At 60.9% G+C, this 63,822-nt stretch overlaps 3 protein-coding genes and 1 long non-coding RNA gene across 4 annotated transcripts; all 4 read left to right on the top strand.

Moving 5' to 3' along the window:
- The first annotated feature begins 13,615 nt into the window (after positions 1-13,615).
- LOC137458557 (kinesin-like protein KIF18B) lies at positions 13,616-18,781 on the top strand. The gene is made up of 11 exons (XM_068169989.1): positions 13,616-13,649; positions 14,675-15,128; positions 15,648-15,805; positions 16,225-16,329; positions 16,608-16,718; positions 16,880-17,077; positions 17,213-17,389; positions 17,637-17,711; positions 17,830-17,942; positions 18,246-18,360; positions 18,746-18,781. The coding sequence occupies exons 2-11, from the start codon at positions 14,828-14,830 to the stop codon at positions 18,779-18,781; spliced, it is 1,389 nt and encodes a 462-aa protein (XP_068026090.1). The 5' UTR covers positions 13,616-13,649; positions 14,675-14,827.
- Positions 18,381-23,027, top strand: LOC137458553 (uncharacterized). Its single transcript, XM_068169985.1, has 5 exons — positions 18,381-18,695; positions 19,346-19,566; positions 20,052-20,577; positions 20,990-21,139; positions 22,502-23,027. The coding sequence occupies exons 3-5, from the start codon at positions 20,186-20,188 to the stop codon at positions 22,890-22,892; spliced, it is 933 nt and encodes a 310-aa protein (XP_068026086.1). The 5' UTR covers positions 18,381-18,695; positions 19,346-19,566; positions 20,052-20,185; the 3' UTR covers positions 22,893-23,027.
- A 102-nt stretch (positions 23,028-23,129) lies between these two features.
- Positions 23,130-24,731, top strand: LOC137458551 (uncharacterized). The gene is made up of 4 exons (XR_010991819.1): positions 23,130-23,558; positions 23,679-23,774; positions 23,903-23,977; positions 24,219-24,731. It is a non-coding gene; the product is annotated as an uncharacterized lncRNA (long non-coding RNA).
- Positions 24,732-28,649: 3,918 nt separating this feature from the next.
- Positions 28,650-33,191, top strand: LOC137458556 (uncharacterized). The gene is made up of 5 exons (XM_068169988.1): positions 28,650-28,694; positions 29,283-29,753; positions 31,953-32,058; positions 32,645-32,908; positions 32,984-33,191. Exons 1-5 carry the CDS (start codon positions 28,650-28,652, stop codon positions 33,082-33,084), a joined length of 987 nt encoding a protein of 328 aa, XP_068026089.1. The 3' UTR covers positions 33,085-33,191.
- The last annotated feature ends 30,631 nt before the right edge of the window (positions 33,192-63,822 follow it).

Below are 63,822 nucleotides of genomic sequence, written 5' to 3'. Positions count from 1 at the left end.
CTGGACTTTCCAGGCCAGCTGCACTGAATGGAGGTTTGCTCTACTGTCTATGCAAAGCCTGAAACACCCAAGCAAAGCTGTTGCAGTAACTCCAGAGAGAGAGGCTCTTACAGCTCTACTTCTACAGAGTCAGCAGGAACCTTTCAAGATGGTCCTTAGGTTGTGTAATATTCTAAGCCTCTGAACAGTTGTGTTGCTACTGAGTATTCTCATCTTTCAGTTACTGCTGTCAGTTGATTTCATCTGTTTTGCCACAGCCAATATTGTTGAGCTGCAGATTGAAAAGCCATGGAGGGGGAGGGGAGGGGAGGGGAGGGAGGGGAGGGGAGGGGAGGGGAGGGGAGGGGAGGGGAGGGGAGGGGAGGGGAGGGGAGGGGAGGGGAGGGGAGGGGAGGGGAGGGGAGGGGAGGGGAGGGGAGGGGAGGGGAGGGGAGGGGAGGGGAGGGAGGGAGAGGAGAGGAGAGGAGAGGAGAGGAGAGGAGAGGAGAGGAGAGGAGAGGAGAGGAGAGGAGAGGAGAGGTTCGGAGAGGAGAGGAGAGGAGAGGAGAGGAGAGGTTCGGAGAGGAGAGGAGAGGAGAGGAGAGGAGAGGAGAGGAGAGGAGAGGAGAGGAGAGGAGAGGAGAGGAGAGGAGAGGAGAGGAGAGGAGAGGAGAGGAGAGGAGAGGAGGAGAGGAGAGGAGAGGTTCGGAGAGGAGAGGAGAGGAGAGGAGAGGAGAGGTTCGGAGAGGAGAGGAGAGGAGAGGAGAGGAGAGGAGAGGAGAGGAGAGGAGAGGAGAGGAGAGGAGAGGAGAGGAGAGGAGAGGAGAGGAGAGGAGAGGAGAGGAGAGGAGAGGAGAGGAGAGGAGAGGAGAGGAGAGGAGAGGAGAGGAGAGGAGAGGAGAGGAGAGGAGAGGAGAGGAGAGGAGAGGAGAGGAGAGGAGAGAAGAATATAGGATAGGATAGGATAGGATAGGATAGGATAGGATAGGATAGGATAGACCAGGTTGGAAGAGACCTTCAAGATCATTGTGTCCAACCTATCATCCAACACCACCTAATCAACTAACCCATGGCACCAAGCACCCTATCAAACAGAGTGGTTGGTAGAGGTATTTGTAGGGCCATGGAATCATTTCTGTTGGAGAAAACCTTTAAGATCATGAAGTTCAGCCACTATCTAGCTCTGGTGTTAAACGAAGGCCTCTCCTCAGCCTCCTCTCTTTCACACCACCCAGCCCCAGCTCCCTCAGTTGCTCTTCATCAGATTTATTCTCCTGGCCCTTCCCCAGCTTTGTTGCTCTCCTCTGCACTATCTCCAGCACCTCCACATCTCTCCTGTATTGAGCTGCCCCAAACTGAACACAATACTCCTCTACAGAACCACTTGGGTTTTAAAGTGGATGGCTTTGTTTGCTCATTTGTTAATGCAGCAATCATAAAACCAACAGGTGGAGATCAAGCCATGGATCACCCCAGCAGACCTAGTGAGTGTGTTTCCATCCTCATTATAACATCTGGGTTATTAATAGCAGAGAGAAAAGAAATACTTCGGGAGTTGCTGTTTCAGCAGAGCTCTTGGTTTCCCTTTATCTTACAGAGAACACAGAGGAAAGAAGCAATAAAACCAAAGCATGGAGGAACAATGCAGCTGTACTTTTCCTTAGGAATAGGACATTACATGCAAAGAAAAAAGGGCTTAGGTTAGGTCTGTCCTGGTTAGCCTTTAGCCTACAACAAGGTTGTAGTCTTTGGGAGTGTTTGCTTCACTTCTAAGTCTTTTGGTCCTGCACTTTCTTTTGTCCCTGGTGACAGGAAAACAATCCTCTTGCCTCCCACCTCCACTTTCAAATAGCAGTTGGCTGAATTCTCCTCTCCCATAGTAATTCAAACTTCTCAGTGCCTGTAACATTTGTCTGAAGAAATTCACTTTCCCCTCGTGGGAGCTAAGATCCTAATGCCAGAGCTTATCTAGTTTCTCAGAGACCCAGAGGAAAGAGGCACGGAGAGATGAACACAGCCATGAGTCATACTCCTGCCTTAGCACAAAAAACTGCTGCTGCTGCCCAAAGGGGAGTGACCTGGAGCATGACTTAGTGTTCAGCCAAGGGCCAGTGTGTGGCTTTTGCCAACAGCCAGAAAATTCTAGATGAGCAAAGCTTCTCCCTACCCTTAGAGGTGCTTATGCCTGCCCTCTGCAGGGAGGCTGGGCAAGATGATGTTTGAGAAGGGTCCCTTCCAACCCAATGCAGCCTGGGAACCTGTGCTGTCTGAGCTGTGTTTCTAGGTAGAAACAGTTTGTAGGCTGCATGCCAGCAGTAATAATCAAGAGTAGGAGTAATGGTCAAAAGTAGTCAAGTAGGATAGGATAGGGTAGGGTAGGGTAGGGTAGGGTAGGGTAGGGTAGGGTAGGGTGGAGTAGGGTGGGGTAGGGTGGGGTGGGGTGGGATGGGATGGGATGGGATAGAATAGAATAGAATAGAATAGAATAGAATAGAATAGAATAGAATAGAATAGAATAGAATAGAATAGAATAGAATAGATAGAATAGAGCAGGTTGGAAGAGACCTTCGAGATCATCCTGTCCAACCTATCATCCAGCACCACCTAATCAACTAACCCATGGCACCAAGCACCCTATCAAGTCTCCTCCTGAACACCTCCAGTGATGGTGACTCCACCACCTCCCCGGGCAGCACATCCCAATGGGCAATCACTCTCTCTGTGTAGAACTTCCTCCTAACCTCCAGCCTAAACCTCCCCTGGTGCAGCTTGAGACTGTGTCCTCTTGTTCTGGTGCTGCTTGCCTGGGAGAAGAGACCAACCCCCACCTGGCTCTAACCTCCCTTCAGGGGAGTTGTAGAGAGCAATAAGGTCTCCCCTGAGCCTCCTCCTCTCCAGGCTAAGCAACCCCAGCTCCCTCAGCCTCTCCTCATAGGGCTTCTGTTCCAAACCCCTCCCCAGCTTCCTTGCCCTTCTCTGGACACCTTCAAGTCTCTCAATGTCCTTCTTAAACTGAGGAGCCCAGAACTGGACACAGGACTCCAGGTGTGGCTCTAACCAGTGCAGTGTCCAGGGGCACAATGACCTCCCTGCTCCTGCTGGCCACACTCTTCCTGATGCAGGCCAGGATGCCATTGGCCCTCCTGGCTGCCTGGGCACACTGCAGGCTCATGTTCAGCCTACCATCAACCAGCACCCCCAGGTCCCTCTCTGCCTGGCTGCTCTCAGCCACTCTGACCCCAGCCTGTAGCTCTGCCTGGGGTTGCTGTGGCCAAAGTGCAGCCCCCTGGCACTTGGATGTGTTCCATCTCCTGCCCTTGGACTCTGCCCATCTGTCCATCCTGTTGAGGCCCCTCTGCAGAGCCCTTCTGCCCTCTAACTGACCAACATCTGCTCCCAGCTTGGTGTCATCTGCAAATTTGCTGATGTCTGTCTCAATCCCCTCATCCAGATCACCAATAAAGATGTTAAAGAGCACAGGGCCCAGCACTGATCCCTGGGGCACACCACTGGGGCCTGGCTGCCAGCTGGCTGTGGCACCATTCACCACCACTCTCTGGGCTCAGCCTCCAGCCAGTTCCTAACCCAGCTCAGAGAGCTGCTGTCCCAGCCAGGGGCTGACAGCTTGGCCAGGACTTTGCTGTGGGGGACAGTCAAGTAGTCAAGAATCACCAACAGCTGTGGGTGCCAGGTAGAGTGCAGGGAGAGGAGAGGAGAGGTTCGAGAGAGGAGAGGAGAGGAGAGGTTCAGAGAGGAGAGGAGAGGAGAGGAGAGGTTCAGAGAGGAGAGGAGAGGAGAGGAGAGGTTCAGAGAGGAGAGGAGAGGAGAGGAGAGGAGAGGTTCAGAGAGGAGAGGAGAGGAGAGGTTCAGAGAGGAGAGGTTCAGAGAGGAGAGGTTCAGAGAGGAGAGGTTCAGAGAGGAGAGGTTCAGAGAGGAGAGGAGAGGTTCAGAGAGGAGAGGAGAGGTTCAGAGAGGAGAGGAGAGGAGAGGTTCAGAGAGGAGAGGAGAGGTTCGGAGAGGAGAGGTTCGGAGAGGAGAGGTTCGGAGAGGAGAGGAGAGGAGAGTTCGGAGAGGAGAGGAGAGGAGAGGAGAGGAGAGGAGAGGAGAGGAGAGGAGAGGAGAGGAGAGGAGAGGAGAGGAGAGGAGAGGAGAGGAGAGGAGAGGAGAGGAGAGGAGAGGAGAGGAGAGGAGAGGAGAGGTTCGGAGAGGAGAGGAGAGGAGAGGAGAGGAGAGGTTCGGAGAGGAGAGGAGAGGTTCGGAGAGGAGAGGAGAGGTTCGGAGAGGAGAGGTTCGGAGAGGAGAGGAGAGGAGAGGTTCGGAGAGGAGAGGAGAGGGTTCGGAGAGGAGAGGAGAGGAGAGGAGAGGAGAGGAGAGGAGAGGAGAGGAGAGGTTCGGAGAGGAGAGGTTCGGAGAGGAGAGGAGAGGAGAGGAGAGGAGAGGAGAGGAGAGGAGAGGAGAGGAGAGGAGAGGAGAGGAGAGGAGAGGAGAGGAGAGGAGAGGAGAGGAGAGGAGAGGAGAGGAGAGGAGAGGAGAGGAGAGGTTCGGAGAGGAGAGGAGAGGTTCGGAGAGGAGAGGTTCGGAGAGGAGAGGAGAGGAGAGGAGAGGAGAGGTTCGGAGAGGAGAGGTTCGGAGAGGAGAGGTTCGGAGAGGAGAGGAGAGGAGAGGTTCGGAGAGGAGAGGTTCGGAGAGGAGAGGTTCGGAGAGGAGAGGAGAGGTTCGGAGAGGAGAGGTTCGGAGAGGAGAGGTTCGGAGAGGAGAGGTTCGGAGAGGAGAGGTTCGGAGAGGAGAGGAGAGGTTCGGAGAGGAGAGGAGAGGTTCGGAGAGGAGAGGTTCGGAGAGGAGAGGTTCGGAGAGGAGAGGAGAGGAGAGGAGAGGAGAGGAGAGGAGAGGAGAGGAGAGGAGAGGAGAGGAGAGGAGAGGAGAGAGAGAGGAGAGGAGAGGAGAGGAGAGGAGAGGAGAGGAGAGGAGAGGAGAGGAGAGGAGAGGAGAGGAGAGGAGAGGAGATCCTGCTGTTTGCCTCAATCACTTGGGCACAGAACCTCTTTTCCTCTAACAATTCACACTGAAAATGCCCCAAAAGCAAAGAAAGAACTCCAAACCCTCCAACTGTCTTGAAATCACTGAGTGATTGTAAATGATGCTTTACTTTTTCTTTAGTGTGCTGATGCCTGCATGTTTGTCACCCAAAGGTCATTAGAAACGTTGCTGTGGGTACCACTCCTGACATATGCCTCTGACAGACTCCTTAGTGCCACCTGGGGCTCAGAGCAGTTTTGCTAACAGCCTGATGATGGCTTTAGCAGAACCGAGATCTGAGAAGTATGCAAATGAGCTATTTAAGTGAGCATCTTTTTGCTTATGGAGAAAACATTGCTAACAAATGGATCCATTTGGTTGCTAAGGGGTAAGCAAGTAGCTCCAAACTTGGGAAAGAGATGAGCTACAGAGGCAGCAAAAGGCAATCCTTCAGCTTGTACCAAAACAGAGGCACAGCTGCAATCCCTCCTGGGGCATGTAGAGAATTAAGCATTCAGGTAATTAATAATTTATGGCAGGAGGATTTGAAAGCCAGCTACCTAGCTGGCCATAAACACCTTACTGCCAAACACCTCACTTTTCCTGATGATCAGAGGGGTTCATTATGTTCTCCTAATCTCTTTTGAGTGCATCTTAGCAGCTCTTTCAAGGAGAATGCTGATTTTTATGTGCAACTTGTGCTTCCTCTTCCTAGAAACAGCAGGCTGGAAGGGAATTGCCCTGGATAGGGACTGACTTAGAATAGGTGAAAGCATCTTAGGTGTGAACAGACACAGACTATGTGGAATCACGTGGAATGTGTGGCTTAGAGAAGACCTTTAAGGTCGTTGAGTCCAACAATCATCAACAGCAGGGCAAGAGGACACAGTCTCAAGCTGTGCCAGGGGAGGTTTAGGCTGGAGGTGAGGAAGAAGTTCTTCACAGAGAGAGAGATTGGCCATTGGGATGTGCTGCCCAGGGAGGTGGTGGAGTCACCATCACTGGAGGTGTTTAGGAAGAGCCTGGATGAGGCACTTGGTGCCATGGTTTAGTTGATTATCTGGTGCTGGGTGATAGGTTGGACTGGATGATCTTGAAGTTCTCTTCCAACCTGGTCAGGTCTATCCTATCCTATCCTATCCTATCCTATCCTATCCTATCCTATCCTATCCTATCCTATATTTTATCCTATCCTATTCTATACCAAGTCTGGTGCTAAGCCATGGCCCTCAGCACCACATCTCTGAAACATCTCCTGGGATGAGCATTCAAGCACCCTCCTGGGCAGCCTCTTCCAGTGGTCAAAACCCCTTGCAGTGAAGAAGTTTCTTCTGATCTCTAACCAGGTGCAACTTGAGGCTATTGCCTCTTGTCCTATCAGTTGTTACTAGAGAGAAGAGACCAAGCCCCACCTTGATTCAGCCTCCTTTTGGGGAAGTGTAAAGAGCAAGGAGGTCTTCTCCAGGCTGAACACCTCCAGTATCTTCAGCCGTCCCCACCAGCCCTGCTCTCCAGACCCTTCACCAGCTTTGTTGTTCTTCTCTGGACCTGCTCCAGCCCCTCAATGCCTTCTTTGTAGGAGAGACTCCAAAGGAATAAAATTGCACATTAATATTGTACATTAACAGTGCCAATAGTATTTTCTTGTTCCCAGTGGCTCCAAGATACCTAACCCAAGCCAAGCTCCTAGTCCCAACCTAAAAGATAACTTAGGACCACATACAACTCATTTCAGAAGAGCCTGTCCTGGGGATGCACTTTATAGGGTCAAAGGGAACGAGGGATAAACTCAATTTTCATCAGGGGAGTGGGGCAGAGCTTGCTCTAGGCTCAGTTGCCTAGAGCATTGGAAGGGCTCTCTTAAAGTGAATGGCCATTTATGGGATGTACTGCAGCTGCTCAATGGTTTGAGTCACACAGCCATGACCAAAAGGGAAAATAATCAGAAGCCTTAATATTGTTGTGGAAGTGATGGAGAAATATCAAAGACTACTTCAAAAAGCAGGTTGATGGTGAGTGGGGTGAAGGTCCAATGACAATCACAGACTGCTAGGGGTTGGAAGGGACCTTGAAAGATTATCTACTCCAGCTCCCCGCCCCTGCTCAGAGCAGGACCACCTGAGAGAAAACCACAAACAAAAATAACCCAGCCCAAAGGAAGGAATCACAGAAGTGTCAGGGCTGGAAGGGACCTCAAGGCTCAGCCAGTTCCAAGCCCACTGCCATGGCCAGGGACACCTCACACTACAGCAGGTTGCTCACAGCCACATCCAGCCTGGCTGCAAACACCTCCAGGCAGGAGGCTTCCACCACCTCCCTGGGCAACCTGGGCCAGGCTCTCACCACCCTCATGGCCAACAACTTCTTCCTAACAGCCAGTCTCAATCTCCCCACTTCTAGTTCTGCTCCATCCCCCCCAGTCCTATCCCTCCCTGACACCCTCAAAAGTCCCTCCCCGGCTTTCTTGGAGCCCCCTGCAGATCCTGCAAGGCCACAATGAGGTCTCCTCAGAGCCTTCTCTCCAGCCTGCACAACCCCAACTCCCTCAGTCTGTCCTCACAGCAGAGCAGCTCCAGCCCTCTGCTCCTCCTCGTGGCCCTTCTCTGGACACCTTCCAGCACCTCCAGAGCCTTCCTGGCACAGAGGCTCCAGCACTGGCCCCAGAGCTGCAGCTGTGGTCTCAGCAGAGTGGAGCAGAGGGGCAGAATCCCCTGCCTGGCCCTGCTGGCCACACTTCTCTTGCTGCAGCCCAGGCTCTGCTTGGCTCTCTGGGCTGCAAGTGCTCCCTGCTGGCTCCTCTTGAGCTTCTCCTCCCCCAGCACCCCCAAGGCCTTTTCTTCAGGGCTGCTCTCCAGCCAGTCCCTGCCCAGCCTCTAGCAGTGCCTGGGATTGCCCTGAGCCAGCTGCAGGACCTTGCCCTTGGTTCTGTAAACCCCCAGTCGAAAGGAAGGAAACCCCAAGCCCCAAAGAAGCAAGCCTCAAGCCACAGGAAGCAAACCCCCAGCATACAGTCACCAACCAAAGTGGGACCCAGGAGGACAGCAGGTGGCTGCTCTATAGTTTGGTAAATTCATGTGAAAGTCTGAAACCCTCTGGCAAGTGCTGACAAGTGAAAAGGAAATGCAGCAAGAATTAAGAAGAGGCTTTGTGCATTTGGGGGTTCATAGGAAGGAGGGAAGGGAGCATTTTCCTGGGGTTTACCTTCATCTGTGGTCCTTGAAGGCATACATCATCTAGCCTACACCATAGATGGGCAATGGGGATCTTACTACAAGAATGTAGTGTAGCCTGGAGAAGAGGAGGCTCAGGGGAGACCTCCTTGCTCTCTCCAACTCCCTGAAGGGAGGTTGTAGCCAGGTGGGGGTTGGTCTCTTTTCCCAGGCACCCAGCAGCAGAACAAGAGGACACAGTCTCAAGCTGTGCCAGGGGAGGTTTAGGCTGGAGGTGAGGAGAAAGTTCTTCACTAAGAGAGTCATTCACCATTGGGATGTGCTGCCCAGGGAGGTGGTGGAGTCCCCATCCCTGGAGGTGTTCAAGAGGGGATTGGATGTGGCACTTGGTGCCATGGTCTAGTCATGAGGCCTGTGGTGACAGGTTGGACTTGATGATCTCTGAAGTCTTTTCCAGCCTGGCTGATTCTGTGTTTCTATGAACACCAGAAGAAGCCCGTCCAATCCAACACACTGTCTCTAAGCCATGACTATGGAGGGCTCAGAGGAGATGCAAACATCCTGATGCCATCAGCAGGTGTTGACCCCAAGTGCTAACGTGCCACTGGTGTCTGGAATGCATGCTTAATGACCCAAGCTAGCCTAAAACATTCTGCCTGCTTCAAAGTCTTCATGTTGCCCTGGATGGAGGCACTGTCAGACCACAGAACAGAGAAGCTGAGGTGGAAACAAAACTTTTTCCCCAGATTTATTAGGACCTGAGTGCTTGATGCTCTTCTAGTGCACCCCCATGCCTCCTCAAAAGCCTTCAGTGTCTGCAGTGATGGAAACCAGCCATACAGGAGCACTCAGGTCCAATTTATGGCACTTAGCTGAACAAAAGTCAATCTACTAACCTTGTCCTCCAGTTTCCCCCAAATGAAAGCAGAGCTATGTGAGCAAAGAAAGAATCCCTGGGCAGTTTTGGTAATAAGAGCTTTTACTGCTTTGTCAGGGACCAGAAATGTTCTCTAATGAGCTACAGGCTGGGGACAGAGTGGCTGGAGTGCAGACAGGCAGAGAGGGACCTGGGGGGTACTGGTGGACAGGAGCTGAACCTGAGTCTGCTGTGTGCCCAAGTGGCCAAGAGGGCCAATGGCATCCTGGCCTGCATCAGGAAGAGTGTGGCCAGCAGGAGCAGGGAGGTCATTGTGCCCTGTGCTCAGCACTGGTTAGGCCACACCTTGAGTCCTGTGTCCAGTTCTGGGCCCCTCAGTTTAAGAAGGACATTGAGAAACTTCACAGTATCACAGCATCAGAGTATCACAGGCTCACAGTATCACCAAGGTTGGAAGAGACCTCAAGGATCATCAAGTCCAACCTGGCACCACAGACCTCATGACTAGACCATGGCACCAAGTGCCACATCCAATCCCCTCCTGAATACCTCCAGGGATGGGGACTCCACCACCTCCCTGGGCAGCACATCCCAAGGGTCAATCTCTCTCTCTATGAAGAACTTCTTCCTAACCTCCAAACTAAACCTCCCCTGGCACAGCTTGAGACTGTGTCCTCTTGTTCTGGTGCTGCTTGCCTGGGAGAAGAGACCAACCCCCACCTGGCTACAACCTCCCTTCAGGGAGTTGCAGAGAGCAAGAAGGTCTCCCCTGAGCCTCCTCTTCTCCAGGCTAAGCAACCCCAGCTCCCTCAGCCTCTCCTCCCAGGGCTGTGCTCCAGACCCCTCCCTGGCTTCATTGCCCTTCTCTGGACACCTTCAAGTCTCTCAATGTCCTTCTGAAACTGAGGGGCCCAGAACTGGACACAGGACTCAAGGTGTGGCCTAAGCAGTGCTGAGCACAGGGCACAATGACTTCCCTGCTCCTCCTGGCCACACTACTCCTGATGCAGGCCAGGATGCCCTTGGCCCTCTTGGCCCTGTGGGCACACTGCAGGCTCATGTTCAGCTGCTGTGCACCAGCACCCCCAGGTCCCTCTCTGCCTGGCTGCTCTCAGCCACTCTGACCCCAGCCTGTAGCACTGCCTGGGGTTGCTGTGGCCAATGTGCAGAACCTGGCACTTGGATGTGGTCAATCTCCTTCAGGAATCCTCTAGCTACTAAATTCTTCAGGACATAGCTTCCTCCTCCTTGCTGCTGCAAGACTTATTGTTGGAAACCACCAGTAACTAATTACAGACCAGCTCCTTGTGTCAGGAGCTCCAAAAGAAAGGAAATATTCATTAGAGATGTCTGCTTCCCCTCCAAATGAAATAGCTCCCACAAGCAACTCCTTATGGGCCATAACTGAGGGAGTGGAGCCTGCAATGAGCAAGGGCAGGTGTCATGCCAGGGCTGTGGTCACTGAAAGTCCTCCTAAGATGTAATCTGGCAGAGAGAGTGCACAGCAAGCCCTTGAATCATAGAATCATAGGGAAGGCTGCCTGGGGAGGTGGTAGAGTCACATCCCTGGAAGTATCTCAGAGAGCTGTGGATGTGAGTCATGGTCCAGACAGGGGACTGGTGGTGCTTTGTGAGAGTGATCTCAAATGCAACAACTCAGGAGACTACACCAGGGGTTCACTGCCATCAACAGTGAACCTTCACTGTGTCATCACAGAATGCCAGGGGGGGAAGGGACCCCCAGAGCTCATCCAGGCCAACCCCCCTGCCAGAGCAGGAGCACCCAGAGCAGCTCACACAGCAACACAGCCAGGCAGGTCTTGAATAGCTCCACAGAGGGAGACTCCACAACCCCCCTGAGCAGCCTGCTCCAGGCTTCTCTCACCCTCACAGGGGAAAAATTCTTCCTCCTCTTTCCATGGCACTTCCTCTGCCTCAGCTTCCACCACTGCCCCTTGTGCTGCCATTGGGCATCCCCCAGCAGAGCCTGGCTCCAGCCTCTGGGCACTCCCCCTGCACAGCTTTAGCCACAGCAAGGAGCTCACCCTCAGGTTCCTCCTCTGCAAGCTCCAGAGCCCTCAGCTGCCTCAGGCTCTCCTCCTAAGGAAGATCTTCCACTGCCTGCAGCATCTTTGTGGCTCTGTGCTGGACTCTCTCAAGCAGCTCCCTGTCCCTCTTGACCTGAGGGGCCCAGAACTGGACACAAGATTCCAGATGTGGCCTCAGCAGGGAAGAGCAGAGGGGGAGGAGAACCTCTCTTGACCTACTCACCACAGCCCTCCTAACCCACCCCAGGATGCCCTTGGCCTTCTTGGCCACCAGAGCACATTGCTGGCTGATGCTCAACCTCCCATCCAGCAGCACCCCCAGGTCCCTTTCCCCTTCCCTGCTCTCCAGCAGCTCAGTCCCCAGCCTGTACTGCTGCATGGAGTTGTTCCTTCCCAGGTGCAAGACTCTCCCCTGGCCCTTGTTGAACTTCATCAAATTTCTCCCTGCCCAGCTCTCAGCCTGTCCAGGTCTTGCTGCATGGCAGCACAACCTTCTGGTGTGTCAGCCACTCCTCCCAGCTTGGTGCCAGCAGCAGACTTGCTGGCAGTGCCCTCTGGCACTGTTTGCCCATAAGCTGGTGTGCAATAGGTAGGGAAAAGTGAGAGGAGAAAGGTGGAAAGGTCAAGTGAAGAGAGGAAGAAGTTTATGGCTACCACCACTGTGAGGGTCCAAAGCTGTCTCTCTGGTGCAGTCCTGCTGCTCCTTCTGATCTTCTCTGGATCCTGGTGGGGAAAGCTTTCCTCCTGGGTATTCTTTGCCTTCTTGTGGCAGCCTCTTCTTCTTCTTCTTCTTCTTCTTCTTGTTGTAACCTGTCCCATTGAAAAGGAGACCTCTGTTATAACCAGCTTCACACCTGCCTGTGTCCAAACTCCTCCTCTTTCCACCCCTCCTGCCCCCAAGAGTAAGGCTTCCACTCATGCCCAAGGAGGAGTGCCTGAGGTGGGGTCTGGGCCCAAGGCATGGTCTGCCTTGGAGCTGGGCAGCTGTGGGCCAGGAGCTGTGTTTGTGTATTCTAATGACATCAGAAGGAGCAGAGCTGCTTCCACCCTCAACAGACCTGGGATGCTGTGGTTCCACACTGCCAGTCACAGAGTCACAGAAACACTCAGGTTGCAAAAGAGCCTCAGGGTCACCAAGGCCAACCCAGAACCCTGCTCTGCAAGGGTCACCCCTCAAGCATAGCCCCAAGCACCACAGCCAAACCACAGGAACACATCCAGACAGGGATGGAAAGGCTTCAGAGAAGGAGACTCCACACTTTCTGTGCTTGGATCCTGGCTGGGGAGGAGCTGGGCAAAGAGGAATCCCTGGGGAGCTGCTTGGCAGCTCAGGGGCAGCCCGAAGCCCCCACACTGTCCCCTACCCTGTGAGGGCTGTGCCCCCTGGGGGCCTTCAGGGAGTCTGTGGGGCTGGAGGTGCCCTGAGCCCAGGGGCTGGCACAGCCACTGTCCCTGGGGCTGTCCCTGGGGGGCAGGGTGGGGATGCCAAGTGCCACTTGTGGGGTACCTCGGTGCCCCAGAGCAGCTGTCTGTGTGGGCAGAAGCCCTGCCTGGCACTGCTGCCAGCGGCCCAGGACAGCCCCAAGGGCACAGAGCTGGCTGGGCACGAAAGGCAATCCAGCAGCCTCAGTGCCACCAGCCCTCTGCTCCCCAGAGCCTCTGGGTCCCCAGAGCTGGCACCCAGGGGACATGGGGCTGCAGGGAGGCCTCTGCCCCGGGCCTGGCTGGGTGCCAATGGCCTCTCTGCCTTCCTCAGAGCCCTTTGCCCCCCGGGGGTGGGCAGCAGGCACAGAGCTGATGCAGGCAGCAGGGCAGGCAGAGCAATCTATGCCTCAGGCTGGGAGTGAGGATGGGGACCAGGTGCCTGCAGCAGAGCCAGGGCAGCAGGTCAGGACCTGCAGGGCAGGATTCAAGAGCAGAACCTCTCAGCACTGCCCTGCAGCTCTCTGGTTCCCTACTGCAACTCCTGCCCCACGAGCAGCAGCTGGGCAAGGAGCTCGGGGCCAGCGTGGGGCTGGGTTAAGCAGCTGATTGCCAGCTGCCCTCTGAAGCAAAGCCTCTGCTCGGGACAGGGACTGTGGCAGCCGGCAGGAGCGGAGCTGCGTTTGCTGCTTGTGCCCAGCGCTGCCTCCTGCCCTTCTCTGCTCTCTCGGCAGCCCCGCAGCAGCCTTCAGGCCCTCTGAGCGGCAGCGCAGCGAGAGGAGCCCCAGAGTGCTCCGTGCCCCGGCTCGGAGAGCAGAGCCCTTGGCGATGTGTGGGCAGCGCTGGGGCTGGGGCCGGGGCCGGGGACCCCTTGCAGGCCCTGAGGGGTGCCCGGGGCTGGCTCCTCAGGGCAAAGATGGCGGCCAGGCCCCGGCGGCCTACAGCTCCCATGGTGCACTGCGCGGAGCGGCCGCGGCTCGCGGGCGGAGCGGCCGGCAGCGGGCGGGGCTCGTGGGCGGGAGCGGGCGGGGCTCGCGTTGCTGAAGAGCCAATGGGAGGCTCTGCTCGACGATTGACCAATGAGCGCAGGGGGCGTGGTCGGCGGGACTGTTTGAGCCCTCATCGGTGAAAGCAGCGGTAAGAGGCGCTCCGGTGCCCCAAGGGCTACGGGAGAGGGATGGGGACGGCTGCGGGGGCCGGGGGCAGCCTGGAAGGGCAGGGGAGGACTGCGGGGGACTGCGGGGCTGAGGCAGGATTGCGGGTTCCGCGGGGCTGAGGCGGGCTGCGGGGCTGAGGCAGCATTGCGGGATCCGGGACAGCATTGCGGGATCCGGGACAGCCTGCGAGGTCAGGGGCAGCCTGTGGGGGCTGCGGGGCTGCGGCGGGCTGCGGGAGGCGGCGGTGGAAGCGCCCTGGGCAGTGCTGGGTGCGGGGCCGGGGGGAGCGTTGCGGGGCCGGGGCTGTGGAGCGTTGCGGAGCCGGAGCCGGGCCCGGGGGAGCGTTGCGTTGCGGGGCCGGGGCCGGGGGAGCGTTGCGGGGCCGGGGGTGCGTTGCGGGACCGAGGCTGTGGAGCGTTGCGGGGCCGGGGCCGGGGGAGCGTTGTGTTGCGGGGCCGGGGCCGGGGGGAGCGTTGTGTTGCGGGGCCGGGGCCGGGGGAGCGTTGTGTTGCGGGGCCGGGGCCCGGGGGAGCGTGGCGGGGCCGGGGCCCGGGGGTGCGTTGCGGGGGCGGGCTCGGGGGTGCGTTGCGGGGCCGGGCCCGGGGGAGCGTTGCGGGGCCGAGGCTGTGGAGCGTTGCGGGGCCGGGGCCGGGGCCGGGGGAGCGTTGCGGGACCGAGGCTGTGGAGCGTTGCGGGCCCGGGGGAGTGTGGCGGGGCCGGGGCCGGTGGATCGCGGCCGAGGCTGTGGAGGGGCTCTGGGGACCCGCGGTGGGGTCGGAGCGTTGGGGCGGTTGTGAGGACCCGCAGGGGATGCAGGCTCCTTCCGGACGGGGAGAAGGCGCAGGGCTGGGGGGGTGTAACGGCAGCCCCGGCGGCAGCGGCGGCGGTTAGGGCCGGCAGGGCTCGGGAGCAGGCTCCGGGCTCGAGAGGTAAAGGCTTTCTCCAGCCTCAGGCTCCCCCTCCGCCGCTTCCCCTCCCCGCCTGACCCTTGTTGTCTCTTCTCAGAGTGCACTCTCAGGACTTTCGAGCCCAGAGCTGTGTTCTTCGGTGTTCTTCAGCCGGCGCTTTCCTTCGAGCGGTGCTTTTCTTGTGGCGGTGCTGTGCGAACCCTAAGGGGAGTGCCCTGAGCCTTGTGTCACCTTCGTCGCCGCCGCCGCCATGGCGGCGGCCCCTGCCCCCCAGGAGGGCACCGTGACCGTCATGGTGCGAGTGCGACCCCCGGCCCCCGGCGAGGGAGCCGCGCAGCACCCGCTGCTGAGGGTGGTCGACCATCACACCCTCCTGTTCGACCCTGGTGCCTCCGGCGGTGTGCTGCCTGCTGGCCGCGGCAAGAACCCAGGCAAACATCAGAAGTTCCTCTTCGACCGGGTTTTTGCTGAGCAGGCCACCCAGGAGGAGGTGTTCCAGCACACCACCCGCCAGATGGTCGATACTCTCCTCGACGGCTACAACTGCTCTGGTGAGCCCTAGCAGCCTGCTCTGGCCCTTGCAGGAGCTCCTGCCCATCTGCCCCTGCTCTGGGTGGGCTCAGCAGAGCTGGGGGTTGGTTCCAGAAGCCCTGAGCGGCTGTGGCAGCAGTGGGGACGCAGCGGCTCTGCAGAAAGAGAAAGCCTTGACCTTGTTGTTGGCACCAAGCTGGGGCCGGGACAGGGCCAGTGCTGGCCTGGAGATGTCATCCGAGGGCTCTGGGGGCAGGCAGGGCCCAGGCCAGCAAGAGGAGAGCAGAGACAAGCCCAGATGAGTGTGGAGTCCTGCCTGTGGGGTGGCATCAGCTGGGAGCCCTGTGCAGGCTGGGCAGCAGGCTGGTGCAGAGGGCCTCGGGGGCCCTGCTGGACAGGATGTGAGTGGGAGGCAGCAGTGCCCCACAGCAGGAGCTGGGTTTGGGGCTGTGTCCCCAGCTGAGGCAGAGCTGGCAGCATCCCCCCAGTGCTGCTGTCGATGGAGGCTGCTCTCAGGGCTCCTCCCTTTCTCCTCCCAGTGTTTGCCTACGGAGCAACCGGAGCAGGGAAAACCTACACCATGCTGGGCTCGGAGAACAGCCCTGGCATCATCTACCTCACCATGGAGGAGCTGTTCAGGAGGCTGGAGGCCAGGCAGGAGCAGAAGAGCTGCGAGGTCCTGGTCTCCTACCTGGAGGTAGGCTGTGCCCAGCTGTGCCCCTCCTGCTGCCAGGCCACCACCTCCAAGGTCTGGGCTTGTAGTGCCAGGGCTACCCCTGTGCTGCCAGCTGTGCCCAGGGCAGCCCCAGACTGGAAGCAGGCTGCCCCTGGCCAGGCTGCTGGGCTGGTGCTGCTGGCCTGCCCCCTCTGGAGCTGGGGGCCACAGGGCAATGAGGGCTTCCTGGCTGCAAGGCCTTTGGAGGAGCAGCGGCTCAGTGCCTGGCTGCTGAAGCCTCCTGAGCTGTCCCCTGCCTTAGGGCACCTTCAGCTGCTCCTGCTGGCGGCAGGTGCCAGAGGTGCTGTTGGGTGGGCAGCAGGCCCTGGGGTCCCAAGCTCCTCTGCCTGCTGCCCTCTGGGGCCCCAAGCCTCATCCTGAGCTGGAGCTGCCTGCTGCAGGTCTACAACGAGCAGATCCGTGACCTGCTGGAGCCCAAGGGCCCTCTGCCCATCCGGGAGGATCCTGAGAGAGGAGCTGTGGTTCAGGGCCTCTCCATCCAGCAGGTGGGGGTGGAAGCAGGCACAAGGTGTGGGCAGCGCTGTGCCCGCCCCAGGGGTGCCAGCTGGGACCGGGGGAGCTGGAGGGGGAGGGGAGGGCTGCGGGGCCCCGGGGCAGGGGCTGCGGGGCCCCGGGGGTGCCGGCTGGGTGGGTGCCGGCTGGCAGCAGCGCTGAGCCCGAGGCCAGAGGAGCCCTGCAGGGGCGCAGGAGGCCTCAGCCTGTGGGCGCTCGGTGCCCGTGCCGGGGCTGCGCTGATCCCTGCCCTCTGCCTGCTCCCCGCCAGCCCAGCTCGGCAGAGCAGCTCCTGCAGATGCTGCTCGGGGGCAGCAGGAACCGCACGCAGCATGCCACCGATGCCAACGCCTCCTCCTCCCGCTCCCACGCCGTGCTGCAGGTGAGGGGTGGTGCTTGGGGCAGCCCTTGGCACCGCTGCCCGGAGGGGGGCAGGCGGCGATGCTGTGCCAGGGCCGGCGTGCCAGGGCTGCTGCCGCGGCTGCGAGCGGCGAGCCCGAGCGCCCTGCGGAGCTGCAGCCTGCCCTCTGTGTGCCCTGCCAGGTCTACGTGAAGCAGCAGGACCGCGCCGAGGGCCTCGCTGGGGCCGTGCGGGTGGCCAAGATGAGCTTGGTCGACCTGGCCGGCTCGGAGCGAGCCGCGGTGGCCAAGACCAGCGGCGAGCGGCTGCGGGAGGGAGCCAGCATCAACCGCTCGCTGCTGGCCCTGCTCAGCGTCATCCAGGCGCTGGCTGGGGCCAAGGTGAGGCTGCCGCTGAGGGGCCCTGAGCGCCGTCCCCACGGCAGAGCTGCCGTGGGCTGGGCCTGGCCGGGGCTGGGAGCCGGGGGCTGGGAGCCGAGGGCCAGCCCCTGAGCGGAGCCTCGCTGTGCCGGGCAGGGCAAGCAGAGCCACGTCCCGTACCGGGACAGCAAGCTGACGCGGCTGCTGAAGGACTCCATCGGCGGCAACTGCCGCACCCTGATGCTGGCTGCCCTCAGCCCCTCGCCGCTCTGCTGCCAGGACACCCTCAACACCCTCAAGTATGCCAGCAGGGCCAAGGAGATCCAGGTCTCGGTGAGCACCTCGCCCCGCGGCCGGCAGCTGCTGGGGCTGCCCGGGAAGGAGCCTGGGGCAGGCTGCTGCGGGCTGCTGCCTCCCTGCTGCAGCCGGGCTGCCTCTGGAGCCCCTCTCAGAGTCAGCTGCAGCCCCTCGGGCCCCACCAGCCCAGGGCAGGCTGAGGAGCTGCCCCGCTGCCGCCTCAGCGGAGGGGAAGGAGCTGTCCCGGTGCTGCTCTCAGCTCCGCTCCTCCCTCTCCCCGCAGCTCAAGAGCAACCTGCCGAGCCCGGACTCCCACGTCTGTCCGTACGTTGTGCTGTGTGCGCAGCTGAGAGCGGAGGTGAGCTGCCGGGGGCAGGGCTGGGCTCTGTCTGCGGCTCTGCTTTGCCTGGCACCCAGCCTGCTGAGCTGCTGGGGCTCAGGGCATGCTCTGAGCCAGGGCTGCCCCTTGCTCACAGGTGGCAGAGCTGCAGGCCAAGCTCCGTGCCTATGAGGATGCTGCCCGCGGGGCACAGAGCCAGGCGCCAGAGCCGCTGCCTGCCCTCGGCTCCAGCCCCTTGGAGCTGCCCAGGTGAGGCTGCTGGGCAGGAGGGAGGGAGCCTGGGCTGGCACCTTGGGGTCCCCCAGGGCCAGGAGCTTGCAGAGTTTGGCTGCTGGCTGCAGCCCAAGTGGCTGCCAGGACGCAGCTGAGCTGCTCTGCTGCTGTGCCACAGCCTCTCCGCTGCCCAGCTGGAGTGAGGAGCCTGGCAGCCCCCAGAGCTGGGGGACAAAGGCCAAAGCTGCCCTTGGCTCCATCCCAAACCTTGGTAGGCCAAGGGATGGCTTCCCCAGAGGCTCTTCCCTGGCTCAGGGGCTGCTGCTGTGACTTGTGTAGGGTGGAGGAGGCTGCGCCCGAGGCGTGCCTGGAGCTCCCTGGTGGGGAGAGTGCTGGAGAGCAGCAGGAGCTGGCAGCTGGGTGTCCTGCTGCCTTGCAGCTGGCCTTGGAGGAGGTGAGAGGAGGGCTTGGCCTGGTGATGGGACCCAGCTCAGGTACCTTGCTGGGCTGCACTGGGCAGGCTGGGAGAGGGCAGGAGCTGAGCTGCTCTGGGAGGTCTGGGCTCAGCAGGTGCTGGGCTGTGGAGTGCTGGAGAAAGCTCTGAGCCTGGCAGGGAAGGGGCAGCTGGGGGCCCAGGCTCAGCTCAGCTCTGGCCTGATGCTGCTCTGGGGGCTTGCTGCAGGCTGCAGAGGAAAGGTCTGCCCCAGCCATCCAGCAGGCAGATGTGCAGCAGGAAGCAAAGGAAGCAGCCCCCCTCCTGCAGGGCTTGACTGCCAGCCAGCCAGAGGGGTGAGTGTCCTTGTGCCCCCTCCCTGTGCCACTTGCTCCTGGCTGCTCAGAGAGTTTCAACCTTCCTGTGGTGTGCAGCCCCCTGAGGGTGCTGGAGGTGGGGGAGGGCCCAGGCCTTGGCTTACAGAGCAGTGCCTGCCCTCTGAGGTGGGATTTGGCTCCTAGAGAGCCAGTCCCAGGGGAGAAGCTCCCCTGGAAGGGTCAGCAGGGAAGGTTTCCAGGCACAGCAGCTGAGAGCCTTCAGTGCCTCTTGCCAGGCCTGGAGCTGCCTCCCCCAGGGCTCTGCTGCTGCCTCTGCTCCCCGAGGTGCTGCCCTGGCACCACCTGCTGCTGTCTGTGCCCCAATGTCCTGGCAGGGGGAAGGTCTCCCGAGGGAGGCTGCCTGTGCTGTGTGCCTGAGGCCCAGCACAGCTCTGGGGCTGCTGTTGGGTGCCCTGCAGCCCACAGGTGATCTCCCAGCTCAGGTCCTGCAGTGCCAGCCTGGGCACCCCTCAGTCTCAAAGCTTGCCTGGCCCAGAGCTCCCCCCAGGCTGTGCCCCAGCTGAGGAGGGGGCTCAGAGGTGCTGCTGGTGGTGCTGAGCCTGTCTTGGGTGCCAGGGGCTGAGGTTCAGCCCCTGACTGCTCCTTGGCTCTGTCTCTCTCTGCCCCAGGGCTGCAGCTGCTGCCAGGAGCTCCTCCCCAGAGCAGCAGTCCCTGCCCCAGGCTGGCAGCTTCCTTGCTGCTGCTGTGGCCTCTGAGGCACTGCAGCCCCTGGCCCCTCAGGAGGCTGCTGCCAGCCAGGAGCAGGCCTCCTCCCCAGGGAGGGCTGCAGAGGCCAGCAGGGCCAGCCCAGCCCAGAGGAGCCAGCAGGGCAGTGCTGCTGAGGATCCAGGTTGGTGCCCTCTCTCTCCTCTGTCCCAGGCTCTGCTGCAGGGCTGGGGGGTGGTGGGGGGCAGCTGCCAGCTGTGGGCACAGGGCAGGGGCAGAAGTTTCTCCTGCCCTGGCACCCAGTGGGGGCTGAGCCTGCCTTTATCTCCTGTGGGTGACTGCTCTGGGCTGCATCTGCCCCGCTCAGCCCAGCTGTGGCCTGGCTGCTGGCAGCCTGTGTCTGGGCAGGGCTGAGCTCTTCCTCCTCATCCTCGGTGCCCATGCATGAGGCCAGCAGCAGAGCCTGGCTCTGCAGAGGCTGCTGCTGGGCACAGGCCAGGCCCTGCCCCGGGGCACTTGCTCTGGGCCCAGGATGGTTGGTGCTGGCTCTTGGGCTTGGTGTGGTTTGGGGCAGTCCCAGCAAAGAGCTGAGGGGGGTGGGGGGCAGGGGGGGGAGGGCCTGGGAGCTGCAGCCAGGGAGCTGACTCGGTCTCTGCTCTGCTCCTCCAGCCGAGAGCTGCGTGGCTGTGCCTGGCGCCCCCGTGACCAGCTCTCCCCTGCCAGGCTGGCAGCACCTGGCTGCGCTCAGCAGTGCCAGGCTGCTGGCCCTCAGCCCCATCGGGAAGAGGAGGAGGTCCCCTGAGATGCCAACTCCTGCCCAGCCGGCCTCTGCCTGCAGCCTCTCCCCGCGGCCCAAACGCCGGCGGCCGAGTGGGCAGCCGGCAGAGGCTGCCAGGGCGGCACAGAGCCCCCCCAGCCCCTGCCCCCCGGCTGCAGCCCCCCCAGCCCCTGTGGCGCTGCCAGCCTGGCCCTGCGGCTCCAGCCTGTGCCCGGAGAGGCTCTCCCGGAGCCGCCTGCCCCTGGCGCCGCTGGCAGCTCCCCAGGGCTGTGCCCTGCCCCCAGGCCCTGACCTGGATGGCACCTACCAGGTGTGCAGGCTGCCAGCCTCAGCCAGCCCTGGGCCCCCGGGCTGCAGGGGCCTGGAGCCCCCCAGCCAGGACCTCCTCCGGCAGCAGGATGCCCTCTCGGTGCCCAAGTGAGTGCCGCCCTGGGGCCCTCCCTGCGGGGTTGGGGACCCCCTGGGTGCCTCCTGGGGGGGTGGCTGCGGCTCTGTGGGGAGGGAGGGTGGGCAGGGGGCACAGGGCTGGGGGGTGGGCAGCAGTGGGCTGAGCTCACCTGGGCAGGGGTTGCTGAAGAGAAAAAGCCAAGCAGAAGGCCCCCCTGTGTGCCACTTGCCCTGGCACAGTGTGTGCCCCCTCCTCCTGCACGTAGCTGCCCCAGGGATGAGCTCTGCCTCAAAGCTTGCCTGGCCCAGAGCTCCCCCCAGGCTGTGCCCCAGCTGAGGAGGGGGCTCAGAGGTGCTGCTGGTGGTGCTGAGCCTGTCTTGGGTGCCAGGGGCTGAGGTTCAGCCCCTGACTGCTCCTTGGCTCTGTCTCTCTCTGCCCCAGGGCTGCAGCTGCTGCCAGGAGCCATGAGCTCAATGTCACCTACCAGGTCTGCAGGCTGCCAGCCTCAGGCAGCAGCCCTGAGCCCTTGGGCTGCAGGGGCCTGGAGCCCCCAGGCTGGCAGCACAAGCAGGATGCCCTCTCGGTGCCCAAGTGAGTGCTGCCCTGGGGCCTTCCCTGTGGCTTGGGGGATCCTGCCCTCCATGGCTGGGTGCCTCCTGTGGGGATGGCTGCAGCTCTGTGGAGGGCAGAGGGTGGGCAGGAGGCACTTGGCCAGCAGGCACAGGCTGAGCTCACCTGGGCACGGCTGCACAGGGCAGAGAGCATTCCAAGGGAAGCTTTTCCTGCTCCTGCTCCTCCCTTTGGCCCTGGAGCATCCTCCAGATTGCTTCAGGAGTGCTGGCTGGGAGCAGGTTGGGCATCTGCTCTGCTGGCACTGGGGGTCAGGGCTGTGCCCTTGGGGGCCTGGGCATCTTTGGGGTGGCTTTTGGCTGGTGCAGCAAAGAGGCTCTGGCTCTTCTGGAGCCCTGTGGCTGTGCAGAGGCTGAGCCCCACCTGGCCCTGGTGGTGCAGGACACCCCCAGGGAGACCTCCTTGCTTCTGGGGCTCTGCAAATAGCTCAGAGTGAGGAGAGCTGGAAATGGGGACAGGGCAGGGCCCAGCCCCGTGCCAGGGGCAGTCAGGATCCCCCCTGGCACTAACCATCTCTGCCCTGCCTGCAGGCCCTGCAAGCTGGCCTGTGCCCCACGGACACCCTCTGTGCCCAGGCTGCCTGTGGGCTGCAGAGCCTCTGCCCTGAAGCAGAAGGCAGCTGAGAGGTGAGAGAGCTGCCAGCAGCTGCCTGTGCTCCCCAGTGTGGGCCCTGCCCCATGGCTGCAGCTGCACCTTGCCAGTGCCCTCTGCCCCGAGCCTGCCTGGGTGCCAATGGCCTCTTTGCCTCCCTCAGAGCCCTTTGCCCCCCCGGGGGTGGACAGCGGAGCCGCATCCCCCAGCTGCGCAGCAGGCAGCGAGCTGCCAAGGCCTCTGCAGCCCAGGTGAGGCTGCCCTGGGAGTGAGCCCTGCTGCTGTGCCAGCCCCGTGCCAGCTGGAGCAGAGCCCTGCCATGGGGATGGTTGGTGCTGGGGGGTGGCTGCAGCCTGCTGCTGTGCCAGCCCCGTGCCAGCTGGAGGCACAGCCCTGCCATGGGGATGGTTGGTGCTGGGGGTGGCTGCAGCCTGCTGCTGTGCCAGCCCCGTGCCAGCTGGAGGCACAGCCCTGCCATGGGGATGGTTGGTGCTGGGGGGTGGCTGCAGCCTGCTGCTGTGCCAGCCCTGTGCCAGCTGGAGCAGAGCCCTGCCATGGGGATGGTTGGTGCTGGGGGGTGGCTGCAGCCTGCTGCTGTGCCAGCCCCGTGCCAGCTGGAGCAGAGCCCTGCCATGGGGATGGTTGGTGCTGGGGGAGGGCAATAGAGCAGGTATCTGCCAGGGCCTGGGTGTGCCCGGCGCTGCCTGCTGCCCTTCTCTCCTCTCTCTGCAGCCCCAGAGCATCCTTCAGGCCCTCTGAGCAGCAGCGCAGCAGGAGCAGCCCCAGAGTGCCTCCAGCCCCGGGTGAGAGAGCAGAGCCCCTGGGGAGGTGTGGACAGCCCTGGGCGTGCCCCGTGCGGGCCCTGGTGGGTGCCCGGTGCTGGCTTCTCAGCGCTGCTGAGGGGCAGGCGGCGCTGGGCTGGCCGCGGGGGCTGGTCGGGGCCGGAGCTGCCGGCAGGGAGCTGGGAGGAGAAGCTGCCAGGGCAGGGCTGGGGCTGAGGGCAAAGATGGCGGCCGGGCCCCGGCGGCCTACGGCTCCCATGGTGCTCTGCGCGGGCGGGAGGGGGCGGGGCTGTCGGCGTTCGAGAGCCAATGGGGGGCTGCGTTCGGGCACCGGCCAGTGAGCGCAGGGGGCGTGTCCGGCGGCAGCGTTTGAAGCCCTGCGGCGCAGGCGGCGGTGAGTAGCGCTGGGGCCCCGGGAGCGGCGAGGCAGAGGGATGGGGACGGCTGCGGGGAGCGGGGGCTGGGGGAGGCAGGGAGTGCTGGAGGCGGCGGTGGCAGCGCTGGGGGGAAGCTGGGGAGGGCGCCGGGGAGGGCTAGAGGCCGGGGATGTGGGCGTGGGGAGGGGGTTGGGGATCAGGGATCAGGGCTCTGGATGTGGGGGCGTCCCGGGGCGGTTGTAGGAGCGTTAGGGTGGCTGTGGGGACCCCAGGGATCCTTGCAGACGCTGGGAACCTGTAGGGCTGGAGGGTATTGGAAGGGCAGCTCTCGGGGTACCGGTGGGAGTTACCACAGGGGGGGTGTGGGAGCAGGGTCCCGGGTGGGGGGCTGGGGGTGTCCAGGCTTTCTCCAGCCTGCGGCTCCCCCTCCGCCGCTTCCCCTCCCTGCCTGACCTTTTTTTCTCCCGAGAGTGCGCCCTCAGGACGTTGGAGCCCGGAGCTGTGTTCTTCAGCCAGTGCTGTCCTTGGAGCGGTGCTGTGCGGACCCCAGGGGCAGTGCCCTCAGCCCTGCGTCGTCGTCGCCGCCATGGTGCTGGTCCCTCCCCCCAGGAGGGCGCCGTGGCCGTCACGGTGCGAGTGCGACCCCTGGCCCCCAGGGAGGGAGCCACGCAGCACCCAGGTGCCTCCCAGCCCCGTGCCAGGGGCAGTCAGGATCCCCCCTGGCACTAACCATCTCTGCCCTGCCTGCAGGCCCTGCAAGCTGGCCTGTGCCCCACGGACACCCTCTGTGCCCAGGCTCCCTGTGGACTGCAGAGCCTCTGCCCTGAAGCAGGAGGCAGCTGAGAGGTGAGAGAGCTGCCAGCAGCTGCTTGTGCTCCCCAGTGTGGGCCCTGCTCCATGGCTGCAGCTGCACCTTGCCTGTGGCCTCTGCCCTGAGCCTGGCTGGGTGCCAATGGCCTCTTTGCCTTTCCCAGAGCCCTTTGCCCCCCGGAGAGTGGGCAGTGGAACTCCAGAGCAGGAACAGAGCTGCCCTGTCCTCTGCAGCCCAGGTGAGGCTGCCCTGGGAACCACTCAGCCAGGAGTGAGCCCTGCCCCGCGGCAGCCTGCAGCCTGCTGCTGTGCCAGCCCTGTGCCAGCTGCGAGGCAAAGCCCTGGCAGGGGCATGGTTGGTGCTGGGGGGAGGGCGGGAGAGCAGGGAGGTGCCAGTGCCTGGGTGTGCCTCAGGAAGGGAGCTGCGTTTGCTGCTTGTGCCCCAGAGCTGCCTGCTGCCCTTCTCTCCTCTCTCTGCAGCCCCGGAGCATCCTTCAGGCCCTGTGAACGGCAGTGCAGCAAGAGGAGCCCCAGAGTGCTCCCAGGCTTCGGCAGCAACCTCTCTCCTTCCAGCCCCCATCCAGTGAAAACTTCAGCAGCCAGGACCCCAGCCCAAGCTGGAGGTCCCGGCGGCGGCGTCCCTGCCCGCGGTCCCGGTCCCCATCCCGTCCCTGCCCCTGTCCCGTCGCGTCCGCCGTGTCCCTGCCCCGGTCCCTGGTCCCGTCCCGTCCGCGCCGTCCCTGCCCCGGTCCCTGGTCCCGTCCCGTCCGCGCCGTCCCTGCCCCGGTCCCTGGTCCCGTCCCGTCCGCGCCGTCCCTGCCCCGGTCCCTGGTCCCCCGTCCCGTCGCGTCCGCCGTGTCCCTGCCCCGGTCCCTGGTCCCCCGTCCCGTCGCGTCCGCCGTGTCCCTGCCCCGGGCCCTGGTCCCGTCGCGTCCGCCGTGTCCCTGCCCCGGGCCCTGGTCCCGTCGCGTCCGCCGTGTCCCTGCCCCGGGCCCTGGTCCCGTCGCGTCCGCCGTGTCCCTGCCCCGGTCCCTGGTCCCGTCGCGTCCGCCGTGTCCCTGCCCCGGGCCCTGGTCCCGTCGCGTCCGCCGTGTCCCTGCCCCGGGCCCTGGTCCCGTCGCGTCCGCCGTGTCCCTGCCCCGGGCCCTGGTCCCGTCGCGTCCGCCGTGTCCCTGCCCCGGGCCCTGGTCCCGTCGCGTCCGCCGTGTCCCTGCCCCGGGCCCTGGTCCCGTCGCGTCCGCCGTGTCCCTGCCCCGGTCCCTGGTCCCGTCGCGTCCGCCGTGTCCCTGCCCCGGTCCCTGGTCCCGTCGCGTCCGCCGTGTCCCTGCCCCGGTCCCTGGTCCCGTCGCGTCCGCCGTGTCCCTGCCCCGGTCCCTGGTCCCGTCGCGTCCGCCGTGTCCCTGCCCCGGTCCCTGGTCCCGTCGCGTCCGCCGTGTCCCTGCCCCGGTCCCTGGGCCCGTCGCGTCCGCCGTGTCCCTGCCCCGGTCCCTGGGCCCGTCGCGTCCGCCGTGTCCCTGCCCCGGTCCCTGGGCCCGTCCCGTCCGCCGTGTCCCTGCCCCGGTCCCTGGGCCCGTCCCGTCCGCCGTGTCCCTGCCCCGGTCCCTGGGCCCGTCGCGTCCGCCGTGTCCCTGCCCCGGTCCCTGGGCCCGTCGCGTCCGCGCCGTCCCTGCCCCGGTCCCTGGGCCCGTCGCGTCCGCGCCGTCCCTGCCCCGGTCCCTGGGCCCGTCCCGTCCGCGCCGTCCCTGCCCCGGTCCCTGGGCCCGTCCCGTCCGCGCCGTCCCTGCCCCGGTCCCTGGGCCCGTCCCGTCCGCGCCGTCCCTGCCCCGGTCCCTGGGCCCGTCCCGTCCGCGCCGTCCCTGCCCCGGTCCCTGGGCCCGTCCCGTCCGCGCCGTCCCTGCCCCGGTCCCTGGGCCCGTCCCGTCCGCGCCGTCCCTGCCCCCTGTTCCTGCCCCCGTCTCGTCCGCCGCGCCCCTGCCTCCGGCCCCGTCCCGTCCGCCGCGTCCCTGCCCCCGGTCCCCGTCCGCGCCGTCCCTGCCCCGGTCCCCACCCCGGTCCCCGTCCGCGGCTTCCCTGGCCCCGGCCCCGTCCCGTCCGCAGCGTCCCGGCCCCGTCCCTTTTTGCAGCTCGGTTCCCCCTACCCCACTTCGCGGTTCCCGGCCCTGTCCCCTCCCCTCTGCGGCGCGGTTCCCCCCTCTGTTTGTGTTGTTCACTAAAGGTTTGGTTTTTGGTTCTTCAGACCTTTTCTGGCTGCTTTTTCCCTCCCCTTGGGGGACCCTGGGGCTGGGGCTCCCTCGGGGGTTGCCTGGGCCAGGCCATTCCTCCTGGCCTGGGCTCTAGTCTGGCTTCCCCCTCTCTACCATCATCGCAGGGGCTCTGGGGCTCTTCTTCTTAGCCTCTGTGGATCAGGCAGCCCCACTCATCTTCACAGGGGGAAGTTGAAACCAAAGGGCTCTCTTCTTTCATCCCCAACCTCCTGTGCTGCAGTTTCTATCCATTGCCCCTTGGCCTATCCCAGGGCACAGTGAGCAGAGGCTGTCCCTGTCCCTTCCTTCCTGACCCCCAGCCCTCAGCTCTTGATAGCCATTGATCAGATCCCTCTCAGCCTTCTCCTCTCCAGACTCAACAGCCCCAGGGCTCTCAGCCTCTCCTCCCCAGGCACTGCTGCAGTCCCTTCCGCAGCCTTGCAGCCCTCCCTTGGACTCTCTCTAGCAGTCCCTGTCCCTCCTGACCTGGGGAGCCCAGAGCTGGATGCAATATTCCAGGTGGGGTCTCAGCAGGGCAGAGTAGAGGGGGAGGAGAACCTCCCTGGCTCTGCTGGACACACTCCCCTGAATGCCCCCCAGGACCCCGTTGGCCTTCTTGGCCCCCAGGGCACATTGCTGTCCCATGCAGAGCTTGCTGCCCCCCAGCACTCCCAGGTCCTGTTTCAACCTCTTCAAGGATGTGCTGCCTGTGGGAGCCTGGATGCTGCTCAGGGCTCCTGTGAGGAGCTCCAGACAACGAAATACTCTCTTCACTTCTTTTGATCCCCTGTTCCAAACCATTTCCCCTTGTGCCTCACAGCCAGCAATTTGATAACCTCTCCCACTGCCAGCCACACAAGGTGAGTTTCTCACATCAATCTTCATGCTACCTGTGCTTGCAGACAGGGCAAGATCAGCTAGGAGTCCTCAGGGAAAGGGCAAAACAAACCAAGGTTCTTTTGAGACCTTCAGAATGCCAAATCATTTGTTGCTCAGGTGTCAACCACCTGAGTTTCACCAATCATCTTTAATTCTTGTGAGGTGCTGAAGTCAGAACTGGGGGGTGGGGGTGGCTGACACCCCTCAGGCTGTGCTGTCATCCAGGGAACTCTGGAAGAGCTGAGAGCTGGCTGCAGGCAAACCTCAGGGAGGTCAGCCAGGACAAGAGCAGGGTCTTGCATCTGGGGAGGAGTAACAGCAGGCACCAGGACAGGTTAGGAGCTGTCCTGCTGGAGAGCAGCTCCATGGAGTCCTTGTGGACAAGCTCTGCATGGGACAGCAATGTGCCCTGGGGGCCAAGAGAGCCAATGGGGTCCTGGGGTGCAGCAAGGAAAGTGTGGCCAGCAGGGCTGGGGAGGTTCTGCTCCCCCTCTGCTCTGCCCTGCTCAGACCACATCTGCAATCCTGGGTCCAGCTCTGGGCTCCCCAGGTCAAGAGAGACAGAGACCTGCTGGAGAGAGTCCAAGGGAGAGCCAGGAGGATGCTTAGGGGACTTGAGGATCTCCCATGTGAAGAGAGACTGAGAGCCCTGGGGCTGTTTAGTCTGGAGAAGAGGAGGCTCAGGGGAGACCTTCTTGCTCTCTCCAACTCCCTGAAGGGTGGTTGTAGCCAGGTGGGGGTTGGTTTCTTCTCCCAGGCACCCAGCAGCAGAACAAGAGGCCACAGTCTCAAGCTGTGCCAGGGGAGATTCAGGCTGGAGCTGAGGAGAAATTGGCCATTGGGATGTGCTGCCCAGGGAGGTGGTGGAGTCACCATCCCTGGAGGTGTTCAACCTTGGCATTTGGAGCCATGGTTTAGTTGTCAGGAGCTGTTGGGTGGCAGGTTGGACTTGATGATCTCTGAGGTCTTTTCCACCCTTAGTGATTCAATGATTCTATACCAAGAGGCCCCAAGGAAGGCCACAAAGCTGAGAGCAGCAGCGTGGAGCATCTCTCCTATAAAGACAGTCTGGGAGAGTTGAAGGAGTTCAGCTTGGGGAGCAAAGGCTCCAAGGAGACCTTACAGTAGCCTTCCAGTGGCTGAAGGGGGCTGAGGAGGAGCTGTTTCCAAAGGTATGCAGCCAGAGGACCAGGGGCAGTGGCTTGAAACTGGAGCAGGGTAGGTTTGGATTGGATGAGGAAGAAGTTCTTTACTATGAGCACAACTACTGCAAGAAGGGGGCCGCTTTAACGACCAATTTGATCAGCGGATTCCAACTTTATTGAGCATCAGACACATCTTATATACAGTTTGCTATAATTATGCCCACTTGGCAACATACTATTGGTTGCTCTCTAAAAGGTTACATCATTGTTTTCACAACTCTGTGGAATTCTTCTATCCGGCCTAATTGCTCTCTTTCCCAGATCTCGCCTCCTCCTTATCTTGCTTGCCTCCCTTCTCAGGGGCAGCTGGACTTCAGCATACCAAGCAATCAACACTTTCTCACAGCTCCTGCTCCACCACTATATTATCAACAGAGAATCCTTCAAGGCCTGAATTGCACAGGTGTTCCTGGGACCCATGTCCCCTCTTGCCCGACAACAAACCTGTATTGTGGTTGGAGGTGTGTTTAAAGGACAGCAAGGTTTTGAGCAAGTGTTAGAAGGTTGGGGGAAAGTGCCAGTTGGGATACAAAGCAGCTCTCAGGGATGGACTGACGTCCGTCCCAAAAGACCATATAACGTGTATGGTGACTATTGCCTCCAGGAGAGAAGCTTCTGCAGAGTCAGCAGTGAGCCCTTGCTCCACAGAGCCAGCAGCCTTCTGTGGAGCTGCTGGGAGAGGGAGTGCTGAAAGACCTCCTCTGATGGGGCAGGCTCCAAGGAGCTCTGCTGCAGGGCAGCTGAGGAGAGCTGGAGGTGCCCAGAGAGCAGGGAGAGGTTCAGCTGCTGGCAGCAGGACTCCTGAGCCAGCAGCCTGCTCTGCTCTCCTGGCAGGGCAGCAGCTCTCCCACCTGGCTCCTGGGGGATCAAAGGGCCCTGGGCTATGCTGAGCAGCTCTTTGCTCCAGGTTCCCTCTCCAAAACGCAAGGCAAAGCCCTGTGCTGCTGTGGGGCATCTCCCCCGTGGGGCAACCTGGGCCAGGGGCTCAGCACTCAGCATCCCAAGTGTCTCCCTTCCCTGAGCCTGACTCTGCCTTCTCCGGTTTCAAGCAGCCCTCCTTGTCCTGCTTTCTGTTCTCCATTCAGCTCTGCTGCCTGTCGCAGGCGCGGCGACCTGGTTCAGGACCGGCACGGCGGCCAACCCCAGGCCGCTCGGTCCATGGGCTCGCAGACACCAACGCGCGGAGGGCAAACGGCCTCTGCCCGTGAGCGCCGCAGCACTATATAGCTGCGGTGTGCGTCACTGCCGGCTGCCGGCACCGTCAGCTGAAGGCTATTGGCTGGCAGGGGCGGGGCCCTCGCGTCCCGTACCGCGCCAGATCCTCCGCCCGCTGGGTCCTAGCTCCCTACAAGCTGAGAGGTGCTGCTGCCAGCCCTGGCCTCGGGGCACAGGCTGAGTTTGAGGCCCTGGCACTTCATGGAGGAGCTTCTGCACTTTTCTCTTTTCAGAAGCCCTACCTGAGCCAGCTGAAGATCAACATTTGCCAGAGCAGCCAGCACCTCCAGCTGCTGGTCTCGGGCAGTGGGCTGGAGCCACGCCTGGAGTTCCAGCCTGAAGTGCTGGAGCTGGGGCCAGTGCTGCCATCCAGCCCCGGGGCACAGGGCACAGTGGTGGTGAAGAACCCTTGTGAGTTCCCCATCGAGTTGTACTCCTTGGAGTTTGACCAGCAGTACCTTGCTGAGGAGCAGGTAAAGAGCGGAGCTCTGCTCCCCACATCCACCTTGTGCAGCTTCAGGGCACCGCAGTGTTCCCAACCTCGTGCCAGGGAGATGGAGACAGGAGGCAGGGCACAGCCTGGGGGTGGTGGTTCAGAGTGAGCCTCTTCTGCTGGCAGGCTGTGGAGGGGCTTGGCTGGTCCTGCAGTCGAGAGGAAGGCAACAGGGGGAAGCTGGCTGGGCCGGGGGGGTGGCTGGGGCTGTGGCCGGGGCCGGGGCCGGGGCTATGGCTGTGGCTGGGGCCGGGGCCGGGGCCGGGGCTGTGGCTGTGGCTATGGCTGTGGCCGGGGCTGTGGCCGGGGCTATGGCTGTGGCTGGGGCCGGGGCTGGGGCCGGGGCTGGGGCCGGGGCCGGGGCCGGGGCCGGGGCTGGGGCTGGGGCCGTGGCCGTGGCCGTGGCCGTGGCCGGGCCGGGCTGGAGCTCCAGCAGTGCCTCCCAGGGGTGGTTTCTCCTCCCCATGCACAGATCCTGAGGGCGCTGGAAGGCTTCGACTGCCGCAGCACCTTGCTGCTGCCTCCTCCTGCCCCGGGGGAGCAGCTGCCTCCAGAGCTGCTGCAGCTGTCTGGGGGCCAGAAAAGGCTGCAGGATCAGCAGGTCGAGGCCAAGCCTGAGCAGCCCACAGCCCAGGACGAGGCTGAGGCTTTGCTCTCGGCTGTCCTGAGTGGGGGCTCAGCAGGGAGCCCAGCCCCCAGCTCTCCAGGGCCTCATTCTCTGGGGCTCCAGCAGTCCTCATGCCCCAGCTGGGTGGAGCAAGGCCCTGGTGAAACTGTGGCTTGGGACAGCCAGGAGCGCAACCAAAGCCAGCTCCTGTCTGCCCTGCCTGGGGAAGCAGTGAGGATGGCTCCTGGCAGGGGGGACCAGGGACAAGGGAAGGGCCTGGGCAATTTGCCTCAGCTGTGCCAAATGAGCCTCAGCTTTGCCCCAGGAGCTGCTGGGGTCAGGCTGATGGTGAAGCTGTGCTAGGCAGGGCAGCACCGCTGCTCTCCTCTCTGGCCCTGCAAGCTGAGGAGGCTCTGGGTGACCTCCTGAGGGCTGTTCTGGGGAATTCAGAGCCCAGCCACATCTGCTGCAGTGCCATTCCTCAAGCACCCAGCTCCTGGATGAGCCCCAGATGGAGCCTCTGCCTTGGGACTGTGTCAGATGCTCCTTTCTGGCTTTGCCCTTCTTGCTCAGCAAGCTTGGCACCACGCTCCCACGAGGGCCATGTGGAGAGTTCATGGCAGGAGACTGGGCTTCAGTCCTTTTGGGTGTTGCTGCATGCTCTGCTCTCCTCTTTCTGCCACCCCATTCACTTGTGGGCACCTGGAGCAGCATCTAGGGCAGAGCCTGATCTGCACAGGCTTGAGAGGAAGGGCAGGGCGAGCCCATGGGTGTGCCATTGGCTTGAGCAGAGTCTCCTCTGCCAGGAGCCGAGGGGCTGGTGAGGATGAGGAGGATGACAGGAGGGCAGGAGGCTGACTCTTGTACCTGTGTGTGCACAGCAGAGCATCAGCAAAGCACCACTGGCACCAGGGAGGCCTCAGAAGAGCCAGAGGCCAGCCCAGTCCATAGGGTCCTGGCCCGGCCCCTGGGCACCGCTGCGTCTGCTGAAGGAGCTGCAGCCCCACAGGGCAGGGGCATCGTGGTCATCGTCCATGGGGCACCCCTGGCAGGGAGCTGAGCTGCAGCCTGGGCTGTGAGGAGGGGGGAAGCAGGGGAGATGTGTCCTGGTGGACCATGGTGCTCGGTTGAGCTGGGCCCCGCTCCAGGCTCCGACCTTCTCCTGAACCTTCCCTCACAGCTGGGAGCTCCAAGGCTCTGACACCTGCCAGCTCCAAGCCTGTGAGCTGAGCAATGGGTACCATGCAAAGGACACAGAGCAGTACCATAGATGTCCTGGTGGCACTGGCTTGGCTCTGCTCCTGCTTTACCAGGCTCTGCTGAGCCTCACTTGTAGTTTAGTCCCCTTGTGCTCATCACTTTGGGCCCTCCTGTCCTGCCTGCTTCTGTTTCCATCAGCTCCCAGGGGCTGTGGAGACTTGGCCTTGGTCTGGTTTCACTCCAGCCTTGTGCTCAGAGCTGTGTTGGAAGGGGGGCAGCACACTGGGCTCCCTGTGGTGGAACAGCAGCAGTGTGGGCTCAGGCCCTGGGCCATGCTGTGCCCACCCCAGTCTGGTCCTGCTCTTTTCCCAGGTGCTGCTGGACCTGCTGGATGAGGAGGGAGCTTTCTTCTTGAAAGCCAGGCCCAGCACCAAATGCCTCTCCCAAGCTGTGGGCATGGAGGACTCTGCTGGAGAAGGTGAAGTCATGGAGCATGAAATGTGCTGACCCCCCCAGGGAGAATTCCTCTCCTGCTGCTGGCTTGGCCAAGCAGCAAGCAGCTGCTGGCCCTGGGTTGTGTCCTGGGGCTCTCTGGGCTCTTGCAGAGGGACTCTCTGCAGGGTTGCTTTCCTTCTGGCAAGCTCTGGGAAGTGATTCTCTTCCTCTGGACATGGGGGCTTGAGTCCTGGGGGGCTGTCAGCACCTCAGTGGAGCATCTGAGGTCTTTGCTGCTGCAGGTGGGGAGTCCCCAGCCTGGCAGGAGGCAGCCCCTGAGCCCACAGCCAGCCAGCAAAAGCCCAAGGCACTCTTTGAGTCAGCTCTGCTGAAGGCAGGAGCTGGCTGGCTGCAGCTTGAGCCAGAGCTGAGTGCTGAACTGAGCTCAGGGCAAGCAGCAGGGAGATTGCTGGTGGGGTCCCAGCCTTGTGAGCCTGGGAGGAAGGTCTGGAAGCATTGCTGAGGCAGGCTGTGCCTAGAGGCAGCTGGGTTTGAAGCTGGGCTTCCTCTTGTGCAGCATGGAAATGTTTGCAGTGCCTCACCTGTCCCTGCTGTCCATCTCTGTGCAGAGAGGAAGCTCCACACTGCTTCCCTGCTCCTGCAGTGTGGGCAGGCAGCAGAATTGGAGGTGCTCTTCAAAGCCAGCCTGCCCCAACGCCTGGAAGGGAAGCTCCAGCTGGCAGTGCTGGACAACCCTGCTGGGGCCAGCACCATCAGGCTGCTGGGGGCAGGCTGCCAGGAGGACTTCAGCCTGGACAACATCCAAGGGCTGGTGGCAGGCAGGGAGGAGGAGAACCTCCCTGAGAGCAGCCTGGAGGAGGACAGCCTGGAGGGTAAGAGGAGAGGCTGCCAGGCCAGAGCCACACTGTGCTGGAGGGCAGCAGCCGCGAGGTGCAGCTTCTCCTCAGCGCTGTTGTCACCAGCTCTGAGCTCCAGCTGCCCGCAGATGACCTGGAGAAGTCTCCCTCTGAATTGGATCAAGTCAGAAGATAAGGCTCCTAAGGCTTGATAAGCAGGATGATCAATTAATAGAAGAAATCAATTTCTTTTATTCATCATAACTTTCCTGCCCCAAAGATCAATAAACTTCTTTCCCCTTTGTTTGGGCTCGGGGATCCGGTGGGGAATCCCTTCCCCAGCACCTCGGTAACGCTAACGATGTGAACACTTTAGAGAGAGGAAGGATTCCCTCTAGAGTGACTGCCCTCCTGACAGCAAACTCAAACTGCTGGAGCAAAGGCAGAGGGGGAGAAGGAAATTCATGTCCAGTCTGCTTCATGGAGTCAATAATCAGAATCACTGACGAATGGCAACAGAAGGCAAGCAAACGGCGCTGGGTGCGCGGGGAGTCTGTGCTCTACCAACAGGCACACCATACAGAACTTTGCTTCCCTTTATGTACTCCATCCTCTGATACATGTTCATAACAGTCCAACAGGATGGCATTCAACAAGTCCAAGTGCCAGGGGCTGCACTTTGGCCACGGCAGCCCCAGGCAGAGCTCCAGGCTGGGCTCAGAGTGGCTGAGAGCAGCCAGGCAGAGAGGGACCTGGGGGTGCTGATTGACAGCTGCCTGAACATGAGCCAGCAGTGTGCCCAGGTGGCCAAGAAGGCCAAGGGCATCCTGGCCTGCATTAGGAATAGTGTGGCCAGCAGGAGCAGGGAGGCCCCTGTACTCTGCATTGGTTAGGCCACACCTTGAGTCCTGTGTCCAGTTCTGGGCCCCTCAGTTTCAGAAGGACATTGAGAGACTTGAAGGTGTCCAGAGAAGGGCAACAAGGCTGGGGAGAGGCCTTGAGCACAGCCCTGTGAGGAGAGGCTGAGGGAGCTGGGGTTGTTTAGCCTGGAGAAGAGGAGGCTCAGGGGTGACCTCATTGCCCTCTACAACTACCTGAAAGGAGGTTGTAGCCAGGAAGGGGTTGGTCTCTTCTCCCAGGCAACCAGCCCCAGAACAAGGGGACACAGTCTCAAGCTGTGCCAGGGGAGGTTTAGGCTGGAGGTGAGGAGAAAGTTCTTCACTGAGAGAGTCATTGGTCATTGGGATGTGCTGCCTGGGGAGGTGGTGGAGTCCCCACCCCTGGAGGTGTCCAGGCACTTGGTGCCATGGTCTAGTCATGGGGTCTGTGGTGACAGGCTGGACTGGATGATCCTTGAGGTCTCTTCCAACCTCGGTGATCCTGTGACACTGTGAAGCAATATTCAGGCCGGAGATTGTGAGTCAGGCCCAGACCTGGGGTTGGGAGCAGCGGGCAGGAAAGTTTATCACCCAGAACTCTGTGCTGGGTATAATTTGGTAAAGCCAAGGAACAGTACAAATAGGACCCAAGCACGGTGCCTGACACTGAAAGTGAAACTGGAGTACAGGTGGGGGATGCTGGTGCAGGGGGATGGGCGAGTGGCACACACCTGGCTGGCTGAAGAGGAGCCAGAGGCAAAGGCAAACAGGGGCCGGGTGACTGAAGAAGCTCTCTGTTGAACTGCTGCTGTGAAACACAACTGAGCCCTGGCAGAGAAGCGATTGGAAACTTAGCCCATCCCCTGCTGGGCATCAGCACAGCGCTGAGTGGTCAGGATCCCTGCCAAACAGCTTTGGCTAGCTTTGTGCTGGGACATCTTTCCTTTGGTCTGTCTCCCCCAGCTTCTTGGGGCTCTGACTGAAACCTGTTTTGGGCCTAGTCCTGTCCACCCAGGACATCCTGCCAAGAGGTATTCAGCTGGCACTGCCTGGGCTGTGTTCTCTCAGCTCTGCCTTCAGCTGCCTTCCAGCTTTCTCCTGCTCTCTTTCCACAGGGGTTTCTCTTTGGCTCTCTGGCTTTGTTTCCCAAGTGCCCACAGCAGGCAGGGTTCCTTTGGCTTCTTCCTGCCCCTCCTGGGCTTAAGGGGGAGCAGCCATGGGCTTAGTTTTCCCTTGGACACAAGCTAGGTAAGCCTGGCCTGCTAAAGGCTGCTGCTGGGCCAGCTCTCAGCTGCCAAGGGAGCGCTGATCACTGCCATGCCCTGGTGCCTGGAGCAGGAGAGCTGACTCCAGGGCAGACTTTCCCAGCAGTTTCTGCCTGGCTGCTTTTCCCCCTCTGGTGTTTTTACAACTGGGTTGCACTTCAACTGCTCTGAGCCAAGGCTGACTTCCTCTGGAGGCAGCTGTGCAGCCCCCCCAGACATCCTCTTAGCAACCTCCTCCTGTGTGGCTCAGGAGTGCCCTTGTTCCTGTGCTGCCAGGCCTCGGGGCCTGAGCCAAGCCAGCAGCATTGCTCAGGGAGTTTTGTTCCCAGGTGTGGGTTTGCCTCTGCCCAGGTCAGGAGGGACAGGGATCTGCTGGAGAGAGCCTGGGGTGCTTTCAGGAGCAGGCAGCTTGCTCTGTTGCTGCACAAGGGGCAAGAGAAGGGCTTGGGCTGCCAGAGAGGAGGGGATAGGATGGGGAAGTTGCACTGGAGAGGCTGCTCACAAACTCCACTGCTCCAGGGCTGTAGTGCAGAGCAAATAGACAGAAATCCCTGCTCTGGGCTCCACACAGAAGCTCCTGAAGCCAAAGCTTCACACAGACCTCTCTCTCTACCAGGCCACCCACCCCCAGGCTTCCACGGCCCCCTCCCTGCCATTGCCTCTCTCCCCTCCCTTCCCCCACCGCTTGTGCCGCAGCACAAGATTCAGCCTGGCAGCTCCAGGCCCCAGTTCAGCTGCTCCAGGCCTGCTTGGCAGAAGCACCAATGCTGAGCAGGCCTCAGCTAAGAACCTGCACATCTTCCCAGGAGGAGAGAGGAAGGGAAAAGGGAAGAAAGGAGCTTTGCAGGCAGTGTTCCAGGGGGGCAGGACTCCTGGGCATGGAATCCAGAGGTGACACTTTGTGGGACACCTCCTGGACCTTTCTAGCTGCTGGAGCTTTGCAGTTCTTCAAGGCAAGCAGCCTCAAACTGCCACAGAGCCCAGCAGAGAGCTAGGAGGATGAGGAGGGGACTGGACCATCTCTGTGCTGAAGAAAGACTGAGAGCTCTTTAGTCTGGCAAGGAGAAGGCTGAGAGGGGACCTGCTCACTGTCTATCCATATCTGAGGGCTGGGAGTCAGCTGGAGGTGCCAGGCTCTTCTCAGTGGTGCCCAGGGCTAGGCCAGGGAAGAGGAGGCACCAATTGGAGCACAGGAGCTGCCACCTCCACAGGAGGAGACACTTGTTTGGGGTGAGGGTGCTGGAGGCCTGGAGCAGGCTGCCCAGAGAGGTGGTGGAGTCTCTTTCTCTGGAGCCTTTCCAAAGCCAGCTGGCTGCATTCCTGTGGGACCTGCTCTGGCTGCTGCTGCTCTGGCTGCTGCTGCACTGGCTGCTCTCCAGAGGTCCCTGCCAGCCCCTAGCAGTCTGTGATTCTCTGAGCTCCTGGCCAGCTTTTCCCCTAGCTGCTTGTCTGTCAAGCAGGACATTCTCTGCAGCTGCCATTTTCTTAGGAGCTCTCTTTCCCTCCTGGCCTGCTCTGGCAGTTCAGCAGGGGCAGTGCCAGCAGCTGCAGGCAGTGCTCAGGTACCCCTGGCACAAAGGCACAGGTGGTTGGCTCTGCAGCTCAGCCATCCTGCTTGGTGCCAGCTGGGCCTCACAAGGTGTTCTGCTCTGGGCTGCTCTTTGTTTCTTGACTCAGAGCTGTCCTTATGTTCTGGCAAGGGCAGAAGCTCTTCAGGAGCAGGAGTGAGAGTCACTCAACTGAACTCTGGCACACAAAGCCTCCAGGCAATTCTTAGACCTTCTTGAGCCTGGAGCCTGAGGGCAGGCTGTGAACAGAGTCCTTGGAGCATCTGCTGAGGATTGCTGCTGCAGCACTGAGCAGGAACCAGGCTGTGGGCTTGTGTGACAAGCAAGGCTTGAGAGGTGGTCCCCAGCTTCTCAAGGCAGATCCTAGACCCCAAGCTTTTCAGTCTTCCATTTTTCATCTTCCTTTCTTTACCTTCCCAGCTTGATGCAGGGCAAGCTCCAAGCAGTGCCTGCTCGGGGGCAGGAGTGCCCAGCTGGGCCCCGCTCCAGGCTCCAACCTTCTCCTGAACAGCTCTTTCCTAGGGCTCTAGAGAGGCTCCCACGGGCTCTAGAGACGCTCCCATGGGCTCACTGTGGGCTCCTTAGGCCACAAGAGAGGCTCCCAAGGTCTAGAGAGAGGCTCCCAGGGGGATAGAGTGTCTGCATGAGAGTCTAGAGAGGCTCCATAGGCTTCTAGAGAGGCTCCCAGGGGCTCTACAGAGGCTCCCTTTGGCTCCATATGGACTCCATAGGCCACTAGAGAGGCTCCCAAGGTCTAGAGAGAGTCTCCATAGGCCTCTAGAGAGGCTCCCATGGTTTATGTAGAGTCTCCATAGGCCTCTAGAGAGGCTCCCACCGGCTCTACACAGGTGCCATAGGCTTCTGTAGAGGCTCCATAGGCCTTTACAGAGGCTCCCACTGTCTATAGAGAGGCTGCATAGGCCTCTAGAGAAGCTACCATGGTCTACATAGAGCCTCCAATGGCCAGGATAGAGGCTCCACAGACCTCTGTAGAGGCTCCAATGCTCTATGGGTTCTATGGGCCTCTCTAGAGGCTCCCAAGGGCTCTTCAGAGGCTCTCTATTCCTCTATAGAGGTTCCCACGGGCTCTATAGCTGCTCCCATTGGCTCAATATGGGCTCAATATGACACCATAGAGGCTCCATAAGCATCTATAGAGGCCCCCATGGGTCTATGGAGTCTCCATAATGCTCTATAGAGGCTCTATAGCCCTCTATAGAGGCTACCACGGTCTACATGGTCTCCAACAGTCAATACAGAGAATAGGACAGAATAGGATAGGATAGAATAGAATAGGATAGAATAGACCAGGTTGGAAGAGACCCTCAAGCTCATCGAGTCCAACCTATCATCCAACACCACCTAAACAACTAACCCATGGCACCAAGCACCCTATCAAGTCTCCTCCTGAACACCTCCAGTGATGGTGACTCCACCAACTCCCTGGGCAGCCCATTCCAATGGGCAATCACTCTCTGTGTGTAGAACTTCCTCCTAACCTCCAGCCTAAACCTCCCCTGGCACAGCCTGAGACTGTGTCCTCTTGTTCTGGGGCTGGTTGCTAGAGAGAAGAGACCAGCCTCTGCCTGTCCACAACCTCCCTTCAGGTATTTGTGGAGAGCAATAAGGTCACCCCTGAGCCTCCTCCTCTCCAGGCTAAGCAACTCCAGCTCCCTCAGTCTCTCCTCATAGGGCTGTGTTCCAAGCCCCTCACCAACTTTGTTGCCCTTCTCTGGACACCTTCCAGCAAGTCAACCTCCTTCCTAAACTGAGGGGCCCAGAACTGGACACAGGACTCAAGGTGTGGCCTAACCAAAGCAGAGTCCAGGGGCACAATGACCTCCCTGCTCCCACTGGCCACACTGTTCCTGATGCAGGCCAGGATGCCCTTGGCCTTCTTGGCCACCTGGGCACACTGCTGGCTCATGTTCAGGCAGCTGTCAATCAGCACCTCCAGGTCCCTCTCTGCTTGGCAGCTCTCAGCCACTCTGCCCCCAGCCTGTAGCTCTGCCTGGGGTTGCTGTGGCCAAAGTGCAGCCCCTGGCACTTGGACTTGTTGAATGCCATCCTGTTGGCCTCTGCCCATCTGTCCAGTCGGTCGAGGTCCCTCTGCAGAGCCCTTCTGTCCTCTAACTGACCAACATCTGCCCCCAGCTGGGTGTCATCTGCAAATGTGCTGATGCCTGACCCAATCCCCTCATCCAGATCATCAATGAAGATGTTAAAGAGGATGGGGCCCAGCACTGACCCCTGGGGGGCACCACTGGTGCCTGGCTGCCAGCTGGCTGTGGCACCATTCACCACCACTCTCTGGGCTCAGCCTCCAGCCAGTTCCTAACCCAGCTCAGAGTTGCTGCTGTCCCAGCCAGGGGCTGACAGCTTGGCCAGCAGTTTGCTGTGGGGGACGGTGTCAAAGGCCTTGCTGAAGTCCAGGCAGAGCACATCCACAGCCTGCCCCACACCCACCAGGCAGTCACCTGGTCATAGAAGGAGATCAGGTTGGAGAGGCAGGACCTGCCCCTCCTGAATCCATGCTGGCTGGACCTGAGCCCTTGGCCGTCCTTCAGGTGCGCAGTTATTGCCGCCAGGACAATCTGCTCCATCACTTTCCCTGGCACTGAGCTCAGGCTGCCAGGCCTGGAGTCTCCATGACACTGCTCCCTGACCCCACCGCCCAGCTCCGGAGGCCACTCCTCCTGAGCTCCTCCTGCCTTGCTGTTAAACATTGAGGCACAGAAGGTGTTCAGGACCTCAGCCTTTGCCTCCTCTTCAGTCACAGTGTTCCCCTCCAGGTCCCAGAAGGAGTGCAGGTTCTTCTTGCCCTCTTTTTAGCATTCATGTATTTAGAAAGCTGCTTTTTGTTCTCCTTCCCAGCAGAGTTCAGCTTGAGTAACAGCTGGGCCTTTGCCTCTCTCATTTGTCTCCTGCACGTTCCAGCAACATCCTTAAATGTATCTCCAGTTGCCTCCCCGCTTTCCAAAGGGGATACAGCCTCTTGTTTCCCTTCATGCCTTCAGGAGCTGCTTGCCCATCCAGGCCCAGAGCCTTCCCCTCGGCTCATCTTTCAGCCCATGGGAACTGCCAGTTCCTGTGCCTTCAAGAGCTCCTGTTTGAAGTAGGGCCAACCAGCCTGGACCCCTTGGTTCTTGAGGGCTGCTGCCCAGGGAACTTTCCGAGTCAGCTGCTTGAACAAGCTGAAGTTTGCCCTCCGGCAGTCCAGAGCGAGGCTTCTGTTCCTGCTCCTCCCTATCTCCCTGCATATTGAAACCTTCCCTCTCTCATGATCACTGCACCCTAGGCAGCCTCCCACCATCACATCTCACACCAGCCCTTCTCTGTTGGAGACCAGCAGGTCGAGCAGAGCCTGACCCCTGCTAGGCTCACTTAACAGCTGCCCCAGGAAGCTGTCCTCCATGCGCTCCAGGAACCTTCTGGACTGCCTCCTCCCTGCTGAGTTAAGTTCCCAGCAGATAGCTGGCAGGTTAAAGTCACCCACAAGGACAAGAGCTGATGATCTTGAGACAGGCTCCAGTTGCTTAGAGAGTATTTCATCAGCCTCCTCATCCTGGCTGGGTGGTCTGCAACAGACTCCAACCAGGATGTCAGATTTGTTAGGCCTCCCTCTGATCTTAACCCACAGGCACTCAACCCTTTCATCCTCCTCCTCAAGCTCTGCGGCATCGAGCCATTCCCTAACGCACAGAGCCACCCCTCCTCCTCTTCTCCCTCCCCTGTCTCTCCTGAAGAGCCTGGAACCCCCCAGTGCAGTGCCCCACTTGTGTGAATCATCCCACCATGCTTCTGTACTAGCAGCTATATCCTAGTCCTCCTGGTGGACCAGGACTTCCAGCTCCTCTTGCTTGTTGCCCATGCTGGGTGCATTGGTGGAGCTGCACTGCAGCTGGGCTCTCAACTTCTCAATCCAGCCTCATTTGTGTCCCACTCTCTCCTCTCCAGAGAGACTGCTTTCCTCACCCACCCCCTTCAGACCTAGTTTAAAGCCCTCCCAATGAGCCCTGCCAGCTCCAGTGCTAGTACCCTCCTGCCCTTTCTGGATACCTGCACCCCATCAGGACCCAGCAGGTTGGGTGCAGGAGAAGTTGCCCCATGATCAAAGAAGCCAAAATTCCACTGCTGGCACCATCCCCTGAGCCAGTTGTTGATGGTGTGGGCTCTCCTGTTCCTCTCAGTGTACTCCCCTGCCACTGAGGGGACTGAGCAGAACACCACTTGAGCTCCTGCCCCATCAATCAATTGTGCCAGGGCCTTGAGTTCCTTTTTGATTGTCCTGCTGCCCTTCTTATCAATCTCATCACTTCCAGCTTGGATTCCCAGCAATGGGTAACAGTCAGAGGGCTGGATCAGCTTAGGGAGTCTCCTGGTGCTGTCCCTTCTCTGGGCCCCAGGCAGGCAGCACACTTCCCTATGGGATGGCTCAGGATGACACAGGGCTCCCTCAGTCCCCCTCAGGAGAGAGTCCCCAACAACTATAACCCTTCTCTTTGTCTGGACAGTGCTGGTCCTTACAGTTGGTGGGGACTGCTTGGCCTTAGGCATCTCCTTCAATGGTTCCCCTTCAGCCCTCTCCTCCCCGTTGCCCTCGGCCTGCAGGGCCTCATACTGATTATGCAAGGGCAACTGGGGGGGGAGAGGGCCGGGATGGATTCCCCTTGCTTCCCCTGACAGGGACCTGTACCCATCCCTCCCTGTCTCCAGGGATGCCTCCCGCAACAGGGGAGGGCTGCAGAGCCTGCTCCCACATCTCTAACTGCCTTTGACATTCCCCTGCAGTCCTGAGCCTGGATGCTTCATCCTGCAGCTCGGCCACTCCAGCCTTAAGCTCAGCCAGCAGGCGGAGGAGAAAGTTCACCTGCTCACACCTGACAGAGGTGTTGTCTCCTTCCCCCTCCATTCCAAGTGCCAGGCTCCAGCACTCTCTGCAGCCAGCAGCCTGGACTCCTGTGTGTTTGTGCAGCAGCTCTGTCTGGGCACCAAGTGATTTTCTGATCGCCTTTGGCTGAGTTGTTGCCATGGCTCAGGGCTCTGTTGTTCGTTGTTACAACAAACTAATCAATACATATATCTGTTCCACCTAGATACTATCATGTATTTATTTCAGTGCTATAGTTATAAATACAATCAATTGTATTTCCCCTAAATACTATAAACCAGCAGAGGAAGCTCTCAGCTCAAGCACGCCGGTGCCGGTGCCGGTGCCGGTGCCGGTCAGCTCTGGAGCCACAATGGCTGCAGAGTGCAATGGCTGCAGAGTGGCAACTTTGCCTGAGCAGGGGCTCTTGGAGTCTCTGGCTGTGGTCAATGTCTGCTCTCCCTCAGCTGCTGTTGCTGCTGGGAGATGCTCTGCAGGCATCCCCAGGGCCTTGTCCCCCAGGGCTGCACCAGGGACCCTGATGGCTTCTCCAATCTGTCCCTCCTCCAGCTGGAGCCAGAAGCCAGAGAGAGCCTCAAGGACCTGCAGGTGAAACTCAACCATGTCCTGGAGGAGCTGAGCAGAATCTTTGCCAGCAGGTACACCTGGCTGAGAGGAGGTGGGTTTGGGGGTCAAGGAACTGCAGCTGGGGCCTGGCTGGGGCCTCTGCTTGGCCAAGCAGGTCCTGGGCATGGCTGTGGGAGATGCTGAGCTGACTGAGCACTGTGCTCCCCGGTTTCCAGCCACGCCTGGAGGAGTGCTGAAGCAGCTGGGTGACATCCTGGGCCAGCTGAAGGAAGGGCACTGGCAGTGTCCCTGCCAGCACCTGCAGCAGTGCTGCACAGCATGCTGACAGTGTCCTGCAGCCCACCATGGGCCTCCTGGGCAGCAAGGGAGTGTGGGGCCAAGAGGAACACAGACATCTCTCAGCGCCCCTGACCCCCCCGGGAGTGTGGGGGACCTGCAGGCTCTGTAGTTCCTTTGAGCAGTTTGACAGAGTCAGGTTGCTGCTGAAACAAAGCAGACCTTTAGCTGCCAGGGGCAATGCTGCCTGAGCAGGGGCTCTGGGAGCCACTCTGGGCTATGCATCCTGCAGTGCTCTTCCCTCTCTGAGGTGAGTGAAAAGCAAGACTGCTTTGTAGGGTGAGTTGTGTTTGAAACAGCATAGAAGGGCTGAGGTTGGAAGGGGCCTCAGAGATCAACCTTCCCAGCCTGGGCAGGGACAGCTCTCAACTGGACTCAGCTGCTGGAGGCCTCATCCGACCTGGCCTTGGACACCCCCAGGGAAGAGGCAGCCACAGCCTCCCTGGGAAGCCTGGGAGCAGCCTGCAGCCTCAGGGTGCCGGTGGGTGAGGAACTGGACCTGAGCCAGCAAGGGGCACTTGCAGCACAGGAGGCCAGTGGCAGCCTGGGCTCAGCCAGGGCAGCATGGCCAGAGGGGCAGGCAGCTGGTTTGAGTCTCCTGGGGCAGCAGGAGCTGTGTGGGGGCTCCCCGCAGGAGCAGCTTGGCAGCCCTGGCTCCTGGGGGGCTTTCTGGGCCTGCCCTGGGGGAGCTGGAGCAGGGGGGCACAGGCAGCTCCCCTGTAGGCTCTGGGCAGCCCTGTGCCCGCTGGCTGCCGTCTGGTCCCAGCGCTGGGCACTCCCCTCTTTGTCCCCGCGGTTGCCAGGGTGCCGCTGGGTGGCCTCAGGCTCTGTCGCTGTGGCAACCAGGCACAGCCCAGCCGCGACTGTGTGGCAGTGGGATCGCTGGTGGATGCTGGTGGATGCTGGTGGATCCTGGTGGATCCCATTGGAGACTGGTGCCGGCCCCGGGCCGAGGTGACGATGGCTGTGTCCCCTCCCCAGCCAAGCCCCGGGAGGGGCTTTGGCTGCCTCAGGAGGGAGGGCTGGGAGCAGGGCTGAGCAGGGAGGGTGGAAGCCTGAGCGCCGCTGTCCCACCCAGCAGTGCTGAGGCCATTGCCGGCACCCAGCTGCTGCTCGGGGCAGGATTTGAGGGAGGAGGCTGCCCCTTAGCCAAGGGGAGGTTCTTGTGCTGGGGGACAGGCCCCTGGAGCTGCAGCACTTGCCATGCTGGGCACCCCCGGAGGAGCTGGAGCCCCTTCTCCCTGCCCCCACAGCTGGACAAACTGCTCCCTGAAACACAAAATCCCTCTGGGTCTTCTTTGTTGCCATGGGATGCTGCTGTGTCTGCCTCCAGGCTGGGACTAAACGTGGAGGGGAGAGAGGCTGCCTGTCTCCCTGCTGCCAGTCTGATCCTCCTTCCCTTGCACCTGGGCTTTGGGATGTTTTTGCCTTCAGTTTTCACCTCTGCTGCCCCATCTGCAAGTGAGGGGGGAGAGGATTTCTCCTCTGCCTAGCAAACGCTGTGCAGGCTGAGGATGAAAGATGCAGCAGCTGCCTAGGTAGCAGAGACTGCAAAGCTCCCCCAGCCCAACTCTCCTTTCCTTGCATTTTAAAACCCTAGGGGATTTCCTGAGAAGCAGCAATTCCTGCATCTCTCTCTTGAAAATCCAGAGGCTGGACTGCTTCAGGAGGCTGCAGGTAACTCAGGACAGGTTGTCCAGCCTTGCCTCTGAACTGAGGGATGGGAAACAACTCCGTGAAGTCCAAGCTTCACCAGCACGGGGTCCCAGGCAGTGCTGCAGCAGGGCAGCCGCTGGTAATGTTCCCTGTCCTGGCAGCCAGCAGTGCCTGTGTGTGCTGGGGAGCCGGCACCAGGCTGAGCCTGCCAAGGTCAGGCTGGAGGCTGCATTCCTGCTGCTGCTTTTGGTCACTTCCCCTTCTGCAGCTGGGTGTCTCTGAGCTGAGTGTTTCTGTTCTTCCAGAGGCTGGGCCCCAGTGTGGGGGTGGGGCAGGCACACTGAGAATTATTTGCCCAAGCAGGTTTGGAGGATTGAGATGAAAGCAGCTTGGTTGGGACTGAGGGTTACCGAGCATTTCAGAGCTCTCAGGGAGGCTCCAGGAAGGCAGCTGCTCAGGATGTGACCATCAACAGCCTCTGCTGGACACTGGGAAGTGCTGCTGCAGGATCTGCAGATGGTTCAGCAAGGGGGAGAGGCTGTTTTCCAGGGCTGCTGGCAGTGCCTCTTGTGCCAGCTTGGCTGTGGATCGCTGGTGCCCCTCAGCAGAGTGGAGCTCACTGTTGATAGCTTTGTGTCGATGGAGAGAGGTGGTGGCCATGCTGCTGAGTGGAAGAAGTTAACCTGGACCTGCTTCACTCAGGGGGACCTGTTAAGCCATGCTACTTGTAGGCTAAGGAGGCTGGAGAGCCTCTGCTGCTGTTAGGATGAAGCCTTAAGTGGCCCTGCTCTCACCCCTGCAGCATTTCTTGCTGAGCTTCTCCCTTGAGTGGTTTCCTGCTTTTCTTTCTGCTGCTGCAGCCTCTGGAGTGCCTGTGGGGAGCCTTGAGTTTGGGTGTCAGGGAGTGAAGAGCAGGGCCCTCATTCTCCATGGAGAAATGCTGGTGGGCACTGTGGTAATTGTGTGTCTGGAAGGAGTCATCTTTGCTGGCTCATTTCTGTCCCTGAAGCCAAGCAGAGCAGCCCTGAGCAACTCTGCTGAGCAGCTCTGCTTCTTGCCCAGGGAATGGAGCCCTGTGCTCCCCGAGGCAGAAACAGCAGCAGGGCAGCCCAGGTGCTCTCCCCTGGGGAAGGATGCCCCAGCCTGGAGACACTGTGGAGCCTTTGGCTTTGCTGGGAGTGGGCTTCTGGCTTTTCAAAGGTCTGCTGCTGCTCCTTGCAGGTGAGCTGAGCCATGGCCACTGAGCAGAACCAGCGCTCCAGGAGGCCCTCCAAAATGCCTGAGGGGCTCCAGGGCACAGTGGCAGCACCTGGTCACCTGAAGCCAGCCAGAGAGGCAAAGCAGCCTGGAACTGTAAGTAGCTGCTGTGGTCAAGGAGGAGCCTTGGAACAGGCTGCCCAGAGAGGTTGTGGAGTCTCCTTCTCTGGAGAGATTCCAAACCCACCTAGATGTGATCCTGGGCAAGCTGCTCTGGGTTTCTGCAAGAGGGTTGGACTGGCTGATCCCCAGAGGTGCCTTCCAACCCCCACCCTGCTGGGATAGCCTACGTGGAGCACAGAGCCACCCCTCTGGAGCCAGGGCAATTCTTCCTTCCTCTCCATAACTGTCCCCTTTGCTGACTGCAGCTCACCTGACTGGAGATGCCCTGGTGCTGATGGTCTCTCAAGGAGATGTCTCTGTAGGCTTCTGAGGAGGGCTCTGTGAGGCCAGGACAGAGAGAAAAGTGCTAATGAAGGAGAACTCAGACTTGGAGACACTCCTCTGCACCTCAGTCCTGGCACAGGGCTGCTTTTCTGCCCTCCTCTGCCTCCCCCAGCAGTGCCATCTCCCCAGGGCAGGCTGGGGAGCCTGGGGCAAGGGCAGAGCTGGGGCAGTTCTGAGCACTCTTGCCCTGCTCTCTTCAGAGCTCCCTGGCTCTATCCAGCAGCACTACAGGGGGAACAAATGCCCAGAGAGCAGCAATCCCCAGGAGTGCCCCAGCAAAGCAGGCAGCAGCTCATGGGACAGAGCCCCTTGGTTAGAGCTTGTCCCTTCTGCTCTGGCTCAGGAATGCTCTGATCTGAAACACTGCAGCAGGTCCCTCAGGAGGCTTCCAGGACTGGCCTGGTAGCTCTGACCACAAATTACTCCTCAGTGGCACTCGGACAAGAGGAGCAGAGGGGTTGCTGTGGCTTGTGCTGGTGGTGTGTGTTTCAGCTGACTCCCTCCTCCTTCCTGCAGGAGATGCCTGAGCTCATGGAGCAGAGCCTGGGTGGCACTCAGGAGGGGAGCCTGCCCCAGATCATCCAGAGGGGTGGCAAGGCTGAGGAGAGGAGGCTGCCCCGGCTCAGGCAGAGGCTGGGCAGCATTCAGGAGATGTGGCTGCCCCCAGTCTCCACCCAGAGGGGCAGCAGCCTGGAGGGGAAGCTGCCCCCAATCTGCACCCAGAGGGGCAGCAGCCTGGAGGGGAAGCTGCCCCCAATCCCCACCCAGAGGGGCAGCAGCCTGGAGGGGAAGCTGCCCCCAGTCTCCACCCAGAGGGGCAGCAGCCTGGAGGGGAAGCTGCCCCCAGTCTCCACCCAGAGGGGCAGCAGCCTGGAGGGGAAGCTGCCCCCAATCCCCACCCAGAGGGGCAGCAGCCTGGAGGGGAAGCTGCCCCCAGTCTCCACCCAGAGGGGCAGCAGCCTGGAGGGGAAGCTGCCCCCAATCCCCACCCAGAGGGGCAGCAGCCTGGAGGGGAAGCTGCCCCCTGTTACCAGGAGGGGCAAGCCTGAGGCCAGGACCCTGCCCCTGATTGCCCAGCTTGCAGACTCCAGTGAGGCCTCCTGCCCAAAGGTAAGCTTTTCCTGCCCTTTCCTTGCTGTTTGGGGAGGCATTTGGAGAGGAGCCTGCTGGTGGCAGGCCTGCCTCCAGCTTAGCTCTAACTGGCTGGCCAGGTCCTGTTGTGCTGTGCAGCTGCTGGCAGTGCTGAGTTCCTCCTGCCAGGAGAAAGCTCAGACCTTGCTCCCTGCTGAGCTGTTCAAGTCCTGAGCTGTGCTGCAGAAGCTCTGCTGCAGCTGGGGGGGGTTCCTGGAGCTGAGCCCCTGACACTCAAGCCCCATGCAGGGGGCAGGCTGGGGCAGGACACAAGGGCAGGAGCTTGCCATTTGCCATCCTCCTGCTGCCACAGGCAGCTGCTGCTTGGGGTGGTCGCTGCCAAGTGCCTGGGGCTGGGACTCCTTCGCTGCTGGCAGCCTTGGCCTTGGGGGGCTGAAGGCCTGCAGGAGTTGCTCAGCACTGAGCACACTCAGCTGCAGTGGTGCTTTGGGGTGGAGCAGCAGGTTGGGGCCCTCCCAGGGGGCTGGCTTTGCAGGCTGCAGGCTCCTGCCAGCTGCAGAGGGGCCTCAGCCCCTGGCTGTGCCTTGTCTGGCTGAGTGTTTGCTGCAGCTGTGCCTCAAGCTGCTTTGCTGCAGAGCTGCTGGCCAGAGCACACAGCCCCGAGGGCAGAGCAGGGAGGGAGGCTGCTGAGCAGCAATTGCCAGCAGCAGACCTGTGACATACTGGTTGTGGGTTGCCCTGGCCAGCCCAGGAGGTTGGGAAGCCCTCAGCTGGGCACACAGAGAACTGGCAGCATGCTGCAGCTGCTGGCTTCAGCCTGGCCATGGCTTGTGTGGAGCAGCAGGAGAGCTGCCTGGGTCTGGTGAGTGGGAGCAGCACAGCTGGGAGAGGGGAGGCAAAGCAGGGAGGAACTTTCTCCTAGCAGTGCCTCTGCTCTGCCAGCATTTGCTGCTTGTGTGCATTGCCAGGCTGCTGCTGCAGTGGAGTTGAACAAAAGCAGCAGCACCAGAGCAGGACCAAAGAGCCACTGAAAGCTCCTGGCAGAAGGAGCTGCCAAGTCCAGTCCTCCTCCAGCTGCCCAGTGCTGCAGAGAAAGGAGCTGAACCTCGCCAGCACTCAGCTCTCCTTGTCCTGCCTTCCCTCCTCTGCTGCTGTTCTCTCCTTAGCAGCTCCCAGGCTTTACACTGGCAAAGCTCTTTGGGGCTGTGTGGGCCTCGGCCTCCCTGCCTCAGAGCAAAGATCATCCCCAGAGTGTTTCCCCTGGAGCCTCCTGTCCATTGCTGGCCCTCAGCTGCTCCATGAGTGCTGCCAGCACTGTCAGGGAGTGCTCTGGTGCTGTGTGACCACAGCAGCACAGGGCTTTGCCCTGTGTTTGGGAGAGGGAACCTGGAGAGACAGCCCAAGAGCTGCTTAGCCTGAGCCTGCTCAGCACAGCCCAGCTCCTCTTGAGCCACCCAGGAGCCAGGTGGGAGAGCTTCTGCTTGCCCAGGCTGAGCTGGGCAGAGGGACTCGCCAGGAGACTGGGCTGGACTGGAGAGCAGTGTAGGGTTGTCACTCATGAGTCCTGCTGCCAGCAGCTGAACCTCTCCCTGCTCTCTGTGCACCCCCAGCTGCCAGCTGCCCTGCAGCAGAGCTGCTTTGAGCCTCTCCCAGCAGAGGTGGTCTTCCAGAACTACCTCCCCCACCAGGTCTACGAAGCGACGCTGGTTCTGCGCAACAAGGGCAGGGTAAGTGCTGGGGGGTGGGAGGAACCTGCCCTCTCTGGGCATGCTGTCTCTGACACTGCCATGTGCTGCTGGGAGCTAGCCCAGAGGAGCTTGCCTAGATAGCAGCCTTGCCTCTGAAAGCCCTGGCTTGCTGAGAATGTTGAGGGCTCTGCAGCTGTTCTCTCGTCTCACGCTCTGCCTCAGGTGTGCAGCGCATCCTGATGGCTCCTTGGTTACTCTTGCCTTTGGGGAGGGCCTCTCTGCCTCTCACAGCCTGCTTAGCTGCTTCAATCCCCTGACAAAGCTCAGGGGCTGTCTTCTCTGCTTGAGGCTGGAATAAGTCCTAGGGAGTGGCACTGAAACTCCAGGAGAGGTGTTTGGAAAGAGCAGTGGAACAGACTGATGGAGCAGCAGCAAGGGGAGGCCTTTAGGCACGACCTGGGGGTCCTGCTACGCTTCATTCAGCCCTGCTGGGGCTTTCCTGGAGCTCTGCTTTCCCTTTGGAACACCACAGCACATCCAGAGCCATCTCCTCCTGAAGGTCTCCACCTGTGCTTGGAAAGAATTGGTGGTGCTGAGGAGATTCCCCAAAGAAGTGGAGCAGGGAAATGCTGCCAAATGCCAGCAGTTTTGTTCCTGTGGAAAGAGGAAGATTTGAGACCCTTTGAATTTGAGCTGGGGAAACATTTGCTGGAGTGAGGCAGGTGCCCAGAGCAAGCTGGTGAGAAGAGACAGGAGGGAGGAGTGGGGCTGGGTTCAAAGGTGCTCCAGGAGAGAACCCTGTGCACACAGGGGCTTCTCTTGCCATGCAGCAGGCAGTGTGCTGGAGGCAGAGAAGGGTCAGCAAAGGAAGTGTCCTGGAAGCTGCTGCTCTGCAGTGGGGAGCAAGATGTGAAGGGGAGAGGAGAGCAGCTGGGAAGGCAGAAGCAGCCTGCATGAGAGCAGGGGAAGGAGCTCCCCCCCACACACCTCCCTCCTGGGGGAAACAAGGGGACAACAAAAGCTGTGGGGGAAGAGCAAGAGCAGTCCAAGTGTGTCCTGAGAGAAGAGGCTTTGCCAGGGCTGTGGCTGGAAAGAGAAGCCCCTTTGGCAAGGAAGGCTGCAAAGTGTGGTCCCTCTCAGTTCCTGCTGGGGAGAACAGAGCCATTCCTGCTCTGGTGCCTGGCTTGGGAGTGTTGGCAAGAGGCCCCTGGGACATTGGTGTGCTCCACACTGACCCCAGACACTGTGCTGCTCTTTCCCCTTTCCTCATTAAAATGGGCCTCAGTTTCTCCTTTCCTCTGGCTCTGCTTCACAGCAGGGCTTGGGCCTGCAGCCCATGTCCCAGAGCTCCTTTGCCCAGGCAGCAGGAACTTGGCTCCAGCCTTGTCCTCTGTGCTGGAAGTGCCTTGGGAAGGAAGGATGGCAGCTGGCCATGGCCAGGTTTCCTCTCACAGTGCCACAGGTGGCAAAATCCCAGTTGTGTCTTCCCTGCAGGTTCCTCAGTGGGTGAAGGTCATCCTGGAGACCTCTCCTTACTTCAAGTTGGTTGGCCCCAAGGATGTGTGCCAGAAGGTAGCACCTGGCATGGCTTCTACTTACTGCATCCTCTTCACCCCTGAGGAGAACAAGGTGAGGCTGCAGGTCTCAAGAGGTTGCTGCCTGCAGTGGTAGGAGGAGCCAGGGAATTCCAGGCCTGTCAGCCTGACCTGAGTGCCAGGCAAGGTTATGGAACAGGTCATCTTGAGTGCAATCACACAGCCCTTACAGGATGGCCAAGGGCTCAGGCCCAGCCAGCATGGATTTAGGAAGGGCAGGTCCTGCCTGACCAACCTGATCTCCTTCCATGCCCAGGTGACTGCCTGGTGGCTGTGGGGAGCTGGGAGCCACTGCTGATGGTGATGTGGCAAAGGCCTTTGGGCAATGTGCCTGAGCATCCCTGCCAAGCTTCCAGGAGGTGCCTGCATTGCTGGGACTGCACTTGGCACCGTGGCACAGCTGGGTGCCTTTCCCAGGCTTCAGTGGCTCTGGGGGGCTGGCACCCCTGAGGTGGAGTCACTCTGGGCTGCCTCAGCATCCAAGCATCAGAGAATCTGCTTTGGTGCTGCTGGCCTGCTGAGAGAGCAGGTGGGGCAGAGGGGCTGGCTCAGCTCTGATCCTTCCCAGCCCTGTGCCAGTTGTGCTGCAGGAGAGAAGGGTGCCCAGGGGCTGCTGCATCTCTGCCTGCAGCTGGCAGTGAGACAAAGCCCAGCAGCTTCCCTTCTGCCCTGGGGCTGCCACTGCCTGCAGCCTGCTGAGGCTGTTCCTTTCCCTGCAGGATTACTGTCACCAGCTGCTCTGTGTCACCCAGAGGGAGGAGTTCACTGTGCCCATCCGGGCTGTAGGTGCCCAGGCTGTGCTGGACTTCCCCCAGCAGCTAAACTTCTCCATCTGCCCAGTCAAGTACAGCACCCAGAGGACTCTGCTGCTCCGCAACGTGGGCGAGCGGGAGGCTCACTACAGCCTCAGCACTCAGAGGTGAGGAGCTCAGCATCCTGCTCTGCTCTTCAGGCCAGGCTTTGCTTGTCCCTGCCTCTGCTTTCTAGGCTGGGATCTCCTGGGACAGGAGTTGCCTTGCCATTTGCAGCTCTTCAGGTGAGGTTTCTGGGTGGCAGGGAGCCAGGGGGAAGCTCAGAGTGCCAGGAGCCCTTCCAGCCCTGTGCTCCCCAGCAGCCCTTCCAGCCCTGTGCTCCCCAGCAGCCCTTCCAGCCCTGTGCTCTCCAGCAGCCCTTCCAGCCCTGTGCTCTCCAGCAGCCCTTCCAGCCCTGTGCTCTCCAGCAGCCCTTCCAGCCCTGTGCTCTCCAGCAGCCCTTCCAGCCCTGTGCTCTCCAGCAGCCCTTCCAGCCCTGTGCTCTCCAGCAGCCCTGCTCTGGTGGCATTGCCAGCAGCTGGGCTCTGCAGCCTCACTGCAGGGAGCTGGATGCAGTGTATGGGGCACCTGCTGTCCTTCTCTACTCTAGGCCTTTCTGAGGGCTGAATCTCCTCAGCACTGAGCCAGGAGCTCTCTTTCTGATCCCCTGGGGGGTTGGTTTTCCTTCTGCTGTCTGCAGTGAAGGGAGCTAACTCCACTTGGTGTCTGGTCCCCAGTGGTGGTCCCCAGGGCTCAGTGCTGGGGCCAGCTCTCCTGAACACTTGCTCAATGCCCTGGGTGAGGACATTGAGGCTGCCTCAGTCAGTTTGCAGACAGGCCCAACTGGGCAGCAGTGCTGAGGTGCCTGTTAACCTACAGAGGCACCTGGCCAGGCTGGATCAAAGGCCAAGCCAATGGCATGAGGTTGATCAAGGCCAAGTGGCAGGGCCAGTACCTGGGTCACAGCAACCCCCTGCAGCACTGCAGGCTGGGGGAAGAGTGGCTGGAAAGATGCCCAGCAAAGACCTGGGGTGCTGCTCAACAGAGGCTGCAGATGAGCCAGCCGGTGGCCAGGTGGCTGAGCAGGCCAACAGCATCCTGGCCTGGGTCAGCCATGGTGTGGCCAACAGGAGCAGGGCAGTGTAGCCTGCACTGGGCACTGGATGCACAGCCTGAGTACTGCATTGACTTTTGGCCCCCTCACTGCAGGGAGCACACTGAGGTGCTGGGGTGGCTCCAGGAGGGACTACAAAGCTGGTGAAGGGTCTAGAGCAAAAGTCTTGTGAGGAGAGGCTGAGGGCACTGGGGATGTTTAGCCTGGAGGAGGCTGAGGGCAGATCTTCTGTCTCTCTTCAGCTCCCTGACAGGAGGCTGGAGCCAGGCAGGGCTTGGTCTCTGCTCCCAAGGAACAAGTGCTAGGCCACGAGGAAATGCCCTCAGTTGTGTGTGGCCTGGGACATGAGGAACAATTTCTTGCCCTTGAGGGTTGTCAAGGCCTGGTCCAGGTGGCCTGGGGCAGTGGTGGAGTCCCCATCCCTGGGGGGTTGGTGTGGTGCTGAGGGCCATGGTTTGGGGGTGCCCTAGCAATGGGAGCATGGTTGGACTGGAGCTGAAAGATCTCTTCCAGCCAAAAAGGTTCTCTGCTTCTGCTGCTTGGGGCTGCTTTGCTCCTTGCTTGCAGAAGGCAGCTGCAGAGCAGTGGCCTGCAGCAGGGCTGTGGTGCCCAGGTCTCTGCAGCAGCCCTGCTGTGTCTCTCTCTTGCAGCCCATTCTCTGCTGAGCCCTGTGTGGGAGCTCTGGGGGTCGGTGCTGCTGTGCAGGTGGCTGTGGAGTTCCTGCCGCTGCGGACCGGGGAGCACCGCGGGGTCCTGAGCCTGCACTGGGACTCAGGTCAGTGCTGGGCACTGCCTGCCTGCACTCTGTGTCCCTGGCTGCCCACTGCAGAGCCTGAGCTTTGGTTCCCAGCCAGTGCTGGGCCTGAGGGCTGACAGGAGGAGGGCAGGGCTCTGTCAGACGCTGTGGTGCCCAGGGCCTCTGGCACTCCTCTGTCCCCTGCTCTGCTTCTCCCTTGCCTTGCCTCAGAGCCTTTTGCTGCACTCTCCTCCATCCATCTCCATCCCACAGCTCCCAGCTTCAGGACTAAAAGGCTCTTGGGCTCGGGCAGGAAGTGCTCACTGCCTCCTTGGAGAGGTGTCAAACTCCTCCTGGGGTGGGAGAAGCCAAGAGCAGGCCCCAGGAGAAGTGTCAGCCTCAGCAGGCCCTTGAGGAGGAAGTGGGGAGCGGAGCTGGGACCTCCAAATGCTGCCCACAGGCTTGGCTCAGCAGAGCTGATGCTGAAGCAGAGCCTTGCTCACAGGTGCCCTGGGGCTGTGTTGTCTCTGCCTGCAGCAGAGCTTTGCTTTGTCCCTGTTGCTGCCCCTGGCTCCTGGGCAGCCTGATGTGCTCCCTGGGTGCTGCTGTGGTGCTGCAGCCCTGCAGTGAGCACTGGAGCTCTCTGGGGCTGGCAGAAAGGATCCAAATGCTGCTGTAGCTTGCAAGTGAGATGAGCAAGACTCCCCTCTGCTTTCCTGCAGGAGAAGATATTCACAGCAGCCTCAGTGGCACAGCTGTGGATGTGAACATCAGGCTGGACAGGAGCTCCTTGAGCATGGAGCAGACCTACCTGTCGCTGAGCAGCCGCAGCACCCTGCTCATCCACAACAGCAGCAGTGTGAGAGCTCACTTCCAGTGGAAGGCTGCTGCTAGTCAGGAGGAGGAGGAGCAGCAGCAGAGGTGGGTTGGAAAGCTGCACTGCAGGCAGATCCCTCTCCAAGGGTGACACTCAAGTGTGGCCTCCAGGGCTCTGGGTGCTTTGCAGTGGTTGAGGCCAGGAAAGCCCCCACAGCACCAAGGCCTGGATCCCTGGGCTTTGGGCTACTGGAGCTCAGCACTTCCCTTCCCAGCTGCATCCACACTCCAGCTGAGGATGGTGTCTTGGGGAGGAACTGCAGGGCCTGGATTTCCTCAGAGAGCAAACTGACTTGTGGGGGCCACAAAGCACTGAGGCCCAGAGATCTCTGGGCTCCAGAGGGACCATGGGGCTGAGGCAAGGCTCAGTGCTGGGCTGCACTGAGTAGCAGCACTGAGCACAGCTGCATGCAGCACAACTCTGCTGCTACTCGCTGCAGCTTCTCCTGCTGCAGCTGGCACAAGCTGGCAGGCTCCTTTCCCAGCCCTGTGCAGGGCAGAGTGCTTCAGGGGCCCAGAAGGTTGAGGCTATCCTGCTGCAGGCTGTTAACTGCCTGCTGGTGTCCCAGTTTCCAGCACCAGGAGCTATTTCCACCCTGCCTTGGAGGCTGAGCAGAGCTGGGAGGTGGAGGGTTCTGCAGGGAGGGTGGAGCAAGGCAGGACTTAGAAGTCCAGTTGAGTTTCAGCACCTGTGTCTTTGTGGTGGTGGGAGATGGGGCAGGCTCTCCAAAGGCTGCCTGTGGGGAAGCTTGGAAATTGCCACCTCAGGCAGCAGAGGAAGAGCTGGAGCCCAGGGGCTGAGCTGGAAAGCACACTGCAAAGCCTGGGGGATCCCGGGAAGCCTTGGGTGACTTTCCAGCCCCAGGTGCATGGAGGGATCTGGAGTTAGTCTGAAGCCACAGCTGGGGAGGAAAGTGCCTTCAGCTGGAGTGCTCTTCAGGGGCTTGTGAGCAAGTCAAGTTCAGTGTGGTTGGGCCAGGCAGGCCCTAGAGGCCAGCCCCAGGTTCCCCTCGCTCAGTGCTTTTCCTTGCCCAGTGTGTGGCTGCTGTGCAAGCTGAGGCTGTGCAAAGAGCAGCCCTGAGCAGCTCCAGGGGAGGAAGAGCCACTCGAGGCTGTTGTTGGAGCCTCCATCAGCTGTGGCAGTGGCTGTGAAGCAGGAAGGCTCCCGGGGGGCTGCTGCCTTTCACAAAGCTCTTCCGAGCTTGCAAGCAGGGAGTGCGAGTGGCCAGGGAAGAGGCAGGGATCGTGGGCTGGGAGCCGGGGGCTCGGGGGCAGCCCCTTGCTGTGCCGCTGCTGTGCCTCCCCGAGCGCTTCTGCCAGAGCCTCTGCAGAGCTGCTGGTGATGCCCTTGTCTGCTGGGCTTTGTCTCTGGGCTGCAGGCTGTGGGGGCAGTTCAAGCCGCGTCCCCCCCTGGAGCCCAGGAAGCAGCCTGCGCCCCAGGGACGCCGTTCCCGGCTCCCCCGCATCTTCCAGCAGCAGAGGGCGAAGGCGCAAGGAGAGTCCCTGCTGTGCCGCTCTGAGGAGATCTTCACCATCGAGCCGCTGGTGAGCCGCAGCTGAGAGCCCTCCTTCCTCCTCCTCCTCCTCCTCCCTGGGGAGGTCCCTTGGCAGATCCTGCCCCCAGCTCCCGCAGAGGGAGTGGAGCTGGCAGGGCTTGGTGCACAAAGCCTTGGTGAGCTGCAGGGCCCTGGCAGGCAGCGAGAGCCTGCTGGCAGCTGAGCAAAAGAAGGGCACTGCCTCGGTGTCCTTCCAGCCCTCAGAGGGCTCTGCGGTGTTAGCTGCAAGGACATCCCCTCCGTGTGGCTCGGGGGCTGCCCAGAGGCTGTTAGAGCACTGCAGGTCCCAAACCACCTGAAGAAGGGAAGGAGAGGAGGCAAAGGGCAGCTGAGTTATGGCAATAGCAATCCCCTCCTGGAAGCCGGGCTTCCACCAGCTCTGAGTCTCCCTGCCAGTGTCACCTGTGAGCCTGGGCCCCAGGCTGGCAGGTTGAAAGGGGCTCTGGGAGTTGTGGTGCCCCTAGGTACAGAGAAGGGCTTGCTGCTGGTTCTGGGAGCCCAAGGCCACATCCTGCCACCAACCAGAGCCCTGACTCGGAGGGAGAGCATGGTCTGAGCTGGAGAATGCTGCTGTCTGAGCAGCATCTCATCTGGGAGTAAAGCCTGCAGGAATCCCAACCTCTTCTTTCTATGCAGAGAGGTGAAATGAGTGTGAAGGAAGGGCTCAGCTGCTCTTGCTGCTTCCTCCTGGAGCCCATGGAAGGCTGAGAGCCAGCAGCAGCAGCACCACTGCGCTGTCCCAGCACAGCAGCTGGCAGCAGCAGGATGGGAGCAGGAGGTTGTGGCAGAGCAGTAGGGATGTTGGAGGCAGTGGGAGGTGAGCAGCATCCTGTGGTGTGTCAGAGCTGCTTTGGGAGTGTGTTGGGGGCTCCTGCTTGGTGACAGCTGCACTGTGTCTCCACAAGCAGCTGAACCTGCTCTCCAGCTTGTGAGGGGCAGCAGTCTGGCTGCCCACAGCACTGAGTCCTGGTGCTCCTGGTAATGATGGAGGGACACCAAGTGCAGCCTGGCCTCAAGCCTTGGGAGTGGAAACCTTTCCTCACTGGCTCTGGGGATGTGCCACACTGTGCTCTAGGACTGCCTTAGAAGTGGGCTGCTCCATGGCTCTCTGCCCTTCTGCCCTGTCCAGCCTTCTCAGTCTCTTGGTTTCCCAGGCTTCCCTCCCCTCTGGAGCAGGTTCCCTTGCAGAGCTCTGCCTGTGCCTGTCTCTCCTCCCCCAGCCCAGCACATGTGGTGCTTGCTCCTCGCTCTCCCTTGGTGCTCTGAAGAAGGGCTGCAGGGCTGTGGCTGCAAACATGAGCTGGAAGCTTTGGTGATCAATGGTTTGCTGCCATCCTCTCTTCTAGGAGGGAGAGGTGTGGCCAAACTCCTCAGCTGAGATCCAGGTGACCTTTAAGCCCCAGGCAGCCAGAGTCTATGAAGCCAAGTTCTACTGTGACATCTCAGGTACAGCTCCATTCTGCTGCTCTCTGCCCCAGGCTGCAGGCCAGGCACAAGCAACCTTCCAGCCCCCTGGCTCCTGCTCGAGTTGCTAGGAAGGGTCAGTGGCCAACAGGACCCGTGCCTGCTGTCCCTGTGGCTCCCAGCTGCTCTGCTGTCCAAGGCCAGGGCTCAGGACACTGCCTCTGGACCACTGAGTCCAGAACATGTGAGGCAGGGAAGGGCTCAGGTTTCCTGCCATGGGTTTGCCAGCCTTTGCTCTGCTGGGAGGTGTCTGTGAAGGCCAAGGAGCTACAGAACACAGCAGCCCCTAAGCCCCTCTAGCCTGTTTCCCTCCAAGAGGAGTCCTCATAGCCTGGAGGCATCCTGGGGCTCCTGAGGTGGTAGGAGCTGAGTTCCAGAGTGCTGCCAGCCCCTGGATCTCCTCCCACTGCTCAGCTACTGCCAGCGCTTAGGTGGGGAACCCTGCTGAATGCAGGGTGCCCTCCAAAGGAGCATCTCTGGCCAGCAGGTGCTTCTCCCTGCCTGGGAAGTGTCTCCTGGCAGCTCTGAGGCTGTGCTTCCCCTGGGTGGCGTTGCTCAGGGCTTGCTCTGCTCAGCAGGAGGTCTCTCCCTGGCAAGCTGAGCCCCAGCAGCCTGCTGGATGAGCTCTGTGCCGCTGCTGTCTCCCTGCAGGGTGCTCAGGCTGTTGGTGGCAGCAGCCAGCACTGCCCCCTGAGTGACACCAGCTCTGCCCTTCCAGAGGTGGTGGCTGTGCTGTGCTAGCCCAGGGCAGGGAGTGCTTGTAGCCAGGTTCAGGCTTCCTTGTCCTTCCTCTCCATCTCTGCAGGGTGCTGCTCAGGCTGTGTCTCAAGGGTGGGAGCTCGCTGCCAGGCTTTCTCCACGGAATCTGATGGGTGTCCTCACCTCCAGAGCTCATGGAGGTCCAGCAGCCCAGCTCCCACTCTTGGAGGGTGCTGAAAGCACCAACCCTGCTCTGCTGCTTTGTTGATTTCCTTCCTGCCCCAAGCCAAGGGACACAGATGCCAGGGAACAGCTTTTGACTTGCCCAGGAATTGGGCCTGGTTCCCTTGGCCAGTGCCACCTCCAGTGTGAGCCCAGGGCTTGTGTTCCCAAAATGTCTTCCTGCCCCAGCTGCACTTGTCAGAGCTGGGCAAGGCAATTCTTGCTTCACAAAGTTGCCAGTGCTGAGCTGCTGGCTCTGGGCTTTCTGCTCTGCTGAGGGAGATGTCCATCCCTCTACAGCAGGGGTGGATCTCCAGGGCTTGTGCCAGGAGAGGTTTTGCATTGCAGAGCAATAAGAGAGCTACTTGCACACAGCCCTTGAGCTGCTCTGGGGCTCCAGGAGGCAGAGCTGAGCAAATGCTCTGTCTTGGGAGAGAGAAGCCTGCTCTTGACAGACCCTGCTGGGCCTTCAGGAGAGCTTCACTTCTTGCAGCCATTCTGTGGCAGATGAGCATTCCAAAGCAGCGGGTCCCCTGTGCTGCCAGGGTGGAAACTGTCCCAGAATCAAGGTCCCTGTGAGTTGAAAGAAACCAAGGAGTCAATTAATTTTGCTCCTTGATTCCTCCAAGCCCCTTGGCTGACCTCCTCAGACCTTCAGCATGTTTGACACTGAGGGTGGTGAGAGCCTGGCCCCAGTTGCCCAGGGAGGGGTAGGTGCCCCACTGCTGGAACCCCTTCAGGTCAGGTTGCTTGGGGCTCAGAGCCAGCTGCTGTGCCTGCAGCTGTTCTGCTGAGTGCTGCTGCTTGGGCTGGCTGCCCTTGGAAGGTCCCTTCCCACCTCAGGGCCTCAAGGAGTCATCCAATGGAACTCTCTCCCCAGGCCGTGAGGCCAGGCTGCCTCTGCACATCCAAGGGGAAGGCCGAGGGCCCTGGCTCTGCTTCAGCCTTGAGCAGCTGGACCTTGGGCAGGTGTTGGTTGGATCCAGCAGCAAGTCTGAGGTGAGCAGCAGGGGCTGGCAGGGCTTGGGGGGAAGTCCTACTATGGAGACAGGCTGTGGGAGCTGGGGCTGTTCAGGCTGGGGAAGAGAAGGCTCCAGGGAGAGCTCAGAGCAGCCTTCCAGGAGCTGAAGTAGCTCCAGGAGAGCTGGGGAGGGACTTTGGCCAAGGGCTGGGGCAGAGGAGGAGAGGGAATGGGGTGAAGCTTGAGGAGGGCAGCTTGAGACTGGAAACTAGGAAGATTCTTTAGAGTGAGAGGAGGGAGAGCCTGGCACAGGCTGCCCAGGGAGGCTGTGGCTGCCCCCTCCCTGGAAGTGTTCAGGAGCAGGCTGGATGAGGCCTGGAGCAGCCTGGGCTGGTGGGAGGGGTCTCTGCCTATGGGGGGGGTTGGAACTGGATGAGCTGGAAGGTCCCTTCCAACCAAGCCATTCCAGGATCCATTCTATGAAGTCCTGGCTGCTTGTCATCAAAGCCCCAAAGGCTGAACTTCCCTTTGGCTTCTGCCAAGCAGCAGCAGGCAGCATCCTCTGCCTTTGCCAGCTGTCAGCTTGTGCTGCTCTGGGCTGGACCTGCAGGCCAAAAGCCCAAATGGAAACCGATTGAGATTCCCTCCCCCTTTCCCTTTCCTGGTAAGGTAAAGCAAATCAGGCAGGAGAAAGGAGAGGTAAGATCAGGGAAAAAATGGTCTGGAATCTGTTTGGGAGTGAAAAAAGGTAATTTTATCTATCTCTATGTATCAGTAACAGGGCAGGTTCCAAAGGGATAGGGTGAAGGGCAGGGGGCAAAGCATCCAAAGGCAGCCCCAGCTGGCACTGGATTCCCTTGGTGCCAGTGGCTGCAGCTCTTCAGGAGGTGTGGATGCAGCAGGGAGCAGCAGGGGGGGGATGCAGCAGCCCTGGGGAGCCTTCTGTGCAGCAGTGGCTGTGCAGGGGAAAGAGAGAGCAGGAGCAGAGCTCTGCCCTGCCTAGCAAGGCTTGCTGGGCAGGGAGGGGCAGTGGCATAGAGCCCCTTGGAGCCAGGGGACCCCTCCTCCTGGGAGGGGGAAAGCCAAGTCTCTCTCTGCCCAGCCAGAGCAGCTGGGGCTGGGCTCTTTTCAGCCCCCATCAAGGGGGGTGTAACCCTGCAGGGAGGTGCTTGGGCAGGACACAAATCAGCCTCCTGGAAGGAAAGAAAGTTCCTTAGGGGTTTCCATTGGATGTCTTGCAGGTGATCCTGCACAACAAAGGAGCCATCCATGCCTCCTTCAGCTTGGTCCCTCCAACTACAGCTCTGGGCCCCTGCTTCAGCTTCTCCCCCTGTCAGGGCCTTCTCTTGCCAGATGAGTTCCAAGTCATCCAGGTCTGCTTCTGTCCCCCTGTCCTGGGGCACTTCACAGAGGAATTCAGGTTCAGTGTGGAAGGATCCCCTGAGCCTGTGACCTTGACTGTCAGGTGAGAGGCTGAGTGCAGCCCCCTGTGCTGTGAGAGCAGCTTTGCAGCCTGCCAGCAGCAGTGCAAGCTGCAGGCTCTGCAGTGCTCTGCAGCCAAGCCAAGGCCTCCTCTGCTGTGTCCCCCCAGGGGCTGTGTCTCTGCACCCCCTCTGCGCTTCGATGTCCCTTGCCTGCGCTTCGGGGACGTCTCCTATGGTGAGTGTGGCCTGGCCTTGGAGCACAGCCCGAGGGCTCTGCAGCCCCAGAGTGCAGCCTCAGAGCCTCCAGCACTGGTGGCCCTCCAGAGCAGCCTGCAGGAGGTTCAAGCAGGGCTGCAGGCTGCCTGGGCAGGGCTTTGCCATCCTGAGGGCACAGAGGCCCAAAGGACTGGCAGAGCAGGGTCTTGTGGGGTCCCTGATGCTCTGATCAGCCCCAGGCTGCCAGTCCTTGGCAGCAGGATGGCTGTGAGAGCCCCAGCAGGGCCCAGGGGCTGAGACTGCAGGAGGAGGGAGTTGAAGCTCTGGCCCAGCCCATAGCTGCTGTGGGTCAATGTTGCCAGGCTTGGAGACCATTGCCCCCCTGAGCTGCAGGGTGAGATGTTGCTTGGTGCTGGGAGGGCCACTGGTTGTCACTGCCAGGGAATGTGGCCAAGAAACAGCTCTGCCTCAGGCCCTGGTGTGCTCAGAGCCCTGGGCTCCTTCTCCTTGCCCAGCAGAGGCCCAGCTCTGCTGCCTGAGCACTGAGCTGCAGGTTCTGCTGCTTCAGCTCAGGCTCCCAGAAGGCTTTTCCCTGAGGGGCTCTCAGCTCTGCCTGGGAAGCCAGTTCTGGGCTGACTGAAGAGCTGTGCTCAGCCTGGCCAGGATGCCTCTCTGTTTTCCTCCTGCTGAGGGACTTGGCTAAGAGAAGTGCTGGCCTTTGCTGAGCTGCAGCCTCCCCTCCCTCCATCCCTGCCCTGTCTCTTGGCTTCCTTGTGAGCAGACAAAGCCAGAGGGCTGCCAGCAGGCAGCAGCCTGGGATCCAAGAGGAGAAGAGTCCTCTCCAGCTGCTGGCCTGGAGAAGGCCTTTGCAGCTGCAGGCTCCTGGTGCTTGCTGTGCCCTGCTGGCCACCCTCTGCTGAGAGCAGCCTTGGCCTTCTTGGCCAGGAGGGCCCCTGGCTGCCCGATGGGGAACTTGTTGTCCCCCAGCAGTGCCAGCACAGAGCTGCTTGGCTTCCGCGGCAGCTGCAGCTCAGAGGGAAGAGAGCCAGAGGCCAAGGGCAGCCTGAGCATGTCAGGAGATTGCCTGCAGGAGGCAGAGGAGCTGTGTGCAGAGGTGCAGAGCTGTGTCCTTTCTCCTAGGCTTCCCTCACAGCCTGTTCTGTCGCCTGACCAACACCTCCCTGGTGCCTGTGGCCTTCACCCTCCGTGTGCCCGGGGACGGTGTGGCAGAGCCCAGCGTGCCCAGCACTGCCCAGGTGCTGGACAACTCTCTGCCCTCCTGGAAGAAGAGAGCCAGGAGGTGCCTCAGGCCCTGTGAGTTCACCATCAGCCCTGGCAGAGGCACCATCCCTGCCCTGAGCTTCCAGGACATCCAGGTAGGGAGCAGTGGGGCCAGAGGGGCTTCAGCAGCTGGGGCTGAGGCTGCCCTGCTCTGGGAGAGGGCTTCAGTGCTGCTGGCTGGGAGGGGGAGGCCAGGCAGAGCCCTGCAGCAGGGCTGGGCTGTTGGGAGCTGTGCTGCTCTGGGACTTGCCTTTGGAGCAGCCTTTGGAGCCTGCAGGCAGAAGCTGCAGCTCCTGCCCCCCAGGCTCCAGGCCAGAAGCCACTGCTGAGGCTTTCAGAGCTGCTTAGGCTGATTCCTTGGCCTGCAGCTGGGCAGAGGAAGGCTGAGGGCAGCAGGAGGCTGTTGCAGGGAGAGATGTGGCTGGAGGAAGCAGTTAGCTTCTCTGCCTGCTCTTCTTCCTCCTGTGCTGTGGGCAGGATGAGTTGGATTCCCTGCAGTGCTCTGCAGGGGGACTGCAGAAGCTGTGGTGGCTGTGAGCTGAGCAGGTTCTGCTGGGCCAAGCTTCTGCAGCAGCTTCCCCCTGCACAGCTGCAGTGGTTCTGCTGGAGGCAGCAGCTCTGCCCTGCACTGCTGCTGTTCCCTGGCCATGCAGTGCTGAGTGGCAGCCTGCTGGGGCCTGCATTCCTCTCACCCATGGCCTGGGAGCTGCCACAGGCACTTCTGCAAGCAGCTCTTGCCAGCAGCCTTGTGGTGCTGCCAGGGCCTGTGCTCTGCAGATGGAGCAGCACCAGGGCCAAGGCCTCCCTTGCTTCCCATGGCCTGGGAATGGCAAGGCAGCAGCTGTGGGGGTGCTGAAGTGTTTGGGGCTTTGCTCTCCCCCCAGGTCACCCTGTGCTCCAACACCCAGGGCTTGTATGAGCTGGCTCTGGTGGTGGATGTGGATGGTGTGGGCCAGGAGCTGCTGTCACTGCCCCTCACAGCCAGGTACCAGCACTTTCCTTGCAGGGTCTCTTGGTGCATCCAGCCCCTTGCATGTGGTTTGCTGGCTCCAGCTCCACAGGAGGAGCCTTGCATCATGAGCTGGTTCTGCCCAGGCAGAGCTGGGAGCAGCAGGGCTTGCAGGCAGCCCCCTGGAGGAGCATCATCCCAGAATGGCCAGGCCTGGCCCTGAGCCTTTTCCTAAAGGACACAGCAATTCTATGGCTGCTTGGCACTGCCCCTCCCCTGGCACAGCCTGGGGCCATTTCTCTTGTGCTGTCACTCGTTCCTGGGGAGCAGAGCCCAAGCCCCAGCTGGCTCCAGCCTCCTTGCAGGGACATGTGGAGAGCCAGGAGGGCTCTGCTCTGCCTCCTTTGCTGCAGGCTAAACGCCGCCAGTTGCTCCCAGCAGCTCTGCTCCTGCCCAGCCCTGTTCTCCAGACCCTTCCCCAGCTGTGTTGCCCTTCTCTGGACCCGCTCCAGCCCCTCAAGGCCCTTCTTGGAGGGGCCCTAAACTGCTGCCAGGATGTGAGGGGTGGCCTCAGCAGTGCTGAGCCCAGGGGGCCGATCCCTGCCCTGCTCCTGCTGGCCACGGGGTTGCTGATCCAGGCCAGGCTGCTGGTGGCAATTTGCAGCCACTCTGCTCTAGGCAGCTGTGTTCTGCTCCCTTCCATGCCACATGAGGGGTCAAGCAGCCTCTCCTCTGCCAGTGTCTCCATTGCCTCTGGCCCTCTCTCTGCCCAGGTGTGTGGTTCCTGCTCTGCGAGTGCCCAAGCCCGTGGTGACCTTCGGCCGCTGCTACCTGCAGCTCCCTGCCCAGCAGCTGCTGCCCCTGGTGAACGACAGCGACCTGCCAGGCTGCTATGCACTGCTGCCTCAGGTTGGCATCACCCCCACCCACCTCCTGCCCCCAGGGCTCAGCCAGGCTGTGCTGGGGAGAAAAGGGCTTTGGGAGAGAGAGACCTTGATGCTTTCCAGTCCATCCTACAGGTTTGCTGGGAACAGGAACCCACTGTCTTGGTCTGGAGAGGGAAAGAGCCTCAGTTCTTGTGAATATTCCTGTGTTAGGAAATTAGAGGCACAGAGGAGGCCAAAATAGCAACAGCTAGGCTATGTAGTACACAAATAAAGTGGATGGATCAGAAGGGGAGAGAGAGAGAAAATAGGGAGAGAGAGGAGAGGAATTCTATTGGCACCCCCCTCACCCCCCAAGACAGTTTGGGTCTGTGGAGGAAGGGTGCTGCAGCTTTGGCTGTAGAGGAGAGGTCATTGCTGTCCTCTGAGCAGCCTCTTCAGCTCCATGAGTTGTAGCAGGCACAACTTAGGACATGGAGAGAGGGTTCCTTTTGGTCTGCTTCTTCCAGGGTCTCTGTCATTTTCCCTCTCCTGGTA

This window comes from Melanerpes formicivorus, unplaced genomic scaffold (assembly GCF_026170545.1).
Source record: "Melanerpes formicivorus ecotype bairdi unplaced genomic scaffold, bMelFor1.0.p_v2 SCAF_259, whole genome shotgun sequence".
Classification (NCBI taxonomy): Eukaryota; Metazoa; Chordata; class Aves; order Piciformes; family Picidae; genus Melanerpes; species Melanerpes formicivorus.
This window is presented reverse-complemented; position numbering and strand designations above follow the sequence as displayed.

Coding starts and splice junctions, on each gene's coding strand:
- LOC137458557 (XM_068169989.1), top strand. CDS start 14,828: ATGGCGGCGGCCCCTGCCCCCCAGGAGGGCACCGTGACCGTCATGGTG. Junction 16,330..16,607: donor AGGGCCTCTCCATCCAGCAG/GTGGGGGTGGAA, acceptor GCTCCCCGCCAG/CCCAGCTCGGCAGAGCAGCT. Junction 17,943..18,245: donor AGCCCCTTGGAGCTGCCCAG/GTGAGGCTGCTG, acceptor TGACTTGTGTAG/GGTGGAGGAGGCTGCGCCCG.
- LOC137458556 (XM_068169988.1), top strand. CDS start 28,650: ATGGTGACTATTGCCTCCAGGAGAGAAGCTTCTGCAGAGTCAGCA. Junction 29,754..31,952: donor AGTACCTTGCTGAGGAGCAG/GTAAAGAGCGGA, acceptor CTCTTTTCCCAG/GTGCTGCTGGACCTGCTGGA. Junction 32,909..32,983: donor GGAGGAGGACAGCCTGGAGG/GTAAGAGGAGAG, acceptor GCTTCTCCTCAG/CGCTGTTGTCACCAGCTCTG.
- LOC137458553 (XM_068169985.1), top strand. CDS start 20,186: ATGCCAACTCCTGCCCAGCCGGCCTCTGCCTGCAGCCTCTCCCCGCGG. Junction 20,578..20,989: donor GATGCCCTCTCGGTGCCCAA/GTGAGTGCCGCC, acceptor TCTCTGCCCCAG/GGCTGCAGCTGCTGCCAGGA. Junction 21,140..22,501: donor GATGCCCTCTCGGTGCCCAA/GTGAGTGCTGCC, acceptor CTCTCTCTGCAG/CCCCAGAGCATCCTTCAGGC.